The sequence below is a fragment of the Gymnoscopelus braueri genome (assembly GCF_963280865.1).
Source record: "Gymnoscopelus braueri genome assembly, chromosome: 17".
Classification (NCBI taxonomy): domain Eukaryota; kingdom Metazoa; phylum Chordata; class Actinopteri; order Myctophiformes; family Myctophidae; genus Gymnoscopelus; species Gymnoscopelus braueri.
In genome coordinates, this window is record NC_137617.1 from 41,489,992 (window position 1) to 41,549,835 (window position 59,844).

General features: G+C 42.1%; 3 protein-coding genes across 3 annotated transcripts; 1 reads left to right on the forward strand and 2 right to left on the reverse strand.

Annotated features, from left to right (window-relative positions):
• Positions 1-3,424: 3,424 nt before the first annotated feature.
• On the reverse strand, positions 3,425-27,829 carry timp2a (TIMP metallopeptidase inhibitor 2a). The gene is made up of 5 exons (XM_080455404.1): positions 27,323-27,829; positions 14,642-14,742; positions 13,870-13,978; positions 9,024-9,148; positions 3,425-6,506 (listed from the first exon to the last, which is right to left on the reverse strand). The coding sequence occupies exons 1-5, from the start codon at positions 27,450-27,452 to the stop codon at positions 6,309-6,311; spliced, it is 663 nt and encodes a 220-aa protein (XP_080311530.1). The 5' UTR covers positions 27,453-27,829; the 3' UTR covers positions 3,425-6,308.
• A 1,295-nt stretch (positions 27,830-29,124) lies between these two features.
• Positions 29,125-46,073, reverse strand: sfxn2 (sideroflexin 2). Its single transcript, XM_080455399.1, has 12 exons — positions 45,994-46,073; positions 40,990-41,254; positions 39,958-40,128; positions 38,900-38,998; positions 38,441-38,516; positions 36,156-36,241; positions 34,748-34,808; positions 34,237-34,303; positions 34,005-34,054; positions 33,494-33,543; positions 33,330-33,377; positions 29,125-32,501 (listed from the first exon to the last, which is right to left on the reverse strand). The coding sequence occupies exons 2-12, from the start codon at positions 41,136-41,138 to the stop codon at positions 32,402-32,404; spliced, it is 957 nt and encodes a 318-aa protein (XP_080311525.1). The 5' UTR covers positions 41,139-41,254; positions 45,994-46,073; the 3' UTR covers positions 29,125-32,401.
• A 2,410-nt stretch (positions 46,074-48,483) lies between these two features.
• On the forward strand, positions 48,484-55,073 carry arl3b (ADP ribosylation factor like GTPase 3b). The gene is made up of 6 exons (XM_080455409.1): positions 48,484-48,536; positions 49,654-49,797; positions 50,470-50,586; positions 51,078-51,128; positions 52,036-52,221; positions 53,405-55,073. The coding sequence occupies exons 1-6, from the start codon at positions 48,534-48,536 to the stop codon at positions 53,450-53,452; spliced, it is 549 nt and encodes a 182-aa protein (XP_080311535.1). The 5' UTR covers positions 48,484-48,533; the 3' UTR covers positions 53,453-55,073.
• Positions 55,074-59,844: the final 4,771 nt, after the last annotated feature.

Consider the following 59,844-nt stretch of genomic DNA (forward strand, 5'->3'; position numbering starts at 1 on the left):
GCAAACTAAATAATGTTTTTCCAGCACCATTACGGTCTGTTAGAGCATCCCTCAGCCATTGGTCATGGTTAGGAACTTTGTGGGGGAGTTTTGATCAGCGCGTCACAGGCTTGATATCATTTGCCCCAGCAGCTCACACCTTGTGACTGACTGTTCAGACCACAGTAGTGTTGATGAGAGCAGTGAGAGTGGAGAATCACATGGATTAAAAGCAAAATATCATATCCCCACTGAAAATGTTTATGACCAAGTCCTAATGTGCGATTTGTGAAACGGTGAAAGGAGCCCCCCACACTAGCGCTGTTTCCTAAACAATTAAGATCCCCTGACCTTTTAGCAATATCCTGCTGTTCTACATACTGCCAACCTGGTGAAGAAATTTGCTATTATATGAAATATCCGAGACTATTAAGATTTTATGGAACATGCATCTGAACATATTGCTAGTTTGACCACTTCAAATGCTCTAATCTTAAAATACTAACCATCTGTTACCCATTGAGAGCTTGTAGATCGGCTATTTTCGCTGCGCAGCTCGCTTCCATAGAAGACATGCTGGCTTCTATGGAATCCAAATGTCTGTAAAACATGAACAACCCAAAAGGACACAAACTGTACATTGTAGGCAAAACAACTGAAAAGAAAATGTCCAACAAAGCTGACGCAGCCATTTTGGATTTATGACCATGGGAGCCTATTTTGTTATACAGTATTTAACCTTCATAGAGGAGCTGGTTCTCAAACATTTTCATGCCAAGGACCCCCAAATTGATATGCATTTCGCCGCAGACCCCCATATGAAAATATTTTATCCCAGGGACCCCATCAGAGAAGATTTGTGGCAAATGTTCCAAATTATTTGTTGCTATTTTTGAATAGCTGAAGTATAAAAACGTGTTGAAGTTTTTGAAGGGATTTTGATGCTATGGGCCGGTTCCAGGGGGTCCCACTTTGAGAGCCATTGTCATAGAGGACAAATCCACTGTTCAGGGAGTGCTAGAGAGGATAACCCAGCTAGTTTACTTGTATTAGAAATAAAAACCTTTTTATTACAGCTGATTTGAGTTCCATTATAACCTATCTCAGGATTTCATAAGGCCTATAGCACTGGAATCGAGGCCTGCCAAGTGGCAATGCCTTCTGCAGAACGCAAACAGGCCACAGTGCAACTTGGCATTCTCTCACTCTGCCACTAGATGGCAGCGCTACTTTAAATAAATGGCTCCACTGTCAAAACCTGTGTGAATGTGTCTACACATGGCACCTGAATGTAACTGCAGTCAGTGAGTCACTTTAAATTGTATTTATTTGGAATTGCAACAGCCACCTGGAAAGAAAAACTCCTGTTCCAGTAACCTGTCTGCTTTTGGTTAAGGCCAGGGTATCAATTTTGACTGAGAACCAGTGTTATAAAGTAACTAAGTACATTAACTCAAATACTGTACTTATGTACAATTTTGAGGTATTTTTTTTTTTACTTTACTGGAGTATTTCCAATTTTCACTACTTTTACTCCACTACATCTCAGAGGCAAATATTGTACTTTTTACTCCACAACAATTAAGCCTATTTGAAAACTTTAGTTACTAGTTACTGTGTAGATTTAGAGATTTAGATTATTACCAAACATACATTAACCACTTCAACCCTATATACTTTTCGGCCATTTGAAAATAGCCGATCTACAAGCTCACAATGCGTCGCGACGCGACGCATTGTGAGCTTGTAGATCTGCTAATTTCAAAAGATTTCCATACATTTTATACATTTGAAAACTTCGGAAATGTGACATTCTGCATAATGAGTAGCCTACTTTCTACTTTTACTTGTAACGAGAGTATTTCTACATTGCAATATATTATTGACACTGTTACTTAAGTTAAACATGTGAGTACTTTTCCCCCCACTGCAGAGAACACGACAACCTTGCATCATCACCACTGTGACCTCTGAAGATCCTTTGTGAAATGATGTGGGTGTTCGTGTTCTCTGTTCTTGGAAGTGGTGGTGGTGACACCAGGCAGTCTTTGAGGGTTTCAACAGAGCACTCTTGCAACAGTTTGACCCATAAGACTCCAGTCAACACACTTAAGCATTAAATAAGTAATCAATTGGTATTCAGTCTCTCCAACCTACTTACTCACTTACTTACTGGTATTAAATTTAAGACACACATACACCTTGGTGTGTCTTGGGAAACCACCAGGGATGTGAGACAGCAGTTGCAGTAACAGACAAATTGTCTATCGCTATCATGGACAACAACCACTGGTGTAAAATAACTAAGTACATGTACCCAAGTACAGTACTTAAGTACAATTTTGAGGATTTTTTACTTTCTTCAGTATTTACAATTTTCAATACTTTTACTTCTACCCCACTACATCTCGGAGGAAAATATTGTACTTTTACTCCACTACAATTATATAAAAACTTCAGTTACTAGTTACTTTGTAGCGTTTGATTATTATTACAAAACACACTAACCACGTCCACTTCAGCCTTATATATTTCAGCCATTTGAAAATAGCAGATCTACAAGCTCTTGTAAATCGGCTATTTTCAAAATATGGACACAGGACTCAACCCAGTCAAAAATCACGATACGCAAAACAACGCAGGGAGGGAAAATAAGGAATTAAGGAAAACAAGAAATCACATCTGACACTACTGTATGAACATTATATGGTCCTGTTTTGGCACAGGGCTTAGGGAAGACGAGAGGACCAAGATGACAAAAACCACTGCTCTGGGCTCACTCTGCAGATTTCTCAAATTCTTTCCCTGTTGAGTCGATCACCACATCCATTTAAACTGTATCGGTCTCAGCCGGTCTGCCCCTCTCCCCACAACACACAGACGCCCTCCCTCCCTCCCCTACACTCTAATATTATTCACCACTTAAACCCTACGATATACCTAAGGCAGGGGTCTTCAACGTTTCTTCAGGCCAAGGACCCCCACTACATTTTGATAAAATTGTGTTGCAGATTAAAGTTTTCATAGATTTCATAGATAGTTGGATTCATGCTAATGTGTATTTTCAGACGGTTAACCATTAAACCCTCAATATTTAGTCAACTTGACCGTTGGCTCTGTACTTGGTCTGCTCTTTTCCCCTCTGCACCGACTTTCCGAAAATAGCCGATCTACAAGCTCACAAATGGAAACACCTCGCAGCGTTTCCATTTGTACACTCTCTGAGTTAAATTAACACTGATAATGTTACGGTATAGATTTGGGGTCCGTGCTCTACTACTGCATAACAAATTGAGGGTCCTTGAAATTAAAAGGGTTGAGAATCACTGTATCTACTGGCGTCGTGTCAGTAAGTTAAAGGAAATAACACGCAAAGTTCAATTCGTGGAAGTAATTAAGTTTAGAGTTGACATACATTCATATAGCATAATACCACAAGGCAGGGTTTATTCTTTCAAACATTTGGCTTTTATTTGATAATACTGTATATTTTGTCCATTTGGCTTTAGGACTTACATAAAGCATCAGACACATGCATCGTCCTCTTCAAAGTTTTCCATCTTTTACAAAAAAAAACAACCTCTGTACTTCTCTCTCTCTCTCACACTCTCTCTCTCTCTCTCTCTCACGTTACTCCAGCGCAAGAGGACCCTCTCCATTCCACACTACAGCTATACATGACAAAGACAGCTGAAAAAACACATAAAAACCATGACAGATATAACACTGAAGAAAAACAAAACAAAAGTAATAAAAAAAAAAATATGGAAAGAGTTTAATTGTTTTAAATTAGGCCTCTAACGCTCCATCATATCTTTAAATGTTAATGTAGCTTGAGGTGTATGAAACAGCACTGTAAACTCTGATCGGGTAACTTTGCTTTCTAGGACGGCGATTAAAAGCTTTTCATTATTAACCACTTAAAACCCATATACTTCGTTGACCGAGGTCCCCAAGGGCTCTATCCTTGGCCCACTCTCCCAAACTCTCGTCGCTGGAAAACAGCTGATCTACAGGACGAGCATGTTGCAACACAAAGCGCCCTGAGCTTGTAGATCAGCTATTTTCGCAGAATGTTTGCCTAATACGACCTTCCCAGGAACAGGAACACTAGGGTTTCAAGTGGCTAATAATAGGAAGGAACGGCGAGAGCCCATCGTCGAAGCAGCGCGGCAACGTTAAGCACGGAAGGACCTAGTATATGTTTTTACGGCAAGTCATGAAATTGCGGTTTTTGCATTTACAAACAGAGTTTGACAGGTAATACGTAGACACTGAATTACAATCCCACAAGCTCTTTTTGTTTCTCCCTTTCACACGTTAATTTAGCTAAAACAGAACAAACAAACAATAAACCCCTACAAAAAAACTCCTCCTCCTCTCGCTTATGTCTCTCCCGCAAACCGTTATCGTTTTCATTTTACTGCAGTTTATACTTTGTCTCTGTTAGGACGAATAGCAAGAATAAAAGAGCACAACTTGGTTATGGGCGAATCACCGAAAAGCACTTGTAAAATGGGTCAACTTTGCACCTGAAGTGGATCATGTCTGTCTGTCTGTCTGTCTGTCTGCCCGGGGCGAAGACATCGCGTCCACGTGTTCAGGTTCTGTCTTTATACTGGAACTCATCCTCAACAAAAAGTGCAAATCTAGTTCTAACGCAGTAAGATAATTCTCAAAAAAAATAACAACAAAAGTATATGCATAGGTACTGTACAGCTACATACTGTATGTAGACGAGAGGTGGCGGAACTAAGAGTCAAAGGAAAAATGGAAAAAAATTGGAGGGAGGTTAGATAGTATTCTAGACTGGGCTTGAGTGTGTGTGTGTGTGTGTGCGGGTGTGTTTGTGTGTGCAAGTGTGTGTTTGTGCATGTGTAAGTGGGGGGTTGGATGTTTCTGTCGTATAACCTCGTGAGCAGGATCAAACTTCACCTTCACACAGCATAGACTGGTCCAGTGAGACCCGCACAATAAAACCATAATATTCATTTAACTCCCAAGAATGGACTCATTTGGTTCCACTTGTACACGTCTTGGAGTGAAATGTACACTGAGGGTTTTAGTACATGTATGTACAAGGAACGCAGTATAGCAATGAATGCGATCACGACACTTACATTATCCCCCCCGGCCCCCTCATAGGTGAGCAATACAAAATGGTTGTTGTTATTATTATTCATATTATCATTATTATTATTATTTAAAAGAAGCAATCTTATAAGCGAGCATGTCTCACAACTCCCGTGGGTGTCTGTAAGTCACCATTAGCCTGATTGGTCCCAGCAGTAAACTCGAGGGGAACCGGTACCTAATAATGTTTGTCTTGATTGGGAAAAGAAGGAGACAATCATTGACAATCAAAAAATATACAAAATAAAAGGCAACTTGGAATTTTGTCTTTGGAATAAAAAAACGGAGAATGAGGTAATAAAAGTATAAACGCAACGGGATTATGACCGATCGTCCGTGAGCTCAGAGATCGATTGGTGTGGTCTGAAAGCAGAGCTAAGAGCTATGCAGGGGCGGGAAGTGCTCTATCTCTCTTTCTCTCTCTCTTATATCCTCCTGACGCCAGCCTCAGGAGGAAGTGACATCATCACTCCACCAGAGCACAGAGATAGCCTTGCAGCAACCGGAAAGGAATGGAACAACGCAGTCGTAAAAACTAGGCTACAAGTCCTACGACTCTTGACACTCCGACACAAAAATAAAGCTGAAGGTTGTTCTCGGACCAGGTGACTCAACTTCGGTCACAACAGCTCTGCCTTTAAGGGCCATTCACGCCAAGCACTATTAACTTTAACGATAACGACTATATCGCCTCACCATTGTCTTTGTTACAGTTGTGGTGTGGACTCTTGTGGATTTTTAAAACCTACATTTATAGTTATAGTTATAGTGCCTGATGTAAACGGCCCTTTCTATCGAAATCGTTTTGCCTGTTTACTCACATTTGACTAACCTTAACCACTTAAACCCTACATACTTTGTTGACCCGGGGTCAAAGGTCCTCACTTGACCCCCTCCTCACTTGACCCCCTCCTTTTTCCCCCCTCTACACCAATTCGCCGAAAATAGCCCCTCTACAAGCGGTCGTGAGCTTGTAGATGAGCTATTTTCGCGGGAACGTTCGCCTATTTACGATGACAAGCCCAGAACCGGGGCGCTAGGGTTCACACGGTTAATTATAATGGATTATTTTACATTTTATTATTATTATTATTATTATTATTTATTTATTTTATCATCAGGCTGTGCAGTGGGGGCAGTCGGTGTGGGTGGGGCGGGGGGCCCCTTGGGGCCCCTTGGGGCCCCTTGGGACCCGACTAGGGGTCCTCGACGTCCAGGAACTCCTTCTTGGGGAGCGCCACGCCGCGGTACCAGGAGCACGAGCCGTCGCCCCTCTTGATGCAGGCGTAGTGGTTGGCCTGGCGCCCGTACACCTGCTTCTCGATCATCAGGTCCGTCCAGAGACACTCCTCGGGAGCCGAGATCTCACAGGGCAGGGTGGGGCAGCGCACGATCTACACGCACAGCGGGAAAATGAAGAAAACTACGAGTGAAAAACAGCGATGGTGGATGCTTGATACTTCATACCACTGGTTCTCGTGGATTTTTTTTGCAAATCTATATATAATATTTTTTTAAAGCGAACATTTGTAACTCAAATCTTTGCTTCTGGAGATTCTGATTGTCTTCTAAATCTTAACAGTTTAAAAAACTAAAATGTATGTTGCTATATCAGTGGTTCTCAAACTTTTTCATGCCAAGGACCCCCAAAATTATGTATTTGGCTGTGGACCCCCATCTCAAAATATTTTGTTCCAGGGACCCCAGATGTAAAGATTTGAGTTGAAAAATGTTCGCTTTTAAAGGAATATATTCAAAGAATATATTCAAAGATTTGGAAAAATGTTTTTGAATAGCCAAAGAAATCTAAAATGACACTGCTTTCCTGGTCTTAATGGGTTAAAGTATACTACATTAGATCGGAACAAAATCGATTGATTGATCATTAAAGTAAACATGCTCTACAACATTTCCTACATAGTAGTATTTGTAGTGGATATGAAATCTGATCTTCAAATATTTTAGCTGTGCCAGTTTTACTGTAAACATTTGTTATGGTATTTTATTTTCCGTTATTTTACAATAATGTTTCTGACCTATTGAATCTTGATCCTAACAAATATATATAACAAAAAAATTAAACTAATTAAAACTAAAGCAAAAATAAGTAAGTAAGTAAAAAATAAAAGCTTAACTAGCAAAACTCACAAACCCACTTTAAAAGGGTCTACACCATTCAATTTAAAAAAAAAATTAACATTCAGTCATTCATTCTCATTTCAGAGATTTTCAGAATGGGCGTGTCAGAACAGGCCATTTCAGAATGTGCAATGCAAGTGATGTCACTTGCATTGCCATTGCATTGATGCTGGCCAGACAGAATTGCTCAGTAGCCCCCCCCTGCCCAAGAGGACGTTTTGGTATTGCAGCTGAAAGTGCTGTATAAGCCAGAGACAATTGACTTGGGTTGAGTATATCTGAGTGATGATTTAGGCTCAAACCTTTTGAAAAAGGTTTGAGGGACATACACCATATGATATTAAATATCCCAAAAAAAATAAATTCATGGTGTAGATCCTTTAAAAACTAATTACATTGGAAAGTAAGATGACAAAACAAACAAAAATTAAAACTAGTGAAAAATAACCTGCTTGACACGACACGACACGACACGACACGACGCACACACACACACACACACACACACACACACACACACACACACACACACACACACACACACACACACACACACACACACACACACACACACACACACACACACACACACACACACACACACACACACACACACACACACACACACACACACACACACACAAATAACAGCCTCTCCATATGGTGTAATCATAAACAATATGCCTCATCGTTGCTCCGAGGCATAATAATAGCACTAGTAGCAGCAGATAATAATAGTAGCAGCTGTAATGCAGTTCCAATGCGTTCTTTCGTTTTGTTCTTTCCACATTATATTTGCAGCAATGTTCCTCGTTTTGTTTCCTAAAAAACAACCTGACAGCTGTTTTGAAAAGATTGTTTTCCAAATAATGTTTTATTACTCTCATTACATGGTACAATCCATAGTGGTAATTTAATCCTGGGAATTTTAGGAACCAAATGGACCTTTACGTGTCTGTAACTCCCAAGAGTACAGTAATGGAACCAAATGGACCCGTAACCCACTCTCAGTTAAATTAATACTGAGGATTTGACTATGTGCTACATCCGTGGTTCTCAGGGGTCCCTGAATGTGCAGTGGTGTAAAGTAACTAAGTACATTTACTCAAGTACTGTACTTAAGTACAATTTTGAGGTACTTTCACTTTACTGGAGTATTTCCAATTGTCTATACTTTTACTTCTACTCCACTACATCTCAGAGGCAAATATTGTACTTTTACTCCACTACAATTATTTGAAAACTTTAGTTACTAGTTACTTTGCAACGATCAATTATTATATTATAAAACATACATTAACCACTTTAACTTTGAAAATAGCCGATCTGCAAGCTCACAACGCGTCGCATTGTGAGCTTGTAGATCTGCTATTTTCAAACAGTACTTTTACTTTTGGTACTTTAAGTACATTTTGATACCAATACTTTTGTACTTTTACTCAAGTAAATTTTGAGTATTTCTACATTGCAGTATTGATACTTTTACTTAAGTAAAACATTTGAGTACTTTTTCCACCACTGTGAATGTGTTCCAAGAGTTCCCCAGCTACATTTCTTAATATAGCAAATAGGAAATAGCAAATCTACGAGCTCACAATGCGTCGCACAGAGACGCATTGTGAGCTTGTTGAAGAAACCAAATGAACAATAAAGGCAGCCTGAACTTATTTTAGAATCTGATTTTTGCACAGTTTTGACTTTTGAGTGTGCAGAGGCTGCCTTTATTGTTCATTGGGGTTTCTTCAGATGAAAATGTTTCAGATCTACTATACCTTGCATTCACAGCCCATCTGGTAGCGCTGGGTGAGGCTCTTCTTCTGCGTGGGGCTCATGGAGTCCCAGGGCTGGATGTAGTCACACAGGGTCACATGCATGCGCCCACCGGCCTCTCCCTTACCTACACAAGGTGGGGGGGGATGAATAATGAATGAATAAATAAATAAGATATCTACATACATAGCATAGCCATGCATCCGGTGATATAGACATTATACACAGGACAGATAAACCCATTTTGCAATGATTAGGAAATACATGATACACGTGACTCAGACAAAAGTTATCAACAGAATAATCACTAAGAAAATAATCGATAGTTGCAGCTCTAACTGTATGTGCACATAAAAACAGAATAGAAATAAATATTTGGTAGTTTTATTGTCTGACCCTGTCTGTACATCCTCAAGTGCAGTTCAAAAACAACAACAAACCACCAACCATAAATCATCACATACAATTGAATACATAAAGCAATTGCACAGCCACTAGGTGAGTACAGTACATAACTGCACATAGATATTTACGGGTGATCGGATAGGGTATATGGCATGGGCTCAAATGCCTCCTCATGATTCCTGGCTGGCTGGGCCGTTTGCTGCATGTCACTCCCCTAATTCTCTCGTCATGTGTCCTTGTCTCTATTAAATAAAGGCTTAAGCACAGATCTCCACCAGGTCAAGTAGGTTATTGTGGGCCAGCAATGTTGATGGAATATGAAAGACCTGACAGATCCGTCTTGATCAGATGGCTATATTTGGACAAAATCTGTAGGAGTAATATCAAAACAAAAAATTGTGCAAACATCGGCCTCCTGGTGGCGCTATAACAGGACCTAACTGGCCTAGTGGGAATGTGTGTGCAACTAAAAAAGTAAATAAATGATGACATGTGTACATATGTAGTAGTAGTGGCCTCTGCCTGATGACCAAAAAGGCCTTATTATCTCCCTCGGCCCAAGGGGGAACTCCCCTTTAGGCTAGTGGTTAAGATGTTGGCTTTCCTTGCGGGAGACCCGGTTTCGATTCCCGGGCGTTACATATATACTGTATGACCAGCCACATAATACTACCTGACATCATCCATTTTGGCAAGCCGCAAAGCGATCTGGTGCTTCTCTGAATGGCACGTGTGTGTGTGTGTGTGTGTGTGTGTGTGTGTGTGTGTGTGTGTGTGTGTGTGTGTGTGTGTGTGTGTGTGTGTGTGTGTGTGTGTGTGTGTGTGTGTGTGCGTGCGTGCGTGCGTGCTTGCGTACATGCGTGCGTGCGTGTGTGTGTGTGTGTGTGAGACACTGTGTGTGTGTGTGTATGTGTGTGTGTGTGTCTGTGTGTGTGTGTGTGTGTGCGGGCGCCCGGCCGAAGGTCCTCGCCTTGTCCTCGTGAAAGCTTTTAGTGTTTACGTTTTTGCGCTTGAGTGCCCCCAGTCAAAACAAAGGCATATTTCAACGTCAGTTTAAAGATGTGCTGAGGTTGCGTCCCCGCCGCGCCGCGCTGTGCGCCCATTATCTGTCTGTGTGGAGCAGACCTCGACACGCCGGAGGTCTTTATCTGCCGTCAGACATCACCCACATCTACCCTCACCCCCAAATGTTCCAACTGTGGTTAACCCCCCCCGTCTCACTTCAAATACCGGGAACAAACCGGGGAGTGTCATTTAAAACTGTGGTTCTCAAAACGTTTTCATCTAAAGGACCACTAAATGAATATGTATTTGGCTATGGACCCCCATCTTAAAAAAGGTTCTGTGCCAGGGGACCACCATACAATATTTTTTGGGTAAAATGTTTCAAAGATATTCGAAATTCACGTGAGCTGTCAATGTCGTGAGCTTGTAGATTTTCAAATAGCTGACGTATATTGGTTTAACGTGGTTAAATCGATGCTACTGTATGTTGGGGACCCCCTGGAACCCCCCACAAGGGCCCCTGGAGGGGTCCCCGGACCCCACTTTGAGAACCACTGATTTAAAGAAGAAGAATAAGACAGAATTTAGCTGTCTCTGCTGTCACACTACTCTTAAATCTTCTACAAAATCGAGAATCCGAGACGGGAGGGAGAGAGACAGAGAGAACAGAGAGAGAGAACAGCGAGAGAGAGAGAGAGAGAGGAAATGCTGGCTTCAGCAGTTCCTCTTCTTACAACTCTCTGTAATTAGGGGCGAGTGTTTGCGGACGCTGCTGAATGCGATGGGAAAACCAGAGCGAGCATGAGATCACCGCTCTGTTCCTGGGCCTCTCTACTTCTGCCAGCTCTCTTTATATATACCTCAGGCTCTGACTGACTGCACTGCGTTTGTATTACTCACTATATGCACTAAATTTAACAAACAAACACACACACACGCACGCACGCACGCACGCGCGCGAGAGGTTTTGTAATGTCATTCAATAACAATATGGCCGTACACAGCTCATTATGTACAGTAGTAGGCTACTACTACAGCAGTGAGCATTCTTGCTAGCTGCACGGTTTTAACCAGATAATTCAATGGCTTGGGTTTAAATCGGCCAAACTGGAACTTGGACAATAGACTAGCAAATGTCTGTCATATATTAGTGAACCGTTGATTCTAAAAAAGAAATAAAATAAAAAACAGTGAAAGTTATATCACATTTGTTTACATTATCCAGTGACCAGTGGCCCTCAAAATGAGGTCCATTGAATACAGGGTGTGCTTTTAATCATGTACCTTTACTCATTCTGTGATCCTTTCCTTCACTATTCTTTCCCTCTTCTGGTAAGTGCAGTGTTATTTTACACCTGCAATTATGTGATGTGACAATAAAGTTGATTCTGAATCTGAGAGGGTACTATGTAAAACATGGCATATTTCCTTTACTAAAGTATTTTTTTTTTACCATAGACAAATGTATAATAATTACTTTTCTCTCCACCAAAACCAATATACGTTATGTCATATATTATGCTAAATGATATAAGACAGCAGGAATGAGCTCTCTGGGACAAACAGCTCCTTGATGCAAAGTGGTTAGAACAGCGGTTCCCAACCCAACGTTTTATTTCATAAGTTATATTATCAAATAAGATCTTAAGTGTCTTAATTGGGGGCCCACTTGAAATATCCTCACGGCCCAACGGTGGGCCCAGGCCCCACATGTTGGCAGTGGTGGAAAGTAACTAAGTACATTTACTTAAGTACTGTACTTAAGTACAATTTTGAGGTATTTGTACTTTACTTGAGCATTTCCAATTTCCAATACTTTTACTTCTACTCCACTACATCTCAGAGGCAAATATTGTACTTTTACTCCACTACATTTACTTGAAAACTTTAGTTACCAGTTACTTTTCAGATATAAACTATGATATAATGAAACATACATTAACCACTTCAGCCCTATTTTATACCTAGGCTATTTGAAAATAGCCGATCTACAAGCTCACAACGCGTCGCATTGCGACACGTTGTGAGCTTCTATTGCTATATCTTCTGCTATTTTCAAATATTTAGTACTTTAAATTTTGGTACTTTAAGCACATTTTGATGCCAATACTTTTGTACTTTTACTCAAGTACATTTTTAATTCTGGATTTTTACTTGTAACAGAGTATTTTTATATTGCAGTATTGGTACTTTTACTTAAGTAAAGAATTTTAGTACTTTTTCCACCACTGCATGTTGGGCATCGCAGGGTTAGATAAAACCCTGCCCTAGAAAATACTATGTTCCGGGTGCCTTCATTTGCAGTGAAATAACTGAGCATTTTCACGGCACCTTGCAATCAGACAGAAAAGAAAAAAGAAGATAACAACATAAACAATCTGGCCTGTGAAGAGCTGTGGCTAGAGAGACAGACAAGGTCACTCCCAGGCTTCAGGGGGTTTAGTCAGAAAGAGTATCATTACTCATAATAACATAAACAGTTAATCCGCCAACACACAAAACGGTCCGCCTGCCTGCTTGCCTGTCTATCTGCCTTCCTTCCTGCTCATCTGCGGTTCTCACCGAAACGCCTACCTTTCTGACCCGCCTGTCTCACCACTCGTCTTTGATGCTGCCTTAGCTTCTTAATTAGTTCCCATGTTTTGTTTGTTTGGCAGTCTGTCTGCCTCTCTGTCCTTTGATCATATTTTACAATTATATATCGTCGCAGTCGGGGGGGAAGCCTTGTATGTCCAAATTCAAAACTGTTGCTTTTTTCAGGGAATGTCCAACGGATCCAATGTAGTTATTATTTAGTTACAAGCTCTCGTTAATACTTTTCATTGTTAAATATTTATAAAAGAAACACAAACAGACTCGACCACTTTCAACCTGCATGGCATGCATTTTTGGGGACTTTTTTTTTTAATGCTTTATTTCAGATAAGATTTACAATTTGCAGCTTACGATTCCGTCATTTAGCAGGCTACGCCCTAATCCAGAGCGACTTAACGATAAACAAGGTAAATAATCACATAAATAGAAGGCAGAGAGAACAGTGTAATGTCTCACGAAACTAAAATACCAGCTAAACAATGAACCTAGCATCTGTCTAAACAATACACTGTCTAAATAACATTCTGTACACTGAAACCTTAGACACAGTGAACAGGGAGACAGCAGAGACGGGATGACATCCAGTTAAGTGCCTCAGATCTGACTTGAACTCATGCCGGCTGCTGGGAGGACTATAGCCTTATTCATGGTACAGTAGGTGCTGTTCTTACTCAGTGAGCCACTGATTTTTCTTTTAATGATATCTAAGTCCTACTGAAATCAAGGATAATCTATAATCAATCAATCAATCAATCAATCAATCAATCTACCTACCAATATATAACCTTTATATATCAAGATTAAAAAAAAAAAACATTTCACTGGTGAGTTTTTTACACAGACCTGAGATGAGGTATTCCTTCTTGCCGCTCGTATCCAAGGTAACGCCGCAGACGGCGGACACAGGCGCGGTGAAGATGGACTCGATGTCGTCATTGGGCCCCTTGAACATCTGGAAAACACACAACAAACAGGTCAAGGTCAAAGGGGACATAATCTGCGCACCAGCCTTTCCCACAAAAGTACTAAGTACTTAAACAAATCTACAAGCTCTTAGCACGTCACATTGAGTTGCGCTGAGAGCTTGTAGATTGGCTATTTTCGGCATTTATACAGAGTATAAATGAGACAGAGTATAAATGCAGGTTATGTGGCAGTTATTATCGAATGTAAACATCCCATTTTCAACCTTTATCTTCATATAATTGGTAATCGCTAATGTTCATTAGTACCATTTCTGTCTTCTCACTCTGTGTCTCATTGAGGCTGTGGACAGTTCAGAAACCTGCCTATCAGTGCTGTCATATGTTGTATGCTTTATTTCAGATAGATTACGATTCAGGCATTTAGCATACTACGCTCTAATCTTATGATAAACAAGGTAAATGATCACATAAATAGAAGACAGTGTAATGCCTCACGAAACTAGGATACCAGCTAAACAATGAACGTAGCATCTGTCTAAACAACACACTATCTAAATAACATTCTGTACTCTGAAACTATAGATACAGTGAACAGGGAGACCACAGGAGAAAGAGATTTAACAAGCGTATAACGATAAGGTTGAAAATGGATGAAGTGTTCCTTTAGCGGGCAGCGTGTAGATCCTAACCTTGATCTGTTTGATATCATACTGGATCCTCTTGATGGGGTTCCCGTAGATGTCGTTGCCAGAGTCCACCTCTCTCTCTCCCACCACCTTTGCACGAATCACTGTTGACGAAAGAGAGGAAAGTGGTTAGCATGTCGCCTGGTACTCTCTCAACCTCATAAAGCACTAATATGTACACACACAAACAGCAGAGGCAGTCTAGATCAGTGGTTCTCAACCAGTGGTCCGGGGACCACCAGTGGTCCTTGAGCGGGTTCCAGGTGGTCCCCAGCTAAATGATGGAGAGTTGGTAACCAAATTAACTCTTGAAATGAAAAATATTTGTTATTTTGAATTGTATCTCTCCTCTATGGTATACCACATCAATACAGCATGGAATTGTGAATCTTATCCAACGATAACAAAATATTCCAAGTTTTGGGTCTGAGAGGCTAAATCTCATCAAATGGTGGTCCGTGACTCAAATGCCAAATAAATAATACACATTGATATGAAAAGGGTTGAAAACCACTGGCCTAGATTGTTGGCTGGATCACCATTATTAGTCTTGTGTAGCCGGACGATCATTGATAGTTCCTAGTTACTGGATACGTCTGGTGACTGGAAGTGTAAAACGTAACTGCATTGCAGAACCAAAGCCAAGGCTTTCGGGTGGTCCTTCAAATTGGGACGGTATCGGGATTGGTTTTCAACGCAGTGGCCGTAGGTTTGTCAGTGGAGAAAAGCGCCCTTTTAGCCCACATTTAATGTAGAGGTGACCAGACTAATCAGTGGGCGAATATCTCCCATAATCTGAGCCAACGTGTTCAAAACTTTGAATCCCTGAACTTGATATAATGTTCAAAGAATCAATCAGAAAGATCAAAGAATGATCTCATTCTTTGATTTTTCACAGTTGGATATCAAAGTGATTCCAATTCTGCCCACAGGTTGAGAATCACTGGACTAGATCACAATAAACTGTAGGTGTTAAAAAAAAGGAAAAAAATAGTTGCTTTGGACCGGTGGTGTTGTTTTTCTAAACATGCCCACCCACTCTCTGAAGTGAAGGACAGTGAAACAGACAAGAACACGCTAATATCGTTAAGTGCCAAGGTCCTGTTTTTAATTTGTCTAGTATCCACCACATCCCTGGCTAACAAACTACAGATGGATGACAGTCAAAACAGCCTCTACGGCCGCCTGAAGCGAACCAACACACCAGACAAAGCCAGACGGATCTATCGGTTTGGCTGATATGTATGATATGCCATTAAAGGAGATTAAATGTTCAAAAGATTTCAAACATTTTCAAAAATAGCAGATCGGCTATCACATTGTTGTTGTTGCTTAAGTGGTTAAACAAAATATATGTTGCAATAGTCTCGAATAGAGTCTTTAATCAAACTTTTGGACAAAATACCAGTCAAAACATACCTAATAATAATCAGTGGTCTAGGACTCTGCAAAAATTGGGATCAGCGTCTGACACAAAACTCTGGCATCAGTCAGGCTCTACACAAGTGGGGTCCAGGGACCCTCAGGGTTCCTTATGGGGGTTCTACTATGGACCTTACAGGTCTGTAACTCTCAAGAGTTATGGGGGTCCTTGAAATTAAAACAGTTTGAGAACCACTGCTGTGCACACTATATGCAGGCAGTCACACTTCACATTATGAGCCATACAGACAGTGTTGCCATGTCTCCTTATTATAAGCGACTTTGGGCTTGTTTCTCTGTAAAAAAAAAAAAATGCTTATAAATATTGATAGTTGCGGGTTGCGTTTTGTAGTTGCTTATTTGGGCTTGTTTCCAATTTTTTTTTGATTATTTAAACCAGTGGTTCTCAAATATTTTCATGTCATGGACCCCTAAATTTATATGTATTTGTCCCTAACCCCCATCTGAAAATGTTTTGTGCCAGATTAGTGTTGTTTCAAAACTCTTCCACAAATATTCCACATTTTAAGTAAGTAGATTTGTATATAGTCGACATATACAAAAAGTGCTCATGTGGCCTATATAGTCGCTTCTTTTGGGCTTGTTTTCCTAGACCTGGTTGATTATTTCTCTCACAAAATCTGGCAACACTGCTGCCAGAGTATAGGGCTTCAGGCTGTAGCCCGCTGCTCTGCCCAGTCAATGGAAAGCCCACGGTGCCAACCTATTTGACCACCAGACCCACTGCTGACTGGCCTGGCTGTGGAACACAGGCAACTCTCCATCCCCAACCAACAGAAACACCAGAAGGAACTCTTCAAAGAGACAGAAGTGCATTAAGGATACCACCAATAATGGCAAAGGCAGAGAAGTTGAAAGCAAATACGAGGAGAAAGACGGGGGCCAAACCTATGTGTGAGAGTCGAGACCTGTGTGTGTGTGTGTGTGTGTGTGTGTGTGTGTGTGTGTGTGTGTGTGTGTGTGTGTGTGTGTGTGTGAGATTCTTTTTTTACAGCCTGACTGACTACATCAAGCTTCAGCTATGCTTAGGGCATTTCTGCAGAATGGAAAATATGAGCAATACACACACAAAAAAAAAAACAGGAAACAAAGTTACTAACACACACACACACACACACACACACACACACACACACACACACACACACACACACACACACACACACACACACACACACACACACACACACACACACACACACACACACACACACACACACACACACACACACACACACACACACACACACACACACACACACACACACAAGCGGCTGCTGTTGCTCTTATACCCTTGGGTTCACTTTATGGCTTGGAGCAGACACAAGTATGGGGGTTCACTGCTCCCGGAGTTAACAACGTCTGTCGTCCTCTCGCACCCCCCCCACACTACCCCTCCCCCCCCACACTCCCCCTTCCCCCCACACGCCTGCTCCAAGTCGCATGCTTTTCAGCACATGTAACCACATCACAGCGTTTATCGCGGGGAGGAATGAACTCCGGATCAGTCTTTGATTCCAGCGTCCCGCGGCGTAGCTTTAACAAGAGTCCAAAAATCTACCCCCCCCCCCCACCCCCCTATACCAAGAAGCAAAACTTCTGCTTTTTTATTCCACTGTGACTCTTTAAAAAAAGTCTGATTTGTACATAGTCGTACTACAGTGTCCCGTGCCGGAAATAGCCGATCTACAAGCTCACGACACGGTAGCAACGCGATGTGTCGTGACTTTGTAGATCGGCTATTTTGGCAGCGCGACACCGGCACGCCGGTAAGTATAAAGATCTGGCTTTATGCAAACATTGCGAGAGCAGCCAGAGTACACACATAAACAAATGCAAATGCGCAAAACACACTCTCTAACGCACGCGCACGCGCGCACACACACACACACACACACACACACACACACACACACACACACACACACACACACACACACACATAGCAGTATACCTGGCTGGCACTCCCTCTCCTCTACATTCCTCCCCTTTTTTTTCCGTTCTCATTTCCTGGCTTCGTTCGGAGCTACGAACTAATGAGCTCAAAGAATCAGGGGAGAGGAGGACACAGTCAGTCACACAATGCTCCAGAAATCACCCGCTATTATTAAGGACGGATCGCCACGGGAGATTAATCTCTCCTCCTCTATTCACCCCCGGCCAGGTTGGCGGGCTTTTTGTTTACCTCTCGGCTGTCTCTCTCTCTCTCTCTCACCAACCGCGATAAAGCGAGGAGGCCGATGTTCCCTCGTAGTCTAAACAAACACACTATGAAAGGAGGAGACTGTACAAAAGGTGTAAACAACTACTACTACATGCTACCCACCTATCTAGCTACTTACTGTACCAACTACCCGTCTATCTAACTACCTACCTACCTACCTACCTACCTACCTACCTACCTACCACAACAACCACAGAGCCGAGTCCGGTACAGTGACCCGACGGCCAGGATTGTTCCGGTTTCAAGCTGGGTGGCCCGAGTCCCGACAAATATCTCTAAAAAACATAAAAATATCCCGGTTTTCAACATTAACTACCAAATAGTCCTGGTTTTCACCACAGTTAAAATAATTACAGTTTTGTTTTGGAGTGCTTAGCTTACAGTACATAGATTTTTCTGTTTATGGTGTCACTCAGTGTGCTAAAGTGCTAAGATAATTATCCGCCCCATCCTGAAGAAAAATACAACACACACAATAAAATAAAGAAATTGTTAAAAGTAGCGAAAATATCCGATCTACTGGCTCACAACAGAGCTGTAGGTCGGCTATTGTTAATATTTTTGAAATAGGATTTTAGGGACTACTGGTCCCTTTTTTAATATATATATATATATATATATATATATATATATATATATATATATATGGTCACTCTAGAGTCGGGCAATAGATAGATCCACCCGCCGTGCGGTCTGATGACCACCAGTCTATCAGCCAACATGAGTCCCGTCCCCCCCCCAGCTCCACAATCCCACAAACCACCAGTTGACCCACATTTCAAATGCCCCCCCCACACTCCAACCATCTCGACACTTAATGACTTATACATGCGTATCAGATGCACTACGCAATGTTTTCCATGAAAAGTCCCATAAGAACACACAGAGCCACATCCTTAACTACCCCCAATTCACTGCACCGCATGACTGGCCCCTCTGTTTTCATACTCCAGTGGCCACCAAATCATCCCTGACTGTCCTTCCCCCTCAAGTCTGATTTATACTTCATTGTGCGTCGGTGTCATGGGCCCTTAAATAGCCGATCTACAAGCCCACAACACGCCGCATTGCGGTTGCGTTGTGGGCTTTTAGATCTGCTATTTTTGCCAAATGACCCCCCCTGAATAAGGATGCTAGAGTTCAAGTGGTTACGGAATAATAGCAAAACATTGTGAGACCTAGTATACTGTTTAGCAAATCATACAAGCAATGCGATGGAAGATTCTTGGGAGTGGGCTTGTAGATCTGCTATTTAAGGAGCGCGCCACACCGTCGGGGCAACAAAGACCTTAAGTAAGCGTTCACAGTGCAGCCATATGCAGGCCGATTGTTACCCAACCTGTAATTGTAAAATGGGACACATCTGCCCCAAAATGGGAAGGCGTCCCTATAGGGGCTGTTCGGCTGACCTTTTAGTGGTTCCTAAGTCCTGACGCGGTGAGAACATGCACCAAGTCTCACAAAGCGGTGAAACACTGGCCCGGACTGCTGGCGTAGTGGCCCGGGCACCTAGGCTTCAAAGTAGCCTGACAGTGTGTGGCGGGTTCGAGTCCCAATGCCGACGGCCTTTGCTGCCTGACTGTCACCCCCAATCTCTCTCCCCATTTTCCTGTTAACATACTATCCTATCAATAAAGGCATAAAAGAAAGCCCAAAAATAAATCTTTAAAAAAAGCTGTGAAACACTGATGTCGGTGGCGCCAGAGAAGAAGGCAACTTTCTCAATAATATCCCTGAGAGAAAGATTGGGACATTGGTCGTCCGTTGTTTATTGCAGTCAGTGAGTTCTCAAACCTTTTCACGTCATAGACCCCAAAACCAAATTGATACATATTAGGCTGCAGAGTTCCATATGAAAATATTTGAAGATATTGGTCGTTAAATTAGATAATATAGTCCAGAACTGTCTATACTGTATCTGGGGAGATAACAAGTGGAGAGAGTGAAACCTATGATCTGACTAGTCGTTCTTAATTATACATATTCCCTGATTGGGTTAACTTCTAACCAGTGAAATAATAGGGAAATTAATTACTGGGGGGCCCCTGAAACCCTCTCAAGAACCTCTGGGGGTACTGGGACCCCACTGGTTTGTTTGGTTTATCGCAGATATATCGCATATTGCAAAAACTTCAATAATTTCTTGGAGCACATAATGCAGGTAATTCATCATCTGTGTCACCATAACAAAAGGTTGTCCAGCAACGTGCACTCTCTCCCGCACAATTAGGCCTTGTTCAGACTGCACACAATTCCGATTTGTGTCTCAAATAGATCAGATTTATACATTCAGACATCATCGACCTATTTACAATTTTAACAACCACATTAACAAAATGACAACGTCAGCCTACTATCACCTCAAGAATATATCAAGAATTAAAGGACGTATGTCTCAGCAAGGTTAGAGAAAATCATGTCCAATCTTCAGTAGACTTGAGTTGACTACTGTAACGGTGTCTTTACAGGTCTCCCTAAAAACACGATTAGACGACTGCAGTTGATTCAGAAGGCTGCTGCTTGAGTCCTTACTAATACCAATAAAGTGGAGCATATCACTCCAGTGGCACTGGAGTGGAGCATATGTTGAAGAATTGATTTCAAAATACCACCATTGGTTTGTAAAAGCATTGTACAGTTTAGGGCCAAAAATACATTTCTGATCTTGTGCTGCTACATCATGAACCATCCATATCTCTCTGGTCATCTGGGACAGCTCTGCTTTCTGTTCCCAGAAAGCAGACATGAAATGTATTATATTTAAAACACTTAAGCCCTATTCAAATCGTTTAAAAAATAGCTGATCTATGAGCTCACAACTATTTTAGAAAATATTTGAAAACTTTTGGAACATTTTCACCAAGAATGGATTTTGAAAGTGGTTAGAAATCTGGACACACCAGCTACATGCATATTTGCAGATTCCGATGTCGTCAAAAACGTCAAATTATGACCGATGGCTCTAATCTTGATAGGCCAAAAATCTGATTTGGCTCTGAACATAGCCGTGGTTGGGCTGAGCGTATGATGATGCAGTGTGCAGTGCCGCTAACTAGCTTGTGAAATGTATTGCTGTAAAGTCAATAAACAATGAACCCATAATCTTCTGTTTTGAATATAAAACCATAACAATGACAACCTTCCTGTTATCCGAGTAATCATCTGAAGATTAAAGGCTCGCACGCAGTCACGATACGTAGATGCAGAAATAATAGAGGCACATTGGAATGGCGTGTCTTAAAAGTTCAATCCCTGTAGTGTCCACAAATACTAGATTTAAACTGTTAACCGTACAAATGTCTGATGATGAGAACACTATTATGTTCCACGCTGTCTTAACAAAAAACATGCCATATCAGTGTATCAAATGTAATACAAGGGCACGTTTTATCATTGTACATGGTGTTCATTGTTCAGTTGTTAAAGACTTCTGGAAGAAAGTTGAAAACTATGCGTCTCATGTGGTTTTGGTAAATCTTCCACTCTGTCCTAAACGATAATGTAGCCTACTTATTTTTCCTTTAGAGTCTAGACTCTAGATTAACCACTTAAACCCTCTAAATCTCTTCACAGAAAATAGCCGATCTACAACCTCGCGACACATTGTGAGTTTGTAGATTCAGATGGAGGGGGGGGGGGGGTCCGTGGCCCAACTTTTTTTTTTGGGGGGGGGGGGTCCATGACCCCAAAAAGTTTGACAACCACTGATTTAGAAGGGATTTGTAGAATCGGCCTCAGGTCTTAATCACGCTGGGCAAGACCTAGCCGGTTGAGTGTCTAAACGGAAGTACCGGAATTTGCCGGAATTACCGGCCAAGGAAATGACGTTGATGCTTCTCAAATCTGTTTACATTCTCCGTGAATGAAACAAGTGATTGGTCGAAAACGATCGTTTCCGGGGGAAAACACGTACGACGGAAGTTCCGCCCCTTTAATAGACACTCTCTGCATTAGGTCGTGACCGCCAGGCCTTTTCTCTTCACAGATGAGTAAAGGCTGGGAACGAGGCTAGGTCTTATAATGGGTTAATTATACAACCATCAACCATGTGATGGAAAACCCCTGAGAGGTCTACCATTAACCACTTATCCCTATTTTAGGTTGTGTCACACACAGGGCTGGCGCGTCCATAGAGGCGACTTAGGCGGCCGCCTAGAGCGGCAGTTTGGAGAGGCGGAAAAAAAGTCGGGAAAAAAAAAAAAATACGGTAAAATCAGAATTAAATAACATAACCCTAACCTAACCCTAAAACCGAAATAAAGTAGCCAAAAAGTAACATAATCCGCCCAAAACCCCCCAACAAATTTGGGATGAATCTTGCCTAGAGCGCTGATCAGCCTAGAACCGGCCCTGGTCACACAACAATGCTGCGCAAAAGCAGTGAAAACACCACCATCATCACGCCACTTATCACACTTGCCTGCTGTGCCGGTTAGCTTTGACCAAATTGCTAAACATGTGCTCATATTATATTATTATATATTGGCTGATGAAACACTCCATTGGGTCGAGGTCTAGAAATATGCTACATCTTATTTGGATATGAGAGCTCATATCTACACTCTACAGTTATCTCCTATGGTAGAACTGTGCCTCTGAACCAGATGTTCACTAAATGTTACAGCTTGAGACCCCAAAAAGATACATTTGGTGTCTCACCGGGACCCTAACTAACAAAAATACGTTATGAATTAATAACTTAAGCCCTATTTAAAATATATGTTTTGATATATTTGATATTTTAATTGCCCTGGTAGCCAGACAGACAGACAGACAGACAGGGTCACTCCCCAGCCCCAGGCTAGGACACTGTGTCTGGGCCGGGCCACTGGGGAACTTCCCTTTGTGGGCAGCTGACTGTGGGAAAAGACAGTCAAAGTGTGTGTGTGCGTGTGCGTGTGTGTGTGTGTGTTTCAGATGATGTGCGTGAGGTGGGTCTATGACACCGCTTCATTCTTTTGGCCTGTGGTCTGACCGACGGAACCATTTAGCACGGAAAACAGAAGGTGACTACACACATACATATATACACACACACGCACACGCACACGCACACGCACACACACACACACACACACAGTAAACATTCGCAAGTCACCGGCCTATGTGAAGTTTATAGTGTACTGACATGTGGATATACACACACACACACACACACACACACACACACACACGCACACACGAAAGCACGCACCATGCATGTGATGAGGCCAAATGGCAAGAAAAGAACAATTTCGAGACACCAATTTCGTACAAATGGACCCATTTGTACGCTCTCAGAGTTACAGACCTGTAAGGGTCCATTTGGAACCCCCCCCCCCCAAGGAACCCTGGACCCCACTTTGAGAAACCACTGATTTACAACATTAAGTGCCGTCTGAACAGAGAGTTCTGTTTGACTGTTTGGACAGATAAACACCGTACTGGCATTCCATACAAACATGCCCCCCACCGCCCATAATTAGAAAATGACCATTGTGCACTTGTACACAACATCACTGTTCATTTATGTGGGCATTTCTGGGAAACCCAATACAGCGAAATACACTCCTCTTTCATCCCTTCTTCTCTTCCTTCACCCCCAGCTCTTCAGTAATGTGCATTTTGGACCCATCAAAACCCACTGCTTTGGGCTCTGGGCGGGGGGGGGGGCAGATCATCTCAAGTAGTGGTTCTCAAACCTCTTCATGTCAAGGACCAAATTGCATTGCATGTATTTTGGTCACGTACCCCATTCTGAAAATGATTTTGTGCCAGGGAACCCCCATAAGAGAAGATTTGTGTTGTTAAAATCAAAATCTAAGATTAAAAAAGAATTGTAGACGGCTGTTTTTGAACAAATCTGATTGTGACCTTGTAGACTATTTCTGAATAACCAAAGTAGAAGATGGGGTTAAAACGGTTGAACCGATTTAGAAAACTTTGCTGGGGAAGACCCCTGGAACCCCCCTCAAGGACCCCTGAGGGTCCCTTCACCCCACTTTGAGAACCACTGATTGCGTCCATATTCTGGGCATGTCATAAAAGCCGAAACATTCTGCAAAAAATAACGCAGTATGTTTGCCTACATTTTCAACACGTCGTGTTGTGAGCCTCTATATCTTCTATTTTCGCTCTTTGACGACGTGCAACAAAGTATGCAGGGTTTAAAGTGGTCGAAGCGGACATCGCTCCCCGGACGTGTGTGTTGACAAAGGTGTTTTCCTGACTCGTGCACACGCCCCTAGAGTCAACACAGGGCCCCGAACCGCACGCAAACATCCCGGGACCTCCCCGACACATCCTGCATCCGACCCAGAGCTCACGCCTGAGTCACGCCTGAAAATAGAGCTGTCACGTTGGGATGAGAAACCAAGCAAGACACATGGCTTTACCCCTCTCGGTGTGTGTGTGTGTGTGTGTGTGTGTGTGTGTGTGTGTGTGTGTGTGTGTGTGTGTGTGTGTGTGAGAAAGAGAAAAAGACAGAACTAGAGAGAGAGAGAGAGAGAGAGAGAGGGGGGGGGGAGAGACGCTCTGGAGCCAAAGCAGAGAGGGGCAGAATGTTGTGTTTTTTTTTTGCAGCCATACTCAAGGGTACGAGGCATATGTTAGAAAAGGAAGGGCCAAGACTTTTTTTTATTGCATTTGTACTCTGAGCACACCCTAGAACTGACAGCCAGATGGTTCCCTGGGGGAGAGCGGGTGTGTGTGTGTGCGCGTGTGTGCGCGTGCATGTATATTCATGTGTGTGAACTGTGAACCAACGGCACCAGCGCAGTTGGCCAAATGTGGCATATCCGTGTGACTGTGTGTGTGTGTGTGTGTGTGTGTGTGTGTGTGTGAGAGAGAGCTTGTATGTGTTCATAATAAATGCGAGCCCAGGCACCAGCATGCCAATGTTGCATATGTGGGACTATTATGTGTGTGTGTACGTGTGTGTGTGTGTGTGTGTGTGTGTGTGTGTGTGTGTGTGTGTGTGTGTGTGTGTGTGTGTGTGTGTACGTGTGTGTGTGTGTGTGTGTGTGTGTGTGTGTACACATGTGTGTCCAAGCATTACACCGGAGCGGAGTGGGAAAACCCCAGCAGCATTCCTGCAATTCCTCCCGGCACCACCCCTCAAAGAGAGAGAGAAAAAAAAAGAGAGAGGGGAGTGGAATGGAAGGACGGAGGGATGGATGGATGGAAAGAGAGAGAGGAAGGCTGCTGTGCTCTGCTCGGTGGTGTGACATATATTCCGCGGTTTGCCATTCAATCCCCTCATTTCTCGACACAATCTGCTGCTCCACTTTCTCCATCGCTCTCTCTCTCTCTCTCTCTAACACCCCCCCCACTCTCTGGCCCTCCAGTCCATGTTATCTCTACGTCTCTCTCTCTCCCTCTCTCTCTCTGTGTGTGTGTGTGCCACGTTGTCCTGTAAGGCCAGCCAGAAGCAGCGGAATGCTGAACCTAGCAGCTTTTTAATTAAGTTTTAGGCTAATTGGATTTGGAGTTTAAATGATGACTAGAGGTTTTTTTTTATTCTTTGTTGTATGTTGTTTACACCGAGGCGGGAGGACCACTTTGGAAATGAGTGTTTTTTAAGTCATGCTTTTAAAGTGCTATCCTCTCTGGATGTCCTTGTCTCGTGTTATTGCTAAGAGACTCTGTTGTTTTGAAGCCTGATCAAAATCTAATAAAAATACATTACGAGAGTACACAGTGATCCGAGTACTCTCGTCTATCTTGGACGTACAGACTAAACTACACGCTAAGTTTTTCCTTATTCATGCATATCAATGCATAATAGCACTTTGATGAATTGAATACCCAGGAGCACAATGGAAACAAGCCCCTAGGGCTTTTTGTGTCGTTATCCTTTTAACAATAATGTAAACTGTAAAATCGTACCACTGTACTGTTTACAAACTGTTTATTAAGTATTCAATCAATCAAAAAAGCATCTGATCTTCAAGGAACCTGGATTTGAAAGCAGTTAATATTGTGTCTGTCCCCCTTTAAAGGGATAGTTCACCCCCAAAATGACTTATTTTCTATCGATTACTCACCCCATGGAGACTTGGATTCATGGAGATTTATTTTGTTTTTGTCACATTCCTAAGCCAATAATTTGATGACCGGCGACGGCTCAAAGTGTCAACTTTGAGCCTCCTACCGGAGACATTAGCATCTTTCCACCAGTCATCAAATCATTGGCTTAGGAATGCGACAAAAATCTCCATGAATTCAAGCCTTCATGGGGTGTGCAATTGATAGAAAATACGGATTTTTTTGAGTTAACTATCCCTTTAACGTTCATCAATATTTTATTATTATTGTGCGTTCCAATGACGTCTCTCTCTCTCTCAACGGGATGTCAGGCCCGCGTGACACTAATCTACCAGCCCTCCAACACCATTTGTAACTCTTGAGTGTGTGCAAATGGCACCGAAAGGACCCTTACGGGTCCATTTGGTTCCATTTGCACACACACTCAAGAGTTATGGTGACACTCCAGATTTGACTGTGTGACTGAGAGAGGACCGCCCTGGCCTTGCAACATCCTTTAACAGTGGTTGTGTGGTTTGATGACTGTAATGCGACATTATTTGAATGTAACCAGAGGTTAATTACAAAAACGGAAGAGAAACAAAAAAATGTGCACAAGGAAGCAGCAGGTAAACAACAACAATAGTGTGTGTGTGTGGGGGGGGGGGGGTTACTGCTGTGCTCATTACTGATGGTGGTGGGTGGTGGTAGAATAGGTGGGGACCCCCCCCCTCCCGGGCCCAGGGTCCCTTGAGGGGGTTCCAGGGGGTCCCCCCCCCCCCCATATATTGGGGGGGGGGGGGGGGGGGCTTGGGCTCCTTGACAATTGAAAAGGTTAACTAGAGTAACTAGATAATGACTAGTGACTACATAATAAAGATAATAAAGCCTATACATTCATGCTCCGTACGCATTTTCACCCGAAAATAGCAGCCCTACCACCAGCTCCAGTGAGCTTGTAGATCTGCTATTCTCGTCTTAATATAACGGTGATCATTGTCTCTTATACTCACCTACATCTGCGTTGCAGAACGCCTGTTGCGGATGGACGGGGGCGCAGCTGCAGGCTTCAGTCAGGTCCTCCACCCTCCACAGGACCAGCAGCACCAGCACCGTGCACAGCATGTGACCCGAGGACCCCATGTTGAACAACCTTTCTTCAATCCGTCCGGATTCTCCTATTAATAATCTCCTAGAATAATAAGCCTCTAAGAAGTAATGATGAGGGAAAAAAATGCGTCGCAGCAAAGTCTCTCTCTCTCAGGGTCCAAGTGGATGTCTCTCTCTCTCTCTCTCTAACGGTTATGGCAGTTACAATGTCAACAATATAACGGCTGCTTTTTTTTAAAGAGCTGATCTCAGCTCCGTTATGTTGCCTATTAGATGTTACACAGCAGGATCTATCAAGGAGTTTCTTTTAGGACGATGTTAATGACGTCTGTACCTTCAGAAAAGATGCGACGAAATGACGTAGTGTCTCGGTAGAAAGGCTGTATCCTCAGCGGTGTGACTGTAACTGACTGTTGTTATTCTCTGAGACCAAGGCGGTTTTATAATGACGCTGCCCCGCCCCCTGACCAGACTCCTCCCACATCACCCTGGCTGTGTTGGAGAGGACCAGAGGCTTCTAGAGAGAACTATGGCCGGCAGGAGGCGCTAAATAAAACACCCAGTTGGTTACTGACTGTTGCTTTTTGATTTATGGGTCAGTAGCAGTGGTGGAAAAAGTATTCAAATGTTTTACATAAGTAAAAGAATCAATACTGCAATGTAGAAGTACTCTGTTACAAGCAAAAGTCCGGAATTCAAAATTTACTTGAGTAAAAGTACACAAGTATTGGTATCAAAATGTAGGCCTACTTAAAGTACCAAAAAGTAGAAAGTACTCATTATGCAGAATGTCCCATTTCACGAAGTTTTCAATTGTATTAAATGTATAAAAATCTTTTGAAAATAGCAGATCTACAAGCTCACAATGCGTCGCATCGCAACATTGTTCTCTCACTCAACAATAAACAAACCTATGTATACAGGGTATCTGCACATTTCTAAAGTTACAATCGAATGACTTTTAAGACCTTTTTAATACCAAATTGGCCAAAGAGTCAAATATTACGTAAGAAAGAGGCTATTAACATTGTGAAAATAGCCGATCTACAAGCTCAAGCTTGTAGTTCGGCTATATTCACAATATTTATCTGTGGAACCGAGTCAAATTAGATGTAATGCCTACAATTCCAAGTGCTTGTCAGGGTGGGGGGTCCCCACTCCCCAGTTCAAACATGATTATTTTGGGGGGGGGGGGGGGTCGCGGCCTGAAAGTTTTGTGAACCCTTGCCATATACGACAGTGGTTCTCAAACGTTTTAATTTCAATGGCCCCCTTAACTCTGACTGTACAAATGGAACCAAATGGTACACTCTCATTAGAGTTACAGACCTCTAAAGGGTCCATTTGGAACTTCCTCAGGGAACCCTGAGGGTCCCTGGACCCCACTTTGTGAACCACTGCCATTCGAAACTATGTTGTTTTTCTTTTGCCATGTTATCTTAAAGGCATTCCTTAATCTTAAAACATTCGCTCTTGAGTATAAACTTACGGTAAAACGGTAATTTCAGTCATTTTGTGTTATTCTTATTTTATTACATCCAGTATTATCATCACTATCATTTTGCTATATTATTGTTAGCACAGTCTTTTTGTGGAACAAGCCACAACATTTCACTGCTTGTACTTCTACAAATAATAATAACAAGCCTATTATCATATATTCTTTAAAACTATTCTATAATCTTATTAAAATGTGTATTTGGCTGTTTTGTGACTAAGCACATTTCACTACAGGCAGAATAATGAAGCACTGGCAAAAAGTAAAGCTCAAGGTTTATTCCAGCATTATAACATTGTATATATATTGTATAATAACATCATCACAGCATCATTTTCTGACTTAGCAAACCGTACTGTTGAGGCAATTCAATCTCACGACAGCCTCCATTGTGCCTGAAGAGGGCAGTATCTCTCCATCTTTCTCCAGCCTAGAAGGCTATGGCAGGACTATGCTGTCACAGCATACAAATTATTTCTTAAGACTTTGAAATGAATGATTCACCAGACGAGTGGTTCTCAAACTTAATTTTTTAATTTCAAGGAACCCCCAGTTTGGTATTCATTAGACCTCAGACCCCTGACAGCGTACAAATGGAACTAAATAGATCCGTAAAGGGCCCATTTGGTTCCATTTTTAGACTGTCAAGAGTTACGGACCTATAAAGGGTCCACTTGGTACCTAACTATCAATCATTATGCTGGGGACCCTCTTGGAATCCCCCTTGAGGACCCCTGGTCTTTGAAAAACACTGCACTGCACCACGAATGCCACATAAAACAATGCTTCAACAACCATTATGTCTTGTTTCACAGTAAACTCATTATCTGTTGAAAACTGCAGCAGCACTGGCCCGGTCACTTAATATAGAAGGCACTGATTTGGAAAAGGAGACTTATGTTTATAAAGGCAAACGGAAACATCAATGGGCATAGTTTAAGAATCACAGTAAAAGGGCCATGTCCACACAAAGTGTTTTTTTGAGCTGCCAGTGCCTGTCTTCCATGCATTTCTATGGTAAAGCGGAGCTGGTGCGCTCATCTTCCCAACGCCGAGCATCGCGCTTCAAAAGTTCGACTTTTGGAGAGGAGCGTCGGTCATTTGGTCCTCCTGATTGTATGTGACAACACAGTAATTTACAACCACGCGGTGAACTGTTACTACAACCATGAGAAGTCTGTGTTTACATTGTTTCAGCTAAACTATTTGTGCTAATAACGCAGAAGAAAGGACTTTAAGCACAGAAATGGTTGATCGGTTCGAAGGTTACAGGTGTTAATAAACACGGCGTGCGACATGGACATGATATCGTCTCTGTCGGGTGGAAACCTCATATGTCCAAAACTGTACATTTTCATGATTAAAATTCAAAAATAGCAAAAGTAGCAGATACAAGCACACAGCTTTTGTGTGACGCTGCAGCATGATCAAGTAGGGTGTTCATTTACGAAAAAACACAGAATATGGAGATAAGAGGTTTCTGCCCGACAACAACGATATCCAAAGCGCCCATCTGCTCATAAATGGCTTTCTGTGGACACGGCCCCTAATGCCTAATGCATGCTCCGTTGTACGACGGTGTTGCGCACTGAAAATAGCAGATATACAAGCTTTAAGATGTTCACAACCTAAAAACCATTCCCTCATCCATCTGTAGAGAGGTCCTGTTGAGCAATATCAAAATCTGTCATGTTTTATACACTCAGATCCTCGAACAAAGTAAATTGCGAAAAGGTTTGTGGTCGAGTTTTTGTAAGCTGTTAAGGTTGTAAACATGAAATGTTCCAGAGAAGCTTTAAAATCTTTAATGTAAAAAACGATAAATCCTGTGGTTGGTTTCACAACAAGCGTCAAGCTGTGAGCTTATAAATATCTGCTATTTTTGGCACACAACCCCGTCATACGACAAAGTATATATTGGGCTTTGATAGGTGATAAGTGTTGCAGTTTAGCACCAAGCTGCTCTCTGGCAGAATTAAATATGCTGAATGATCCGGCAAAGCATTCCACTGTTCCTGAGGTAAGGTTTGGGTTCTCTGCAGGAGTACACAGTAACCCCCTGGATAATTCCTCGCCGTCGGGTCGGAAACTTATCCAAAACCGTTACTTTTCAGGAGGAAAAAAAATTAAGCTGTATTCCAATAGATCCAATGTAGTTTAGTCACAAGCTCTAAATGCTTTTCATTGGTTCAATATTTTTAAACCCCACAGTCACACTAAAATAGCGAAAATAGCTGATCTACAAGCTCATAACGTGATGCGTTTTTTTGCATTTTTTGCATTTTGCTGCTTTTGTGTGATACTCTTGTACAACGAAGTAGGGCATTCATTTATGTAAAAACATAAAAAGTTCATATATGGAGATACAAGGTTTTTGCCCGACAGCGATGAAAACACTTAGTTTTTTTGTTGAAGACAGTTGTTGGTTGATATCATCATAGGCGAAAACTTATTAGGTGAACATTTGCACAAAAAAAAGAAAAAATACATTTTGCGGCATGGCTCTGCAGGAGTCTAGCCGTCTAGAAGGTCTGTCTGCTTGACAGACATGTCTATGTGTGTGTGTTCAGAGCTAATATCGCAAACCGCTGGACTGATCAGCGACTAATGTCTTGTGCACACTGCCAGTAGGCCACAGAGGTACCGCCCATAACGTTTTCCAAAATGTTTTATACTTTTGGAAATGTTTAAGTTAAATGTCATACTGGAAGTCAATGGGGCTCAGATCGCACTGAAACCCTGATCAAATATGGAGTCTTACATCATAGATATATGTCACTCACAGGTGACTGACGTCATCGCTGAGTGACGTCATAGGTAGGCCCGTCACAATTATTATATAATCGTCTAATGGCAATTATTTTTGCACAATCGTTATAATCGTTTCCATGTTTTAGAAATTAGAAATAGCAGAAATAGCAGATCTGCTATTTCTGCTATTTTTACACGTATAAAATGATTAAATATGTAAATAATTTCTTTGTATATTGAAGTTATTTGTCATATCTGCCCTGTGGATTTTTTGATTATGAGGCCCAGAAGACAAATAGATTGTATTTGTATTCTTAATGTTCAATGCCAAACACACAATTAAATCGTTAATCGCAATTATTTGAGTGACAATTAATCATCAACTTAAATGTGTAATCGTGACAGCCCTAGTCACAGGCTGGCTGACAAGTCAGGAATCCACAATGGAGCCACGGCTTTTCCACGTGGATCCCCAGATTCACATGATCCGATTATTAACTTTTTCCCCCAATAACAGCCGATCTAAAAACTCACAATTCATCGAAGTAGGGCTTAAGTGGTTAATGAATCATATACTGTAACCCCCTCAATCTATAATATATGTCTATATAAAAAAAAGAAAGAAAAAACAGTTTGTAACAATTTCACAATGTCTCCCAACAATTAAAAAAATAAAGGACCATTTACATGAGGACATCTGTGTGGTTTGGCATGCAGAGAAGGCTGATGGACTTCAGAGGCCTTTGTTGAAGTAGACATGTTGGACACGCTCTCCATACTGAGACACGATGGAGTCTCTTAACTCTGGCTCCAGCTTAGACACCGCCATGGAGCTGTGGGGAGAGACAGAGAGAGAGAGAGAGAGAGAGAGAGAGAGAGAGAGAGAGAGAGAGCAAAGACAGCATACATGTGTATGCAGACACAGAGAGAAAGGAAATACAGAAAACATGCTCAGTCAGAACGTTTGGCAATTATAAATGGTTATGATGTCACCCTACTTGGTTAGAATTAGGTATGGAGTGATATGGTCAAAATCAAATGTTTACTATGTTTTAACAAATACCTCAGTACTGATATTGTGACAATATTGTAAGGATGACTTACTGGTGCGTTCATTAACTATTTACAAAATGAAAATAAATAATAGAACCGCCAGAACAGTCAGGTAAGTTCAGAAAATGACATCACTTCACTTTACTTTAATAAAGCCTTCAAAACCAGGAAGAGAGAACTCTCATGCCATATCACAATATTACAAAATCCAAGATGATATCCAGTCTCAAAATCATGATATTGATATAATATCAATATATCAAGCTTGAGGAACCGAATAGAACATGGCGCCACTTCTCCATTGAACTTCAATGGACGCGGCCGCCATGTTCTTTTCTGTCGCCCCATTACTTTGAATGGTGTGCTCATTGTTCTTGATAGCCCAACCCTACTTGGGGTATGATGGAAAAGTCTTTCTGCTGTTATGCATGTACATTTCTAAAACTAATACTTCATACGACCTTCAATCTGATTGTTCTCTGTATAAAATACTTGATAAACGCACGCCTACTGTAGGGCTGCATAGAATGCATTCAACCTATGCATAAAGGTGGTGCAATATGCTGCAAATATGTGAGTGTATGAAAGTATTATGACAGGCTAGTTACCATCTCTGAGGGAACAGCGAGCAGGCAGCAGGGACCATGAAGACCAGGCTGGAGAATTAAAACATCTTTAGTAATAAAACTGGAATCTTTCAAAAACACGTGATCTGAACATGCGGCCATGGTAATAAATGTGGTGGGGAAAAGTTCATTAAAAAGCAACTTACAACCCTCCCACCAGCAACACTTGAATTGGTCCATGTAGAAATGTGATCCTCTGCCAAAGACACAGAAATGCACGTTAACACACTCATCTACACATTCAAATTAAAGATGCAATCCGGAACTTATTTTAATGAATAAAACATTATTTTAACCAATATGTACGGTAGAGTATGTTAATACAATATAACTAGTACATCTGCAGTGGTTGAAGGTGGTCTACCTAACTCTTCCATTGAGACATTTAGACCCTGGTCTACTTGTAGTAAGTAGACCAGACCACTAAGTAGTACTGCCTGCAGCTCAACAACATCAGAACAAAATCACCCCTTGACAAAAGGGGAGTCCATCTAGTCAGAGCGGCAGAACATTTGGTCTCCCATGTACGAGATTCAATTTAACTCTGAGAGTGTGCAAATGGAACCAAATGGGCCCATAAATATCCATTATACAGCATATGAGATCCATAGGAATGGTAATAGTCTATAGTTTGAATACTTCATGTGAACGTCTCACCTGCATAAACTTATATTTCTCCAGCCTTTGCATCATAATGGGAAGGATAACTGGGGAAGGAAAGACGGAAGGAGATGAAAAGATTGATAAATAGTCTTGTCTATCCATAATAACATATGGATAGACAACATAATATCTCCAACAACCACAGGAGACAGGATCCATTTTTGATACATGCTCACATAGGAAAACATGATAACTATATCAAATAAAATATATGAATTCTTCCTACTCATGCCCGGTGCAGCCATCGTGATCCTAGAGATGACCACTTGAGTGATGCCCTTAGCAGCTGCTTTCTACAGAGGGAACAGAGGGAATATTTTTTAAATAAATGCTTATTTTGGATGCATTTCTGCTTATTATTAGACAGTACAATAAAGACAGACAAAAAGGAGCGTGCATGTGTGAGTGTATGGGTGGATGTCATGCACATTGTACAGCATTTTGGAAGGTGCATACATAGAAATGCACCATTTACCATTTGACAGTGAGCTAGATTCAAACCCAAACTATTGTAGAGCACTGCACCAATTTCATTGTAACTGTGTACTTGTACCTGTGACATTTATTGTAACTTGTATTTGTATCTGTGAACAATGACAATAATAAACCTATTACCTATAAAACATTAAAATGTACCATCCTTAAACTAGAGGCCTAAGTGGTTGAGTCAAAATGTCATCCACCCTTACAAATATATTTTTAAAAGTCACTAACCCCGTCATATTTCAGCTGCTTACCTTAGATTGGCCCAATTTATTGCCATTCTCATCGGTCACAGCAATGCCATTCAGGATCTCCCTTAAGACAGATGTGAGAACGGGAGTTAGAAATGAGAAGGACAGAGGAGGATCTAATATTCAGTCATTTCATCTCATTGATATTTGCATCTAATCAGTGTTTTTTTTTCTGCATTTGACTTAGAAAGCCTAATACTTCAGTAGTTGTTGATCATGCACTAAAAGCAGAGTGTGTTACTTGAGTGTTGAGGATGTGCAGGTATATGTGTACAATATGTAATTATAAGTATATGTCAGTATATGTATTTATGTAAACAGATGCGCCATGAGGCGTGCTGTTCTTTAAAAATGTTTTAATGTAAAATCCCAGGTGTATAAGCTTAGTGCTTCTCCCTATTCCTTTTTCGGGCACTTGGACAATGCTGCAGTAGCAGCATGTGAATCTCTGGGAACTAACAAAATGTATTACACTTTTTATGTTATGTGTCCAATATCGGAAAATGAACTGAACTGAAGTGTAACCTTTGTGTGCTCAAACAATCAACAGACCAGGCCTCTTGTAAAATAACAAGACAAGAGCAACCTATAAAAAAATATACCAGTGAAAACTGTTAACGCAGGCAAGACTGCCTGCGTTCATTTCCACAAAGGCTCATACACACATTGACCTTTTATTGCTCATGCTCCAAATGTTCCAAAATAGCTCTGAACGCCGGCACTGGTGCCCTACAAACATTTATCGTAGGCAAGAGACAAACAACCTTTTGACCAGAAAAGACCTGACAAAGACCTTCTCAGGATGAGACATTGTTAGTCTTGTCTCTTGTCTGTAATAAATTTCTCCGGAGCACGTGCGTGGGCACAGTTTAGCACCGGAAAAAGCAAGCATTTTGCTCTGAACAGCTTTTTTCAAAATGGCCACCAGAGATGAAATTTCAGCACACCTCTGCAATAAAATCCATGTGACACAAAGCAACTCCTGCCTGGTCTGACATTATTCTTTTGCTTTTCTAAAGGCAATGTTCAGACTAGCAGCCCATATCAGATTTTTGGCCTAAATCAGATTGGTTTTATCAAGTCTGAACAGAAAAGAAAACACACACATGGAAACTGATTGTGAATCACATTTGAACCACATTCCTAAGTGGTTTGAAATGTGATTCAAATCTGATTTCTAAAGATGTGTCGCACCGTCTCAGTCTGGATACTTGGACACTGAAGCACGATGTATACTTCATCGTGTGACGGTGTCACTCACTGAAAATAGCCGTTCTACAGTACAAGCTCACAATGTAAAACGGTAGATATGCTATTTTGAGATTAAGGTTGAGATTTGAGAATGAAATTTGCCTCCAGTCATACTCTTAACAAAGCCTAAAGCACTGACTCTAGCCAAAAGGGGACTCACTGTTGTCTCATCATTGGAATGTTGACGCAGTTGGCGGATGCCACCGCTGCGAAGGGGACCCAGCGTGCCACCAGGGGAGGGGCTTTCTGCAACCACAGGATGGATTCAAACAAAGCAAATCACAAGAGAGAAAACATAGTTAAAATAGTTTAAAAATATTTGATCATCCAGCATGTCCTTATATAGATGAAATATGAACAGATCAAATGTTACAATAATACATGCGTTTTAAAGATTAACATGTATTGATCCCTGGAGGCCATTCAGGAATTGTATAGCAAAATAATTTCATGTCAGTCAGACTCCAATTCAGTGTCATGATGAGTACACAACCACAAATCATTTCTTATTACTTCATTATGTGAATACTCTATTTAATTACACACAAATCATCATTCAAAACAGCAGCACTCTTTTGGAAAGACTACATCAACACTGTTTGTGCCCGACTGATAGATTAGTTTGGCCGATATATCGGACATTATTTGACTTTTTTGAGGACATCGGTTTCGGCATGCAGTCGATGTGTCCTGATTTGAACCACTTTTAACTGCGTGTTAAAAGTTGTTAAAACAAGAACTCCAACGTCATCTCCCTGAGCACTGGGCTCTCCCCTGGGCTGTGTTCTGACTCCACTGCTGTTCACCCTGACGACCCATGACTGCTGTGCTAGGTTCAGTACCAAATCACATGGTGAAATACGCGGACGACACAACAGTCGTGGGCCTCATCAGGGACGACAACGAGAACGCCTACAGGGAGGAAGTGAGACAGTTGGTGGGCTGGTGCAACACACACACACAACCTGGTCCTGAATGTCAACAAGACAAAAGAGATCATTGTTGACTTCAGACGGAACCAGCACAGCCACACAACACCACTCCTCATAAATGACACCGCAGTGGAGGTAGTGAGTAGCACCACACAAGTTCCTGAGGGTACAGGTCACGGACAGTCTGACATGGTCCTCAAATACGGCCTCTCTTGTAAAGAGAGCACAGAAACGTCTTTTCTTTCTACGCCGGATGAGAACAACATCAGGACAGACCCAACCCACCCACATCATGGAACCATGTTCACTCTTTCACTCTGTTGCCCTCTGGCAAAAGGTTCCGCAGCATCCGGTGCAGAACAGCCAGATTTTGCAAGAGTTTCTTTCCCCAAGCCATCAGACTTGTGAACTCTAAAAAAGTGAAATAGTCCCCATATAAGTGCAATATCCCCCAACCTTTCTCCTATATGCTGCTGAGGACTCCTTGCTGTGCAATATTTCTGTCTCATTATGAACTGACTGTGATTGTATTTATTAGTGGTGATTTTAGTATTGTAGTATTTTAGCATTCTTTTAACTAGGAGTAGTTTTAGATTATAGTAAGCCAGTGGAACAAAATTTCGTTCAATTATGCATTTCATGTATTATTGAATGACAATTAAGCTCTATATCTATCTATCTATGTTCCTATTTTGGAACTCATTATAGGTGTCAAAATCAGCAGATCTACAAGCTCACAAAGTGCGGCATGTTGTAAACTTGTAGATCAAGTTTACAACTTGATCTACAAGTTAACTCATTCACTGCCAGAATAAATAAATAAATCTAAAAGTTATAGGTGGTCTAGGACTATCAAAATTGTGATCTTTGCTAAAATCCCACGAACAGATCAAATCTTTCTACCACACATATGAAGGTAAACTGTGGAGAGAAAGACGACTGATGATGATCATGATTGATCGTGACTACTGCCAGCTGATTACTGCAGCCAGTAACTATTATTCATCTGTAATATTGATTCACAATATGGGTAATTTTTGGGTAACGAGACAAAAACTGAAGAATGCACAGAAATACTGGCCACTGAGTGAATGACTAGGCTGTTCCAACTTCTGTTCACTCCTGACCTAATAACTGAGCCAACATAACCCAAACAATGACCTTTAAGTCATGCACTGTGTGTGTGTGTATTTGTGTATTTGTGTGTGTGTGTGTGTGTGTGTGTGTGTGTGTGTGTGTGTGTGTGTGTGTGTGTGTGTGTGTGTGTGTGTGTGTGTGTGTGTGTGTGTGTGTGTGTGTGTGTGTGTGTGTGTGTGTATTAGGATTAGAGTAGACGTTTACAGATGAGGTATAGAAGTGTTGTGCCCGTGTCGTGCACCGAAAATAGCCGATCAGCTTTAAGATTAGTGTTAATAGTTTTTTTTATGTCATCCATCATAAAACCACCGTCCTAAAATATTCATGTCCTCCCAAGTATAGTAATACAAACGTGTGTATATGTGTTACTTTTTACCTTTGTGTAGAGGTTAAGTCCCACTGCTGTTGCTAAGGCTGTGCTGGTTGCCGTAGCATACGCTACTCCAATCTGCCTACGATGAAAAAAATCACAATTAATTATACGAGTATATTTCAGCTCTGTGGTAAACACTTCTCCATTTTCATATATACAGTATATTATAATGAACAATATGAAACATCAATATGTTGAAAATATCCTCATCTTAATGTGTCTTTGCAACAACGTAATGAAAAATACCCTAAATCAGTTCAAACGTCTCTGCATCGCTTCCCGTTTAAACAGTGTTGTGCAGAAATCTGTTTCCACCTCAAAGAGACCATTACTGGGACATGGCCAATATCACACTTAAATCCATAAAAATCGGCCTGCACTGGTGCATTTTGAAAGAGTCTTTCAACCAGCTGCATTCTGCTCTTGATGTTAAACAGTGGGATGAAGAACACAGGCTCTTACTTGGGAGTGATGGGAGAGGCAGCGTTACGGTTGGTGTAGTTAACCAGAGCATTGAAGGACTGATTCACCCACTGCCAGAACACCACCGCAGGGACTGTCCTACAGAGACACAGGGAGACAGAAAGACAGAGAGAGTGAGGGGGGGGTAAACACTAAGCAATGTCACTGTTAAAAACTGTTTCTGAGTTTATATCTGTAGCTTTGCCAACGAGAGCGCAAGGATTTGAGGGTCGTAATGAAGGTCGGTTCAAAGTTGGCTTTTAAAGAGCAACTAGGGGCCGCTAGGGCCTGGGTGGCTTTTAAGACTCTTAGGAGATGATTACACAGAGACACATCACTATAAAAAAAGGCACAGATGCTTCAGAAACGCCTTAGTAAAAAAAGGGTCTGTGTCCACAGACATCACAGCCTTGGATGTGTTTTTTGGCTGCAAGTGTAGCAGTAGTGGCTCAGAGCATCTGCCTGATGACAAAAAGCCTAATATCTCCTCCAGTCAAGGGGGAATTCCCCTTTAGGCTAATGGTTAAGATATTGGCTTTCCACATGGGAGACCCGGGTTCGAATCCCACAAGCACTAACACTGTTAGCACTCTTGGTTAAACGCATGAGACATCAAATGCGACTCCATTCCTTGCATTGAAAAGTAGAGAATGTTTGAACTTTTATGCACATCTTAAAAACCACTAGAAAAAACATGACACAGTGCAAGAGAGGAGTGCACGCCGTACCATAGGAAAAGTGGCTTTGCTGGCGACGCGTTTCTAGTGGCGTGTCTCGGTGTGATCGCCCCGCCCCCTTAGGCCTCTAGTTTTACGTGGTAAACAATATTTATCGACAGTACAATTGAAGCTTGTAAAATGTTTGAAAGATTTTCAAAGATTACGACTATAATGACACGCCCTAATTAGGGATGCCAGTTTGAAAGTGATTTAAAAAAGAATCGGGACACATCGGCCACATACCGACTTCATGAAAAAAAACAAATAAGGCCCTATAATGCCCAAATAAGGCCCTAAATACGACGTTGAGGGTCGGCCACAGAAAAAACACGGGTGTACCGGTAGAACTGCAGCATGAAGCCAGTGATGGCCATCCCTCCGGGGACCTGGAAGGACATGCGACCGATGAGGTTCATGCGGTCTCCTGTGTCTGGGTGGAAGGCCGAGTCGTACAGCTTCTTGGCGTAGTGGAGCTGTTCCTCTGTGGTGCCTGGGGGAACGGAGCCCGCCCTGCACACAACCGTTCAAAACACACACACACACACACAATACTTGTGAGGATATCAACATTTTAGGACGGCAATTTTATGAGTGCAATATTTTGTAATTATTTTTGGCATTTTTAACAGTAAGCCTAAAGCCGAAAAATAGCAGATCTACAAGCTCACAACGCGTTGCAGCTTGTAGATCGGTAAATTTTTTTATGCACGACACTAAGTAACATAAATCATGTTTAACTCTAATTCCAACCCCCTTAACCTCTAAATGTCCTAATCTGAATCTTGTCCTAAACGTATCTCTAAAAAAATATGTTTTACCATAAAAAACACTTTTTTTCCCAGTCAATGTCATTTCTGTGTATATTGCTAAGTTATTTCTTATTATCTGCCATGTGCAATTTCTGCCTAAAAAAAAGTTATTTTGATGTATGTTTTATGCAAAAAGAATAATAATTATTATCATCATAATAATCATAATTAATTGCAATTTGTTTTACAACAATTAATTGTCAATACAAAATTCATGATGGTGAAAAACATGACAAAACTGTTGGTCTGTCCTTCCTTAGTTGAGTGGAAGCTACACTGTAACGAATGGAAGCTACACTGTAACTAACCACTGAGAAAACATTGAAGACACTAATGGGTGATTTATACTTAGTCGCGTGCCAGACAGTGTCACGCACCAAAAATAATGTCACGCTGCCACACATCAAGCTAGTAGATCTGCTGTTTTCGGTGCACGACACCAGTGCACAAACAAGTATAACGGGCCCTCTCGACTCGCATGATGAAATAGCTGTCAGTAACAGGTGACACGTGGTTAACGCTGGAAGCAAACATGTTAAGTAGGTCTGTGTGAGTTCTGTACCTGCAGCTCTCTACCAGGGCTTTGGCCTCGTCTAGGCGTGCGTCGGGCAGGGCCACCGTTCTCCAGTCAGTGATGTTGGCAAAGTGTTTCAGTCGGCCCATGAATGTGGACTGGTCCCATCGCGGTGCGTCAATGTCAAATGAACTCATGGTGGCTCCTTTAATGTCCTTTACAGTCTAAATATGACAATGAAGCTCAATATAGAGCGGTGCGGGCCCTGTAGGGTAGCCTCTGTTAAGTCCTGCTCAACTGCTATAATCCCCGCCTGAAGAGAGAGAGAGAAAAATAAAGCAAAGTTATGCCATTATTACAAATACAACAAAGAGGCTGCAGTGTTGGAACTTGTAAAAAGGAAATTCTTCAAATTGTAATCGCTTTCAATAACCCAAAGGCAAAGTATCAGAATTCTTTGAACAGCATGTCCCCCTCCAGCGACAAACTAACTAATCCCTCTGCTGTCCCTGGTTCAACAACGGCCATAGCTGAGTGTTTAGTGAGCCCGCCTAGGGAGCCAGAGGCCCTGGTTGCCCCAGGTACGATTCCAGGCCACGCCAGCATATGTGTCGATGAAATGAAATTTGTCCCTGAGCAAGACTCTTAACCCCTAATTGCTCACAGGCCCTCATTGGCAACAAGCCCGCAAGGACTTTCATGAACGTCCTGTTAAAAGGAATTATCCATCCTTATCCTATCCCCTAACCAGTCTAGCCTGGTTTAATAGATGTTTAACTAGAGAGGCCTAAGGTATAGCACCTTTTAACTCGCCTGTTGAACTGATAATCAATCGGCTGATTGTTTGACCAGATCCAAAGCCACTATGAGAATATGCTTTAGGCTGTGGAAACCAACTGTTGATGAATTGTATTGATGCTTATCTCTCTGGAAGGAGCTAATGTCTCTCTGGGTCGCTGATGGAACTCCACTTAACCAAGGCATGTCGAGCCTTTTTATACTGTTGGCTGCGGCCCTAATGTCACTACGGTGATGTCAGGTAGTGTCAGGCATATCCATATATGGCGCGGGCTATGTCGGTTATGCCCAAATCTGGGACTATGATGTCACAGTCCTGGACGTTTCGGTTATCTCCATACATGGGAGTTCCGGGAGGGTTCTCTGATGTCAGAGCTAGGTATGCCAGGTATCTCCATGTATAGTCGTCTAGGAGAGTCTCTATGATGTCCTTGGGGAGGTTTGTCTCCATCCTCCATATATGGGAAGGTTAGGATCAAATAGGTCATTAAAGTTCTGGACTGCGTAAGTCATTCATCCCCTTATATAGGTTTCTGGGCATCCTGCCATGGTCCACCTTGATGTGTTATCCATCTATGGCCAATACTGGCCGACTTGACTGACTGTGTGTGTCTGTGTGTGTCTGTCTGTCCGTCTGACCGTGTGTGTCTGTGTCTGTCTGTCTGTCTGACCGTGTGTGTCTGTGTCTGTCTGTCTGTCTGACCGTGTGTGTCTGTGTCTGTCTGTCTGACCGTGTGTGTCTGTGTCTGTCTGACCGTCTGTCTGACCGTGTGTGTCTGTGTCTGTCTGACCGTCTGTCTGACCGTGTCTGTGTCTGTCTGACCGTCTGTCTGACCGTCTGTCTGACCGTCTGTCTGACCGTGTCTGTCTGTGTCTGTCTGACCGTGTCTGTCTGTGTCTGTCTGACCGTCTGTCTGACCGTGTGTGTGTGTGTCTGTCTGACCGTCTGACCGTGTCTGTCTGACCGTCTGACCGTCTGTCTGTCTGTCTGTCTGTCTGTCTGTGTGTGTGTGTGTCTGTGTGTGTGTGTGTGTGGGGGGGGGGGGTGTCAGTGCAACGTCTAAGAACTTAGGCTAAGTTGTGACACAATAAACACACAAAGGCCCCTGTTGACCCCTCCCACCGCCCAAATTCTCAAGGGAGAAATGAGCTTTTATAATCATTGCCTAACATTTCATCTACCAGTTTACAGCCCCACAGGCTCACAGCTTGATCTGTGAGACCACGGCATTCCTTTCTCCACTGACTAAATAGCCACAAAGAAACAACAGCTGGCCTGGCTGCAGAAACACAGTCTGTTGCTACATTACAGCTGTATCTGCCCAGTCGGTACATAGCAGCCTCCTGATTCACCTGTGGTAATGGAACTCTATAGTGTTTCAACCACCAGCAGCGCAAATGTACCTAGTGCTGCACAATTAATCGAAAAAAGATTGTGATCTCGATTCAGACACCTATGCAATCTCGATTTTAAATTATGGCAATTTTTTTTTCAAAAATAAAAAAAATAAAATAAACGGTTGTTTTTTTTGCTTAATGTTTTTATATTTACAAGAGAATTGTGTGAGAATCGTGTGAGAATCATGATCTCAATTCTTATGGAGGAAAATCGTGATTCACATTTGAGCAAGAATCGTGCAGCACTAAATGTACCCTTACCGTCCTGAAACTCTGATTTTAGAGCGTAGACTGGAGTTCTCCAGTGTAGTTTTGTTCAGTGCTTCTCAACCATGTTTTAATTTCGAGGACTACCAGTTTGATATCGTTGCTCCCTGTCGGACAGAAACCTCTCATCTCCAAGAACTTTTTTGTGTTTTCGTTTGTAATCAATGCCCTACTTCATCACACTACACTACAGCGTCACAAAAAATATATAAAAAATAGCAGATCTACAAGCTCGAAACGTGGGCTTGTCGATGTGCTACTTTTGTTATTTATTTATTTTTAATGCTGAAAAGTAACAGTTTGCTACATATGAGGTTTCCACCCGACAGAGACAATATGCATTATGCCACGGACCCCCAAATGATACAACACAGGTGGTTCCACTTGTACACTCTCTGGGTTACAGGCCCGTTTGGACCCCTGGTAGGCCTTGAACAATGTACAGCACAATGCACTGATAATCTTTTTGCACCTTAATGTCGAATATCATGTACATACCTGCTGTTATGTCCATGCACCTTATGTCTAACCTCATGTACATACTGTAAAGAATACAAGAACTCGCTCCAAAACACGCTTGCCCCGGGGTAAATCTGGCGACCTCGGAACGGTCGCCACTCACTCAGGTATTCCTAAACGTAACCTCAGTAAAACAAATATATGTCTGAACCTAAACCTTATTCCTAAACGTAACCTCAGTAAAACTACGCCTATAAACCTAACCTTATTCCTAAACGTAACCTCAGTAAAACTATGTCTAACCCTAAACGTATTCCTAACCTTAACCTCAGCATAAACAAATACAAGAATAAAAGACACGCTGGGGGTGACTGGTCCACGAAAAATAATGAGGGCGGGTGTGTTTTGGGACGAGCATTCCGGTTACCACTGTAACAGCTGGATATGCTATGTACTGTATTATGTAGATATGTTTTTTCTCTCTCTTTGCTCTCCAATGCTGCCAGATCAGGTGAAAGAAGTGGGAACAAGATCAGGAGGTTCAGTCTAGTGTAAACCTAGCCTGAACCTTGGCCTGGCATAGCCTGGGCTGGCCTTGGCTAGCTGATACTGGGTTGGGTGCAGCTGCAGCTGGAGCCGTTTGTTTACAAAAGCCTGGTCAAGGTCTGTGGCAGCATGGGGAACATTGGACACAAGCCAGCTTTGTGAAAATGGCCTTCATAGTGTCAAGACATTATGATTATTAACAAATTTATGATTGAATAATGTGCATGGGTGAATATATGCAAACGATTAATGAATTTACCATTGCTGAATAGTGTTAAAAGGGTGGGGAAAAGGGGGGGAGGGGGGCATGGTGACGAGTAGTAGCCTTCTAGAGAGGTTTTAGGTTACACTTTGAGAATGAGGGGCTGGTTCTTTTAATCGTGCAGTCCCAAAGCTTGACAAACTGGATCTAGAATGCATGCACAGTCGCACACACGTGGGTTAAAGGAAGCAAGAAGTAATATAGCAGCTGCAGTCCTACAGCATATGCATACATGACCTGACCTGACCTGACCAATCTAAAATCACTTGGATTACCTGGACCGTGAGAGGTGATTGGTCGAATATGGGTCTACACACTCTAGAGCAGTGGTTCTCAAACCTCTTCATTTCAAGGTTCCCCCATAACTTTGAGAGTGTACACATGGAACCAAATGGGTTCCATGTGTACACTCTCAATGTTACAGACCCTGTAAGGGTCCATGGAATCCTGAGGGTCCCTGGACCCCACTTTGAGAACCACTGCTCTCTACAGTATGTAGGGTGGCATGCTGGCATCATCATCACCCTTGCAGCTAGCCATGGTTCACATGACGCTCGTCTGTCACGACCGTCATGGATGAACTTCAACCTGGTGTTTGCACTTTCTCCATTTACAGCCCGTACATCTACATAAACGTTCGGATTTCAAATATAAAGTGCTTACCCCTTGGCCACGGATGTTACAATTCTACCCGGGTGGGTATAAGTACCCGTATAATCCGTATTGTTCAATAAAAAGCATTTTAATCCGATCGGTGGCCATTTTCTCATAGAGTTATAATGTATCAACGTGCAATACACCTACCAACCGATAGGGTCACACAGTTGAAAGCATATGGCAAAAAATCGGAGAAAATGGCCACCAATCGGATTAAAATGCTTTTTATTGAACAATACGGAAGATACGGGTACTTCTGAGGGCCCGTACATAATTGTAACATCCGTGGCCATGGGGTAAGCTTTTTATATTTGAAATCTGAACGTTAATGTAGATGTACGGGCCGTAAATGGAGAAAGTACAAACACCACGTTGAAGTTCATCCAGGACTGTCATGATATGACAGTCATGTTTCAGGTCTACCTTGCAGCACTTACACCACAACAACAGTCCTCTCATCACATCCACTCTGATCAACGTGTGTCAGTCATTTAAACATTGCTGGCAAATCGACACACAAGCAGCAAAGAGTGATGCAACTTAAGAGCCAAGTTACTCGTATAGCAGCTGTGCTGCTGCTCTGCAATAATAATGACATTATAAACCACGCATCACAAGATATTATGGATGTATTAGCGGCTGAAACAAAATAAATAAATACGCACCTTTCCTAGGATTGCTAGAGTAGTATACAGGGGAGATAAGGCTGTCAAGTATCACATTCGGCCGTGTGGCACTACACCGCGTCACCAGCAGTGTTGCCAGATTCGGCGATATAAACAAGCAACCAGGTGTACGAAAACAAGCCCAAATAAGATTAGACATGAGAAAATAGCATAACATGAAAAAAAAATGGAAAAAAAATACAAGCTCGTAGCTTGTAGATTTTTAAAATATATTTGTTTTAACATTTTAAACACACAAATCTTGTATGGGGTTCCCTGGCACAAAATGTGTTCAGATGGGGGTCTTCTGTTGACAAATACATATTAATTTGGGGGTCCTTGACATGAAAATAATTTAAGAACACTGGTTTAAACAACAAGCCCAATAAGCGACTACACTTCAGAAACACACAGCAACTATGCAGAAAAACAAATCCAAATTAGCTTATAATAAAGAGACATGGCAACACTAGTCACCAGCGCCAGGTGGAAAGCCTGGTTTCTATTACAAATCAACAGGCGTGATCCGGACTACAGCCCTCCTACTGTATCCGGTCATTTACACGCGCACATACATAATAAACAAGCTTCCGTATCCGGTCTAGTCCCCAGACCGGACCAGCAACCTGCAAAGCGACTTGATCCCGGTCTTAAAATACTAGCGTAGTAAGGGGAGGAGCTGCTGTCCAATCACAAGCCAGGGCAGCTCTGCTGTTGTCCAATCACAGGCCAGGGCAGCGCCCGCCTGATATACTCCTTCGTAGGACGGTGTCGCTTGCCAAAAAGAACAGATCTACAAGCTAATAACCAGTCAAATAGTGACGGCACCAACCTACAGCTTGTAGATCTGTTCTTTTTTATCAAACAACAACAAGACATTAAACTGCTATGGTTGTATTTTAAAGCACTGAAGTTTAACATCACATAACGACATATTCAAGTAAAGTTAATACAAACAAAAAAAAGATTTTTTTTTTAAAGAAAGAAAATAGAAAAAAAGAAAAAATAAGTTTAAATGTCTGTGAAAAAAAATTCCCCTACTCTTTTCCACCTGTAATCGTGTGACGTGACAATAAAGTTGATAAAGCTGATTCTGAAATAACTTGAAACAAGTGCAAAAATCTAGGTTTGATTGATGTAGTTTATTTAGAAAGACATGAGAATAGTACATGACAGTACATAACAGTACATGGAAGTACAAATTCACAATACAAGGTCTACTAAACTGGAAACCCTCATTAAGCATTACGCTTGTTTAAGATGAGGACCCCATGCACACAAATCATGATGAAATATAAGAGGCAGGCAGATATACACACTACTATACAGAATGTCATACAATCAGCTTTCAGGTTACTGGTATGACGAGAGAAAAAAAAAAAAATATATATATATATATATATATACAAAAGAGGAAAATGAAAGAGGGGGGGGGGGGGGTAGGGAGGGGTAGGTTAAGACTTAGACAGGGGCCATTTTCGAATTGCAGCCTCCTGAAGGTGTATCTTTAGGGCAGTTTTGAAAGTGAGTAGGGTTTTACACTCCTTTACTCCTTTTGGTAGGGCATTCCACATTTTTGATGAATAGCATGAGAATGAGTTCATACCCTTAGTTGAGCCAAATCTGGGTTGAACATGATCAGTGGAGCTGCCTCTGGTGTTATGATCATGGACTTCATTAACATTTTTGAAGTATTTTGACAAATACAGGGGGATCCCAATGTTGTGGTGTATCTTGAAGACCAGGCCCATAGCAAGTTGCTGTACTCTGTCCTCAACCCTAAGCCATCCAATCCTAGCAAAATGAGCAGGGGTTAGATGGGTTCTGTGATTGAGGCCAAGAAGTAGCCTTACAAGTTTGTTTTGGGATGTTTGGAGCCTTGTTTTTAAGGCCTTGGAGGTGTTGTGATACCATGAAGTGCATGCATAATCATAATGACCTTGAATGAGGGCCCCTGCAAGAATCTTCAGAGTATTCTTACTGACTAGGCGATCAATCCTCCACAAATAGCGTGTTGTTCGGTTGACATTTTTTATCACTTTTTCGGCGTTTTTGTTACCGGAGAGGTTTGCCTCCAAGATGGAGCCCAGGTAGGTAATTTCATCCTTTCTTTTGATGACATTATCACCCACTTTGATCGTGAAACTCTCTGCCTTGCTAAGGTTAGGACTGGACCCAAAGAGGATGGATTCAGTTTTACCCAGGTGTAATGAAAGTTTGTTGTCAGAGAGCCAGATGCATCCAAGGTGACCCCAGCTTTCTGCACCCCAGTACTGGAATACAAGAAACCAACCACATTTGGTTACCTATCCAATACTGTGACTTTTGTAAGAGAATGCCGTTTCTTTAATTCCGTTGTAGTTTTGTCAACATACTCGGGAACAACATTCAGTAAGTCACCAATCCCGGTGTAACACCTATCTCTGCTGCGTGCCCTTGCGACGTGCTGCGCATGCGTGTGACGTCTGTGCGTGCGTAGTGCGTCATCCCCCCTGGTTACCGTCGGCGGCGTCTTGGGGAGACAGAGATAAAGCAACAAGATGGTGAGTTGTTTCCATCTGAAGAAAAATGACATAATTAGCCTCAAATGCAACACATTAAACTGTAAACCTAGCGATGTTACTGCACCGTTTGACCCTCTTGTAGACAACCCTAACCATTTAACACACCACGATCCGAGGCCTTTTGCTTTGTGTGTGAAAAGAAATCAAAAGATCCGTTAAAGGCTACAGCAAAGAGAGCCTGTTGCCTGGTCCAGTTACCACGGGAGATTAGCCTAGCACGTTAGCAGCGAGCTATGTTTAGCTGCTGTATTATTAGCTAGTTCTTCACGTTAGAAATTAGCCAGCGAGGCTAGTTCTCATCAGACGATGAATTGAATACACAGACAGTCAGGACCGACCCCAATGGAAACAAGCCATAGTGCTTTCTTGGGTTTAATCCTTTTTTAGCATCCTTTTGTATAGAACTGCACCTCTGTGCTTTTTTTGTTTGTTGCAAACTGTTAATAAAGTAATCAATCAATCAATACAGAGAGAGAGGCTGTGCATCCTCCAAGTCAAGGGACCACCAAGGGTCCGAGTGGACCACCTTTATTACAGGAAACAAGCCCTTTGGGGGGCTTTTTGTGTTATCCTTTTGTATAATCGTACCACTGTACTATTTGCAAACTGGTAATAAAGTATTCAATCAATCAAAAAAAGGGGATGCAACTCTGAGGGTGTATTTGGTTCCATTTGAACACCCTCACACTTACATTAATACTGAGGATTTTTGCAGTGGATTTGACACGGTGTCGGTGTGCAAGCTCCATTGTTTTTGTTATTTTCAGAAACAGAAAAGAAAATAAGAGGGAGGGAGGGATGGGGGCAGGGAGAGCAAACAATCTAAAGAAGAATCATGGTGTAATATGTATATCAAACTGGTGGTCCTTGAAATTAAAACGGGTCGAGAATCCCTGCTGTAGCTACATGAGATGGGAGCTATAGTGGGATGGATGGATGTATGGATGGGTGGGATGCCATTCTAAATGGTGGCTGGCTTGCTACAATGCCCTCCCTGTTTGCCACCGGCGGCTATCATCACATGGGGTGTTTGGAGTGTGTGTGTGTGTGTGCTCACCACTCTCCTCGTCCTCGTCCTCGCTGTGTTGCGTTGCAGGGCCTGCTGTCGATACTGCGCAAACTGAAGAGCACCCCGGACCAGGAGGTGAGGATTCTGCTGCTGGGCCTGGACAATGGAGGAAAGACCACCCTGCTCAAACAGCTAGCGTCCGAAGACATCAGCCACATCACCCCCACACAGGTACAGTGTTGTAGAGCAGTGGTCCGGGCCGGGGACCACCAGTGGTCCTTGAGGAGGTTCCAGGTGGTCCCCAGCTAAATGATGGAGAGTTGGTAGCCAAATGGACCCTTATAGATCTTTAACTCTTGAGTGTGTAAAATGAAACCAAATGGACCCTTATGGGTCCATTTGGTTTCATTTTACGCTCAAGAGTTCAATTATTGTTAGACATGTGCATTACTTAATTAAATAATTGTTATTTTGATCAACGTTTGCCTGTCATCTCTCCTATGGTAACAACATCAATACAGCATGGAATTGTGGACAAAATCTTATCCAACGATAACAAAATATTCTAAGTCTTGAGTCTGAGAGGCTAAATCTCATCAAATGGTGGTTCCATGGCTCAAATGTCGAATAAATAATAACCTTGATATGAAAAGGGTTGAAAAAAACACTGTTGTAGAGGACTGCTTCTGAAAATATTTCAAGTCGAGGAAGGAGAGGGTGAGCAAGCTATCCGTGTACGAAAGTATCTGTGTGTGTATTGTATGTATCCATGTCTGTTGTTCATGTTTGTTCGGATGTTCGTAATGATGACAATTTGTAGTTCTATCACCTACCTTTCTGAAGAAAAGAAAGGAGCTTGTACTGACTGATACCTAACTGTTCTGTCCGTCTGCATGTTTATAGGGCTTCAACATAAAGAGCGTCCAGTCTCAAGGTTTCAAGCTGAACGTGTGGGACATTGGAGGCCAGAGGAAGATCAGGCCCTACTGGAGGAACTACTTTGAGAACACGGATGTGCTGGTGGGTGGGCAATTAACCGGAAATATATCAAAACCCAGTTTTAGAACCAATAACCGACGTAATCTTGTGCATGTAGTTAAACAGGTGTTTTATAATCTACTAATTCGATTAGTCTGATTAACCACAACCCTGTTCATTGTACAATGGTGGGGAACAAAACAAGTGAAAATAGCCAATCTACAAGATTGTATAAAATAGGGATAAAGTGGATAAACTGATTGTCATGCTATATTAACTAATGTTGCTGGAGATCCCCTGGAACCTCCTCAAGGACCACTGGGGGTCCCCAGACCTCTCTTTGAGAACCACTGCCCTAGCACTTCTCTTTCCTTGTGTCCCATCTTGTCACGTTTTTGTTTTTAGATTGATACACGTTAAACCATGAAGATCTATGTTGGTTACTTGTTAAAAACTTTTTTTGCGCATTGGCTTTGTTTGACCACAAAATGTTAAGAATTACACAATTTAAATTGTCATGCATTGTGTTTCAGATTTATGTCATCGACAGCGCAGACAGGAAAAGGTTTGAGGAAACAGGGCAGGTAATTAATTATCACATCCTTTTTGTACTTTTATCATACGTTCATGTACAGGAAAATATGTGAATATCCTTTTTGTGTTATTTAACCCCTAGTGTCCCTATTCTGTGCACGTTACAATAGGTGAACATTCAATGAACATTCTGCAAAAAAATGCTGAGCTACAAGCTCACAAGCTGCGACGTGTTGTAGATAGCCTATTTTTGCCTTTAGGCTTACGGTTAAAAATGGCAAGTAATTGTGAGAATGTGCATTCATAAAATTGGCATCCTAAAATGTTGAGGTCCTCACAAGTAGAGTTGTTCCGATACTACCGATACCAGTAACGGAAAAGCTGCCGATACTGCTTAAAATGCTGGTATCAGTATCGGCGAGTATGCCATTCCCATACCACATAATTTAATCACATGATGATATCTCATTTACATATTACATATATATATATATTTGTAATGCTTCAGTTGATGTTGCACGACTGTTTTATACTCTTACTGTGCTATTTACATTATTATTTTACTAACTAACTTGTAGCTCCACTTTTATAATAATAACAATTATTCATGGAATTTTTATTTATTCTTAGATCAGTGGTTCTCAAACCTTTTAATTTCAAGGACCACCATCATTCTGAGAATGTACAAATGGAACTGGAAATGGTTCCATTTGTACGCTCTCAGGGTTACAGACCTGTAAGGGTCCCTTTGGAATCCCCTCAAGGAACCCAGATAGTCCCCACTTTGAGAACCACTGTCTTAGATCTGTTTAAATTACACACTGGTATCAAATCGGTACTCGGTATCGACAGATACGCAAGTTCGCTATCGGGAAGGAAAAAAATTGTATCGGTATTCGGTACATCTCTACTCACAAGTATAGTAACACAAACTGTGTGTGTGTGTGTATGTTCCAGGAGCTTGCTGAGCTGCTGGATGAGGAGAAGCTGAGTGGGGTTCCAGTGCTGATCTTCGCCAACAAGCAGGACCTGCTGACGGCGGCCCCGGCCTCCGAGATCGCCGAGGGTCTCAACCTGCACACCATCCGGGACCGCGTCTGGCAGATCCAGTCCTGCTCCGCCCTCACTGGTGAGGGCATTCAGGTAAGACGCGTCTATACTTCAAGGACCCCCCAGGGGTCCTTGCTTGAAGGGAAATGATTGATAGTTACAGTAGGTGTAACGCAGTGTAGATTGGGGTCCAGAGAGATCAAAATAGTTTCAAATGGGGGTCCGTAGCCTAATAATGCATATCAAAATGGGGGTCCTTGAAATGTTTGAGAATCACTGCTACAACTGTAAATATCATGAAAAAGTTTGAGAACCACTGGTCTATACATACACGCACACCTTTTTGATTTAATTTGATTTATTTGACGTTAGTTTTAAAAGAAAACACATGACATAGTAATGCGTCTCAAAAGAACGTCAAAAAAACCAATAAAGTAAGAGATTTGTGATCCTCCTTGGTCTCGGACAAACGAAACAAAACAACAAAGAACAAGGTCTTAACACACACCAGATGATCATCTACATTTTACTGTACCAGATCCTGGACACGTACTGTATGTCTAGTATGTCGTAGGGACCTTTGATGCTGAGTGCCAAGCAGGGAGCCATTGGGTCCCATTGTTGTAGTCTTTGGTTATGAGCCGGTCCTGGAATTGATCCTCCCAATCTCAGGGCGGACACTCTTAACCCATTCAATCCGGGAAGTAACGCATCCCGTGTCATTTTAGATGTCTTTGGCTATTCAAAAACAGCAGATATACAAGCTCATAGCTATGCTATTTTAGAAAAATCGTGAAAATGTGTGCAAATCTTTGAATATACTGTATATTTTTTTAAAGCAAACATTTGTAAAATATTTTTGTTCCAGGGACCTCCAGAAGCAAAGATTTTAGTTAAAAATGTTGTTTCAAGAAATATATGTATTCAAAGATTTGCGATCAAGATGTTTAAAAAATAGCAGATCTACAAGCTCGTAGTGCGGCACTCGGTGCCGTGCTATGAGCTTTTAGATCTTCTATTTTTGAATAGCCAAAGTATAAAATAATGGTTGTAGCTCAAATGACACAGATGCGTTCCCGGATTGAATGGCTTAACAACCAGGCCACTGAGCTGGTTTATTACGACATCTCAAACACCAGACAATATCTAGTCTCATATTACGATATCGATACCGAGATATATATATATATATATATATATATAGACCTAGTTGTAGTTCTCGATAGTCCTCGTTTTACTCTGCTTTTCAACGCCACGTTTTCTCTTTCCCTTTCAGGAGGGAATGAACTGGGTATGCAAGAGTGTCAACGCAAAGAAAAAGTAGCCCCGCCTCCAGTCTTCTACTGCTCATGGGGAGCAGTAGTAACACACACAACACACACACACAACACAACACACACACCTTCAGTGAAATGGGATATACTACCTGTGAATGTATGCACACTACACTACTAATACTACATGGACTTGAAGAGAGTTTTTAACCCCCCTCCGACGCCCGTGACGCCCCCCTCGCATCAGCAGAGTTCGCTAATCGACAAACACGACCTCCTCGTCTGTCCCGGGACAACACCGGGGAGGGCGGTCGGTCGGCTCTTCAAGGGGAAGCCATGGCATGCCGGGGCGGCGCCCCACCCGCCCTCTCTCCCTTTGCCGGGGAGGAGAACCACCCCGGCCATTCCCCAGTCTTTCCATCGGTTAAACCTCGGCGGAAAACCTCAGACATTCCACTTTAACTGCTGTCCTTCATTACGCCTGATTTACGCTTGGTTTCCGTGTGTCGCTCGCCGGAAATGGCAGATCGAGCTTGATTGGTTAGATCGGGCTGTTTTCGGCGCGCAGCGACACCGGCACGCAACTAAGTATACATCACCCTTTAGAACAGTGGTTCTCAGATGACTTTGAAGACCTTTAAGACCTTTTTAATACCTCAAAAATAAAGAAAAAAGACCATTACTGCATCAAAGGTCATCAACAAACTATACTGTAAAACTGGTCAAACATTGGCCAAATTGTCAAATAATATAAGAAAGAGGCAAACGTCGTGAAAATGGCTATTTTCACAATATTATCTGTGGAACCAAGTCAAAATGCCTCAACTCATACAATTCCAAGTGCTTGTCAGAGTGGGGGGGGTCCCCGGTTCAAATATGATTATTTTGCGGGGTCCCCAGCTGAAAAATGATTATTTTGAGGGGGCCCCAGTTCAAATATGATTATTTTTGGGGGTCACAGCCTGAAAAGGTTGAGAACCACTGCTTTAGAACACCACCACGCCTGTCCTCTTTGAATTCCCATTTTACTATGCTGTCCCGGTAACCAACTGTACCCCCTTTTCTGTCCGTTTTCCTCCATCTTTCTTCCCTTCTTATTTATCTCATCTGTCGTTGGTTGACATGTTGTGTTTGTTTTTGGTTTTTGGTTTTGTACTGTATCATTCCACAATGGCTGTAAGCGCTTTCCTTGCTATGGCTCTGTTTTTGAAGTGAGGTCTATTTTTGTAATTCTTTATTTATGGTGAAGTAGAGTTTTAGGGCGCTTCCAAACAACAACAACAAGTGGCATGGTGTGTGTGTGGGGTTTCTAGCTAATGGGTCTTCAACAGGGGGTCCGGGACACCTAGGGGTTCCTCAGAGTTACTACAGGGGGGCCGCCAAGTCTTTGTGTGATAGGAACTTTTTTTTTTTTTTTTTTTTTTTTATCAACTACTTGAACTCTCGCATCCCTCTTCTGGGAGGAACATTCGCCGAAAATAGCACTTCTACAAGCTCACAACGCGTCACGCTGTGACGTGCTATGAGCTTGTAGATCTGCTATTTTCGACGAAAAGGTTTGGTGTTGAAGGGAAAAAACTGCAGAGCAAGTACTGGGCCAAAGATCAAGTTTACTATATATATATTGAGTGTTTAAGTGGTTTAAGTGGTTAAATACCCATTGACATGAATCCAACATGAATAGAAAAGATAATGTGTAAACAAACAAACAAATTATTTACACGACACTGATGTGCTGTCAAACAAGTCTGTCTAATCTACGAAATCTATGAAAAATATTAAATCGGCAACACAATGTTATACAATATTTATACAAAATTAATCTCTCTGCGTTAAGGGTCCTTGGCCTGAAATACGTTGAAGACCCCTGATCTAGGATGTTGGAGGAATATTGTCTGTGCTCAGCTTCCCCTATAAAAGAATGATACATGTTAATATGTATAAAAAAAAAGGGAACATAATGAAATGGTTAAGAGACACTACATTCTTATTGTATTAACTGTAAATATGTTGGCCCTATGTTTGTATGTTACATTATGTGCACGTTATAGAGTATCTGTTACCCGGGCTGTACACTGTAGTCTATAATGTTTTGCATATTATCTAATATAGGCTGGCAGATTTTTAACAAATATATATGTGGATGATGCAATGGCATTTGTTGTTTTTTTTGCTTCACGGAGGTACTGAGGGAATTTGCCCGCAGGTGTTTCCTTTTGATATTCTCGAATGTCATTCCGTCCAAAAGCATTAAAGGTACGTGAATAAAACGGTTGTGAGAAATAAAATGGCTTCCCAAAGAAGATTATTTAAGCCTGATTTATATACCTTGTTGTACTGCGGTGAACCTTGATGATCTACAAGCTCACAATTAAGGTCGGGAGCCGGATCCAACATAGAGGAACCGGAATCGGTTCCATCACATTTGGAACCGTTTCCGGAACTGTTTTTTTCACACTGTCGGAGCTGGTATGTGGACGTCACGTCTGCTATACAATTATAATACCGGAGGCTCTTAAACTTTTACATTTCAAGGACCGCCACAACTCTGAGAGTGTACAAATGGGACCCATGTGTACACTCTCATTTAAACTCTCAGAGTTAAAGACCTGTAAGGATCCATTTGGAACCCCCTCAAGTAGGTAACCCAGATGGTCCTTGGACCTCACAATACAATAATATGTATGCAATACATCATGTATGATTGAATTTGTGTTTATCAAAACAAAAAAGATTATAAAGGCCAAAATTCTATAGATGTTATTTCTTTTAGATATAGGAATCGTTAAAGGGAACTGTTAAGGAATCCGACTTGTTATCGGAGTTGTTAAGGAACCAGAATTGTTAAAACCCTAAAAGGATCCCAACCCTACTCACAACGCCTCACACGATTGGATTTTTTTTTTAAATCTCCCCACCCTGAGACACACTCAGGTGGGTCAGCTGCTGGTGACAGGGACAAAGCCAGCCTGGAGATGTCACTGTGGGAGATGACAGAATGTGCTTGTGTGGGGGAGTGGCTTTAAGAAGGCATGGCCTAGGCATGCCTGTTGTAACTAAGTACATATACTTGAGTATGATGTTGAGCTACTTTTACTTTACTTGAGTATTTACATTCTTTTGATACTTCTACTCTACTTAACCCATTAAAAAGCACATGTGTCATTTTAGTTAAAAAAGTAGTTAATATAGCATCACAATCATTTTAACCATTACTTTATACTTGGGCTATTTAAAAAAAAACGTGAATGTGTGCAAATCTTTGAATATATATACATATTGAAGCTAACATTTTTAACTCAAATCTTTGCTTCTGGGGGAACAAAATATTTTGAGATGGGGTCGGCGGCCAAATCCATATAATTTTGGGGGTCCTTGGTTTGAGCACCACTTTCTTTCAGAAAACAGCCTCAGGTCTTAATGGGTTAAGTGGTTGACTATATTGCTCATATGTGTGTGCACCCTAGCTTAGAATAGTCTTATGTGCTTGTTAATGTTCATGTATAACGCTCTCTATGTGTGTGTGTGTGTGCGTCTATTTCAAGGATGGGGTGTGATTGATTCTGAGGGCCTCTATATGAATCTAAGATGGCCTCTCTTCTCTTTACAAAGATTGTCATTGTCCAGACGTCCTCTCTCTCACACTCAGAATGAACAAGTATTGTTCCTCACTTTCGTTGCTGCATGCCGAGAGTTTGAAGGCAGTGAATTTCATTCTGACAAGGCATTACGGAAAATGTGATGCTGGCGGAGTGAATCACACTTTAGAAACACAGAGGCAGTTTATGGATTATTGCTTTGAGGACAATGAAAGGGGTATGGGGGGGTGGGGGGTGCATTGCCTTGCAATGAACTCTAAAGAGCCATTTTCCTTTGGTTATAGTGTCTTTAATCTCCCGAAACCTCTGAAGGAGAGAACACACAGTTCTGTGGTTGTTTTATCAGTGAATAGCAACCCCCCCGCCCCCCCCCCCCCCCCAAACCCACACACGCACACAGAGTGTGTTTGAAGGAGCCAGACTGCAGTGTGTGTGTGTGTGTGTGTGTGTGTATGAGATTCATATCACAGACGTAGGCGACAGGATAACTACTTCTCTCTCTCTCATGGACCAGACAGCTGTTTAGCAGCTGTGTGCACAAGTGTGATAAAAATTTGTGTGTGACGTGTACTTTGTATTACTATGCTTGTGAGGGCCAAATGTCCCCACAAGTATACTGTAATAGAATCTGACAAAATAGACATCGTGAGAACCATTTTCCTGGTCCTGACCAGGGTTATGGGTCTTACAATTAGGAAAAGATCAGAGACCAGATTTAGGGGTTAGGGTTGTTGGGAGTTATGCCTGAATTATACTTTATATACATGCCACGTTGTGAGCATGTAGATCGGCTATTTTTGGCTTTAGTTAAAAATGGGCTGGCACAATCATAAAATATGCATCCTAGAATAATTATGTCCTCTCAAGTATAGTAATACAAATGTGTGTGCATGTGTGTATGTTTGAGAGGCAGAGAGAGAGAGAGAGACAGAGACACAAAACAAGTTATTTAATTTATGCTGCACCTCTGACACCCCAGCTCTTGGCTGCTTGTCTCTGCTCCGCAGAGCCTTGCTGACGTGATTGAGGCCACGCATCATATCACGTCTCTCCCACCGTCTGCAGACGGGAAGGGAGAGGGGGGAGGGGGGGGGGGGGATGGGAGGCACAGTTTAGGCAGGGGAGGAGGAGCGTGGTGCAGAATCCTTAACAAATAATAATCATGTATGCTATGCACAAGCACTGCTCTGGGAGATTCTATTTCCTGCAAAAGCTGAATTAATGACTCAAACAGACAGGTAATATAATATACTGTATATGTATAAGTGGTTCCTAAACTTTTTCAACCGAGACCAAAATATACATTTAGTGTCTCTCCCCGAGACCCATACGTACAAAAGCCCGATTTAATAGTGAAGACAGCCGATCAAGCTCACAACGCATTTGTTTTATTTGATTTTTTCCTTTGGAAATGTATTTAAAAGACCTTTTGACCTATTTTTTGTTTTTTCAAACGTACAGTAGGTAGAAAGGGGATATTTACACGTGACCCAAGAATCAAACGAACTTAAAGGGAAATTTTGGACCACGGTTTTCTTACCTTTTCTATGATATCCTAGGATGAATGGTACAGTAGAACATTTTCATAACTCCATCCCGGGTCCACCACAGCTAAAAACGCACCAATAGGCCTTGTGCTAGATTGCAGATTTTGATAGCTTTTCTTTTGGGGGGGGGGGGGGGGGGGGGTGAGATCTGACGTTCATAGTGACAGAACAATATGCAACATGATTGTCTTGAATGCACCCCACTGGAAGTCTCGCTAGACGAGATTTCAATCTAGAGATTTCAATGGAGAGACAAAGTGTCAACTTATCCCGTTGGCAGCCTACACCCACATATACTAATCTGTTCCACCTTATATACTCTGCAGACTCCACCCTTCCACTTCTAATCAACCAACCACAGTACAAGCAATCCACCCAAGATGCTCCCCGTGTTCTAATCACCAGGCACCCCTCAATCAGATCCTCAGGCACCAGACAACCAACAACTACACAGCTAGGCTTAAACAGGCGGCAGGCCACTCCCCCATACCAGCTTCTTCCTGTGCAGATAAACAAAAACTTATTAAGAGAGATTTCAGTCACAACAGAATGTGCACCTTCTGTGGGACTGGAAACCTACAAGTTACAAGCATAACATACATTTCAATTATGAATGTGTACGTGTACAAAAATGTCACATGTCACACAAATGTGCTCTAAGCCCTCGAATATATTAATTAAATATGAGGATATATATACTGTATATATTTTTTACATGAATGTGTTTATATCAGTTATATTATCAATAAAATATTAGTGTTATGTTAGTTTTTTTTACCCCCAATTTAGTCATGCCAACTGATTCCTCCCCACACACATTTGTGTGTTGTCACCGTCATTGCTGTTGTATCCTACCGACTCACCTGCCAGTGAGGAGCCCCCACCGGGAGGACGTAGTAGAGCCTCCGACCTTCTCCTCCCGCCCAACACTCCCTGCTGACAGGTGCCGCCCCCCCCCCCCAAGCCTGTGACTGAAGGTGACTGAGCAAGCCCCCAGAGCCACGGTAGAACAGTGAAGTGGCCGTCGCCTGGTGGTCAAATCTGGGATTGCAACACTTCCGCATTTAAAACGCCACTGCGCATGCTTCTACCGTTTGAAACCCTATAGTGCGCCTGCTCGGTGCTCAAGACCTCCGCATTTGGGCACCCGAATTTGGTGCCCAAATGCGGAAGTGGAGCGTTCTTCCGGGTGCTTCAAACGCCAGTGAGCAACTTTCATTGAAATGAAATGGCGAAAAAGGTTGAAAACCACTGCTCTATGGGACTGAGGCCTGACCTGCTGGGTAGTGGAAAGCA

What these genes read in the sequence shown, in the direction of transcription:
- timp2a (XM_080455404.1), bottom strand. Translation starts at nt 27,452, where the DNA reads ATGGGGTCCTCGGGTCACATGCTGTGCACGGTGCTGGTGCTGCTGGTC. An exon ending in ATGATATCAAACAGATCAAG is followed by an intron (nt 13,979 to 14,641) that starts GTTAGGATCTAC and finishes TGTGTTTTCCAG; the next exon opens with ATGTTCAAGGGGCCCAATGA. An exon ending in AGATGGGCTGTGAATGCAAG is followed by an intron (nt 6,507 to 9,023) that starts GTATAGTAGATC and finishes CTGTGCGTGTAG; the next exon opens with ATCGTGCGCTGCCCCACCCT.
- sfxn2 (XM_080455399.1), bottom strand. Translation starts at nt 41,138, where the DNA reads ATGAGTTCATTTGACATTGACGCACCGCGATGGGACCAGTCCACATTC. An exon ending in ATAAATTGGGCCAATCTAAG is followed by an intron (nt 34,304 to 34,747) that starts GTAAGCAGCTGA and finishes TTCCCTCTGTAG; the next exon opens with AAAGCAGCTGCTAAGGGCAT. An exon ending in AGAAATATAAGTTTATGCAG is followed by an intron (nt 33,544 to 34,004) that starts GTGAGACGTTCA and finishes TGTCTTTGGCAG; the next exon opens with AGGATCACATTTCTACATGG.
- arl3b (XM_080455409.1), top strand. An exon ending in GCCACATCACCCCCACACAG is followed by an intron (nt 49,798 to 50,469) that starts GTACAGTGTTGT and finishes GCATGTTTATAG; the next exon opens with GGCTTCAACATAAAGAGCGT. An exon ending in TTGAGAACACGGATGTGCTG is followed by an intron (nt 50,587 to 51,077) that starts GTGGGTGGGCAA and finishes ATTGTGTTTCAG; the next exon opens with ATTTATGTCATCGACAGCGC.